Source organism: Perca fluviatilis, chromosome 18, assembly GCF_010015445.1.
Source record: "Perca fluviatilis chromosome 18, GENO_Pfluv_1.0, whole genome shotgun sequence".
In the NCBI taxonomy this organism is placed as follows: Eukaryota; Metazoa; Chordata; class Actinopteri; order Perciformes; family Percidae; genus Perca; species Perca fluviatilis.
This window is the reverse complement of record NC_053129.1, coordinates 23,385,965-23,458,053: the sequence shown is the minus strand read 5'-3', so window position 1 is coordinate 23,458,053 and position 72,089 is coordinate 23,385,965. Positions and strand designations below refer to the sequence as shown.

Genomic DNA, 72,089 nt, shown 5'->3' with positions numbered 1-72,089 from the left:
CCAGTTGGTAGACGGAGCAAGGATAGAGGGCCACACACAGCTGCCTCGACCTTCTGCAGAGCCGGGGGCTTTGGCTTGGCGATGGCTACTAGCACATTTGGACGAAGAGGTGGAAAAGGTTGAGTCGCAGCCGAAGCTGGCTGCTGTTAAACTGTCGAAATAATACTGTTGGAAAACAGAAGAACTTGCATTTGCTTTTTTTTAAGAATGCAGAAAAAAAGAAAATTCTTAAATTCCTCAATGACTCCTCTTAATGGTAACCATGTTCAAGCGCCCAGGGGATGTGAAATTCACCCAACACCTGAAAGTGTTTTTGATGCAGCAAAGTTTAAAAGGAACCAGCCAGCGCTGTAGTCAGGTGTCTGTAGGCGCACTAATGAGAGAGAGAAAAAAAAAAAAAAAAAAAAAAAAAAAAGGAGAGAGCAAAAAGTCACCCAGTCAGCATATACTTTAACTCACCCTTTAAATCTCTCTTTTCCTCTCCATCACTCCCGGAGTCGTGTTTCAGGAGCACTCTGCGATTGTAATCAAGGTTTTTACATTTTTGGCATTTTTTCAACCAAAAAATGCCCACACAGAGGCTCGAACATTTTGTACATAAAGTGTCCATAAGAGAAATGTGACTTAAGCTTTTACTCATAACATCCAAAAACATGCAAACTATTTAATGTAGTCTGCAGTTAGTCAAGGAAAATTGTTATACATACATATATGAGGATAAAGAGGACGGACAGAACTGTGTACTTTATATGTAATATATATGTAGTGGTGGGGATAGTATTCAGATCCAAAGTAGTAATACTACAATGTACAGTAAAAATACTTTTTCAAGTCCTGCATTCAAACTTTGAATTAAGTAAAAGTATGGATGCATTATTGACAGATGAATATACTTTACATATCAAAAGTAAAGGGTACTCAGTATGCAGAATTCCCCCCTTATTAATGCTAATCTATATTAAATTATTGGATTATTGTCACTGATGCATTCATGTATAAGTAGGATTTTTAATGCTGCAGCTACATCGTTTATATACTGCTGGGTTCAAGCTGGAACAACACATACAACTTTAGAAGTATAATTTTTGGAAGAGAGTATGATTTTAAAAGCAACTACAGTATAGCTGTGATGGTGGAGTAAGAAGTACAATATGTCCCTCAGAATATAGTGTTGTTGAAGTATTAAGTGGGATACACTCAAACAGAGTGCCTCAAAATTGTACTTCAGTGCAGTGGTTGAGACAATATACCACATTTCCACCACATGATACGGATACCAAATACTACTACAGTATATGCGCGCTACCTTGATAAGTACTTTGAACAACACACTGTATTAAACAGTAAACATCATTCACAAATGCAGTAGCTTTCTAGATCCACTAGGAGTCGGTTTTTCTCATCAAATGTATTATGGATTTCAGAAGGGAGATATAAACAGTGTATGCTGTAGATACCGTTACTATACTGATGTCCTTGTGACTTTTTTGATGGCTTCTACCATGTCGTTGTTTGTGATAATGATGATAATTACAAAGAGGAGGAAAATGTATGATGATGTATTACACAGTTTCACTTACAGTAAAGGTTTCCCCTAAATAAGTCTAATTAAATCTTCATTTGTTGTTTGATGAAGTCACAGTTGATAACACGACTTAATGCACTCTGCTCTGACATCATGTGTTGGACTTCCTGTGTCTCCTTGTTGATGACCCTACAGTACAGTACAGTCAATTAGCTTGACGTCTGGCCTGCAATTAGAGGCTGGACAAACAAGGTAATAATCAAGAGCGATACTGTAAACAACATGCTGTTTTCCTGTTTGAGGACAATCATAATCATCAGAGGCAGTGTGATGGCTTCAAGGGAAACAATACGTAATGATGGAGCAAAATCTACAGGGAATATACAGCATACATGCATTTGCTCAACAATGGCACTTCTGCTCGTATAAAAATCACTTGCTGTGCCAGTATTTGGAACAGTGGTGGTGTGTCAACTGAGATGTAAATGAATCAACTGGATGCTTGTACCATGATACATAATTCATACAGGCTAATATGTTCCTCATTTGTCTAACTGTGAAGCTTCAGTAAGACATGATGAATAGTAAAAGGATTTTACAGAATAAATGATAATACAGGAAGTATCAAATGTAGGTGCTGTATAAGTAATGCTAGATTAATAGTATTGTGCTACATTTTAAAAGGGAAATATTTTAATGTTTTAGTAGATTAGTTGATTAATTGATTAGAAGAACGACTATTTTGATCATTTATTTATTTAACATTACCTACCGGTACTTCCAGCTTCTCAAAAGTGAGAATCTGCTGCTTTTATTTGTTTTTGGGTTTAAGGAAATAGGGATCGATATTTTCAAACATTAGCTTACATTTTATAGAACAAACAATTCATGCATTAATTGAGATTATCAGAAGATTAATCGCTACTCATAATAGTTGCAGCCCTATACTGTACTTTTTACTACACTTCATTTGTCATGACAATTACAGTCACTAGTTACTTTGCAGATTGCAAAGCCACGTAAATAAAAATGATGCTTTGTTATACAGCAAACTTTGCAACAATAGACCTTTACTTTGGAATATTTAATAAGTATTTTTACTTTTGTATTGGTACTTTTAATTTAGGTAAAAAATCTGACTTTTCCACCCATGGAAATAACACATAATAACATAGGAATAAAAGAGGTCCAATTATAAAGAAACAAAACTAGACATATACCATGTTGCTAATGCATTTTTTGTTGACATGATTTACTTTATGGATCTTTAATAATATTCTAAATGAAAAAAACAAAACTTCACTTGCAGAGAAGATCTCCTGGTTGTTACAAACTTAGAAAAGAAGATTAAATGTTACATCATTATCTGAAATCTCTCACCTCCGACATGTACTGCACATATACACACAGGCTATTTGTGAAAGGAAGCAAATAACAGTGCATTAGTGCAGGCTGCACGCACTCACAAAAGCGTTTGCACACACAAAGGTACTTGGATTATTTTGGCAAGCGGTGAGTTTATTATTTTGTTTTATGGGGCTGGGAGGTGGGGGGAGGTTGTTTTGCAGCTCTGCCTGTGATACGGCAGCTCTGTTTGTGCGCTTGTGAGAAAGGAAGCACCAGTAAGATCAATACATCCTCTACGCAGATTTCCAGCAGAGTGTGACGTGTGTGTGGGGAAATGAGCTGGGTCGAGGATACTTTGCTTGTTATGGATTTGACATGAACTTGGCCCCCGGTCTCTCAGAACGTGATGAATGTATTATTTAATCTTCCTGTCTTTGTTAACCTCCTTTTGGCCGAAGGCACGGTGATTCTTCGGTTAGTGGACGAAACAACATCTCCAGTTTGGCCTTTGGATTTTGATGAAGTATAATAATGGCTGTAATAATAGAGCCTCTCCACAAGGACCTTTCCCACCGCAGACATGCTAATGGAAGCGGTGCTGTATTTTAAGCAAACGTGAGTCAACTGCACAACAAAGATTTAAATTAACACATGAGGAGATGGATCACTGAGGACAGCAGCTGCATGGATAGGGCCTTGAGACTTTATCAGCTTCATCATTCAGGGATGAAAGACTTGACTGAAGAACCCGTCTTGAGCTTTGGAATATAATTTTAGATTGAGGAAATTTTGCACAGTGAGGTCATTCGGTAGGGTATAGAGCAACATTAAGGTTGTTGTACAGTTTAGATTAGAGAAGAGTGCCTCAACCGTGAGTTTAGGACTACAAACGTAAAGAAAAAGCAAAAAAGCAATTGATGTATGGTACAATAAAGTCACACTGAAGCTGACATTTTAGGTCTGTGAATTTTTTCACATTTTAGCTCTATGTCATATTTTTTTAATGACAATAGTTTTGGATTGCAGTTATTGTTGGATGGTTTGCAATCCCATATTTCTTTGCATTTTTATATTTGGAGAATGCGATGCATAGTTGATGTGGCGCTCCTTTCATACTGTAAATGTAAATTGGGGCTACAGCAAAAAAATATTTAATTATTGATTAATCTGATGATTGTTTTTATGATTAATCGCTTCATAGTTTAGTCAACAGAATGTCAGGAAATAGTAAAAATTGCAGTGAAGTAATTCCAGATCCAAAGAGCTAAACTCTTCAAATTGCTTGTTTTGTCCAACCAACAGCCCAAAACACAAAGACACTGTATATACAATGACATAAAACACAAGAAAGCAGTAAATCCTCACAATTTGAGAAGCAGGGTATGAAACACATTTTAATCGATTATCAAAATTGCTGTAGGGTCAAGACAATTTTGCGATGCAAAAATGGGTGACAAAAGGTTAAAGATTGTAGGTTAGTGCATAGTTAGCGAATGTAGTGACTGAAGGGCCCACATAAAGACAGAGGTACTGTGTTTGTGTGTGCGTAGGTGGAGAAGTCTGCTAAAAATAAATATCTTGCCAGTAGAATCAGACAATGACAGGGCAATATCTTTTGGAGGCTTGAAGACGTCAGAGCTTTTGGACCGGATTCTGACACAAAGACAAAGAGACAAATTTAGACCATTGCTTGGTTGCCTGAGTGGAAATGATATTTGTCACCTTTGTGTCAGATATATTTCAGTCAATACAGACAGGCACTGAAAAAAAAGAAATACACATTTGGGGGAAAAGAGTGGTTGTCTCAGCTTTGCCCAAAAAAAATAAATAAATAAATAAAATAAAAAATAAAAATGCACGCAAGACCGGTTCAGACACCAGTGGGCTTGTGGGAAAATATGCATTTCAAGAGGTCAGCTCTATGTGGAAAGCTCACACATCATCAACAGCTGGATGTACTGCAAGTTCATATTTACACAATGAAGTATGTATGAATAGCTTAACGTTTTTGTCAACCAAAATGTAAAGAGTTATTTACACATCCATATTTAAACTTTACACATTTTACTGCCCTGAGCAGATTTAATTGTGTAAAGTTGTTAAATCTTTTTTTAAATATTGATACTAATTACTGTTGTTGTAATTCTTGTTGTCTGTATACATAATCCCCTTTGTACGGAAGATTAGGGCCACGGGAAAAATGTATTGGAGTTCTGAGTAGGCCTGTCGCGATAGTCAATAAATCAATTAATCGCATGATAAATAAAAATGAATTATCCGGCCGCGATAATTTCCATTTGCATGCCTGTTTGTTTTCCTCTGCCGCCACGGTATCAGACATAGGGCAGACGCACAACAGGGTTTCCACTATGTACATGTAGGGTGCACCGCCGCTCCTTCAGCTGTTTATGAAAAGTCATAAAGTCGTAATTACACGACTCTGCAGAGCTGTCTGCTCTACTGAACTCAAGCGAACTGTCATCCACTCTCTCTCCCCTTAGGGTGAGCAACTGGAACAGTGACAGGATGTCATCACTCGCAAAGTCATGGCAACCAAATAGACAACAGGGCGAGTACACTTGTCACTCAACAGGGAAAGTGACAAACAGTGACGAAAGACGCGACATGAAATCCGCACTCACGCGGGTCCCGTGAAATATGACCGCTACAGTTTATTGGAAAATAACGTTGTGGACAGTGAATTTGATGAATTTACTGTTTATCACACCCCAGATGAGAAAAGAAGCTAATGTTAGCGAACGCTGCAGTGACGGTCCCTCCGACTCCCGTTGCAGGTATGCTGTATTCCTCTGACCCGCTGTATTAACGTTACTGTTTAAAACGCTTTCCAGGTTAGTGGGGATGCACACCGCTCAAAACCAACATGAAAAACGTAGTAATGTTCACTCAGCGTTTTGTTTTGTTGTTAAACTGTGTGTAAAATGAGCGGTGACGTTAAATCACCGGTTTCAGGTAACGGCACCCTACGGACTACGGTACCGTCTGTTTGCTGGATGGTTTCAAGCTAACGGTCGGTAGCTAACATTAGCAGATAAGCCTGTTGACAGCGACGTTATGGTTCATATTTTGGCACAATTTTTCTGACCGTAGAAGTGGTCATAGTGATTGAAAGTGTGATGTGAGATGCTAAAAAGAAACTACACGCGGTTTTCAGGTAACGTTAACGTTTTGATTGTTTGGTTTTTATTCGTGCATTTTTGTTAAGAGAGTCCATTTTATTTATTGTTTTTGGTTGTTTTGTTCATTTATTGTGGATATTTAAAATGTCTTCCAGTTCCAGTGTTAAATATTCTTTAGAAATAAAAGTTTATTGATCTTTGAAAAGGTGTACCTGCATTATTATGCCATTATCATTATATTAGATGAAAATGGTCTCTCAACAACAATATTATCGTTTATCGCAGTAATTTCTGGGACAATTTATCGTCCAGCAAAATTTGTTATCGTGACAGGCCTAGTTCTGAGTTTAAAGTCTGAATTCTGACTTTAAACTCAGAACTCAATAAATATTTTCACATGCGGCCCTAATCCTCTTCCATACCTCTGAACAAACAACTAGAATAGAGAAAAATATAATATTCAAATCACGTCATTGAGCATAAATGCAAGTTGTCTACCTCCTTATACAACATCTGCACCTCCACTCTTGTCCGTGTTTCACAAACCCTACTGCCCATGTCTCTGAAACACAAGGTCTGGAAACACTTGGTCACTACTACAGAGTCACTTTGTATTTAAATTTTAATGTTTGATTGTATGTAAAACAACAACAATTCAACCTGTAACATACCGAGGAAGTACTCCAGCAGGGGGCAATCATAAAATGTACCCTAAAGGCCTGGTCCCACCAGAAAGTGGCACAGCGACATTAAGCAGCATAGGGACTACTCGCAGGGATAGTTGGTGAACTACTGTAGCTAGCGAGCTAACTGCTAACAAGCTAGGAACATCATGCTCGTCCTAGTCAGTCACAATAGCTCTGTTTTTTCTTTACTTTGCACACGCCTGGCATTTTATTCCTGGCATTTTGTTCTCAGGATTGAATCATTTCATTCATCGAAGGATTTAATTAAACCTCTCTGAGATGTATTTGTACCATACCACCGTACCATCTCTCCGGCTCTCTGTTCCCTCAAAAGGTCAGCATTGCCGAGACAGCTTGCCATTTATTGGTCAGCAGTGCAAATTCGTGGCTGAAACTTGACCAAATTTGAGCTTGACGTGTACAAATTTAACAAATTGTTAATTCTCATTCCTTTGAACGTGATTTTTTTAACTGCCTTTCCTAGTCTGCTCCCAATGATATAAGTGCCATAGATTGAAATTTGACTGAAAATCTATAATAAAAAGAAAAAAGCTCAAATAGTAAAAGCAACCAAAGCCAACCGAATAGATTCTATCAAATGTAAAATGGTTTCATGCAGCCCAAAACAAACCAATACAACCAGGACATAAGTAGTCTGAGGCTTTGTAAAAAAGTATAATATAAAACTAATAGTTATTTGCTTCATTACATATTATACAAAAAAAAGCCTTCCAGGGTCCGTTTGCATCACTTAAGCTCAATGCTTCAAAACACAAATGTTAGATAGGACGCTCAATGTGCAGTGCAATGGAGCTTCACAGTGGCTGTGTTCCCGTTGCTGTGACCTGAAGCCGGTGAACCAGCGCCGCCACTGACAAAATGAGCCAAGATCCTTTCAGAAAGGAGAACACATGAGTGAGAAGGAAAAATCTTTTGGACACGCACTGAGGTGAGAGAAATGTTCTGTCAACGTCTACAGCATGACACTAAAAATACTGAACAGAATCGCTGGCTATTAATGAGAGCCTCTGTCACAACCCCTGTCTCAAAAGAAGCAGATGACCTGCTGTCAGCTGTGGCGGGCAATCAAACAAATATAGAATATAAAGTGTTGGATTAAGACCTGCGAGTATTGCCAGTAGGAGTTGACGTCTCCAGCAGTTGATGTCTCCACCGTGCTGTCCTGTCCTCATCCTCCTCTGGCTGTTTTTCACCATATCCCTACATCCATCCATCACTCAATTCATACATTTGAGCGTGTGGTAATACTCCGAAAAATACCAAAGCCTCACCACCAACAGGCAGAGTGACCCAATGGTCCAAGGACGTCACGTCAGGCAACCCAGCGAAAGCCCAACTCCCCCACAAAACACCCTAAATTGGTTTTCACTTTGTAGCTCCAAACCACAAAGAACAAAAAATATATTTATCTTTGAAAATTTGCAATCATGTGTTTTTTCAGCTCTATTTAAAGCTAGGGTTAGGCTTTAAGCCTTCCGATGAGCGTTAGATTAGGGTTAAGGTTAAGGAAAGCTTTAAAAACAACTTGGAAGGTGAAAATTATAACAAAATCCATGGTTGCAGCCTGGCCAGAAAGGATCAAGCGCCTAAATCTGGAGCCTCGCCTCCACAATCAGCTGGACACAACCCGCCACAAACCAGAGCTCTGAGAGCCTTGTGGATGTTTTACTCTAGGCTCTCCTTGGTCACAGGACAAACCATCAACAAATCAGCTATCCACACAGACATCTAGATAATCAAACATTTATGCTCAACAGGCCTTCCAATTTAAAAAAAGGTATTTGTCAGAGAAAAAGGGGCATCGTCTACTGGCCTGGATCTATTCCACACATTTCTCGGAAGGTAGTAAATTTAAATACATGCATCATTTTTTTCTGGTTCTTTTTGCCCCAAATGATCCATTATATGACAGTGAATCAGGAGCCTGGATTTGAGTGGTCTCCAATGCCTCTTCACATGCATACCTCAACAGCACGCGCCCCCCCTGCACAGGATACAAGAGATTTGGATGTGCAAAGCTGTGCTCAGCCCCTGATGTCAGATATGACTCAATCCAGAAGCTTGTAACTCCAAAACACATCTTGGAGATCCTGAATGGAGGTGAAATGGAGGAAAGGAGTAGAAGGAACTTGTTTCCATGCCTCCATAAACATGTTTTCTCTATTGGAGAAAAGTACTCTCATGCACATCAGTCATAAAGTAGAATACAAGACCAGGCTGTTCCAAAGACTACACGAGGAAGAAGAAATGTAAACATTTTCAACAACACTATGTCTCTATCGAAGAGGAGTGTCAACTTTCTTTTGCATCAGACTCTAAAACCCACTTGAGTTCAAACACACTGATGTGTTTTGTTTTACCCTCTGCGAGGCTGGCCCTCAGTGGAGGGTCCCAGGGGAGATTGAGATTAGCTAGAATGAGATGAGATGGTGACAAATCCCCAACACTCCCCCGCATCAACAATACCGAAAGCAACCACAATGGAGGAGAACACTGCTCCGATTGGACCGGGAAACAAAACAAAACAAAAAAAGGAGACGCGGCCAGGAAGCGAGGTATCCATTTCATGCCCCCGTCCGTTTGCCTGCCACCTGTTAGACATGATCATTACCATGAAGCAAGGCGTAGGGGGCTAAGCCGGGCACATTTATATCAACAAGCTGGGATAAAACTGTCTAATTATCCCCCACGGCCCTTGGCCTGGCCCCTGACTCTTCTCACTGAGCCTGCCCCATTTGCCAGCCTGGCCTGCTGCCAAACTCAGCAGGCTGGTATGTGAAAGCACATCCTAATGACAGCTCTCTTTCAATCCCAGGTCTTTGTAATTGCCCTGGGTAGCTTATACACATTATGTGGCACTAGTCCAACTCAATAGTTAGAAGGTCAATGAGAGGTTTAACGGAATAAGTATGTGGATTTATTGCTGTACCTGGTCTGAATAAATTACAATCATGTGAAAGTGTGGAGGTTCATGATGGCAACCGTGCTCAATTTTGAGAGAAAAATAAAGCTTTGCTTGAAAATGGAACTGAATAAGGATGGTGGTCTTGAACACAGCACCAGCAAAGTTCTCATATAGTTTTCAATGCTCTGATGCATGGAAATAACTTTCAAATAACATCCAAGCAAATTTGCCACTTGTGAGCAAATGCTTGAGTCAGGTAGAGTTAGGCTTTGATGATCAGCCGTGATTGAGAGCAAATGTAGACTAAATGTAAGCAATTTGCACCTGTGCAAAGCTGACTATTATCATAACAGTTTTGATGGCTTCAGAGGGAATGTGGTGGGTGGGAGCGGGGCATCAGGATCCCCGTGGGAGGTAGCATTAAGGTCTTAATTAGGACGCAGGGGGAAAGATTCAAAGTACTCCAAGATGACGAGGGACGCAGCAATGGGAAACTGGAGCTGATCGTCTTTCCTAGTTCAAGGCTAATTGCTGAAAAGGATCTGACATAGATGTGCAGGGAACATCAATGGTATGTAATAAGACTATCTGAGGTCATCTCTAAAAGCTGTTGGACTAATTCTGTATGTCTTTGGTGCTTGTAGGTCTGTCTTATTAAGACATCACAGGCAATACAAGGGCATACATTTCAGGAACAGTACCGTTTAGCATACCCTGAACTAAAAAGCTTATTTTAAGATTAATCAAGTAAATGACTAATGTTTCCTTTTTGTGATCTTTCTCAAATGAAAACAGTCTTTGAATAGATTTCCTTTATACCACAGGGGACAGAATCATCACTCAGCAAAAGCTGCCACAGCGGCCTGTTTACCTCCAGGAATCTATTTGTCCTCAAGATCTCTGATAAAGTGGCAGCTGTGGCAGCTATAATTACTACAACTGCGCAGAAACTAGAGGCCGGCCTGAATTTCCGAACCAAAGACTTGTTACTGCCTTTACAGTCTGATTTAAATGAGGTGAGATCATTTAACAGAAAGTGGCAGGTTACAAATCTAACACGAAACACTTTTTCTTATGCTATCTTATTGTGCAACTCAGCTAATACAGACCCTATGCTCCTTGTAATTATATGTGACAGGCAATGTGGTGCAATGTTATGGTGCATATTGACTGACTAACTATTACTAATTATGGGTAATTATAGTTCAGCTATAATACATTATATATACACTAATTACCGCTTTTAGAAATCTGTGAATGTTCACTAATACATGACACGCAGGACAGTTAAGTAGTTAAAACATTTGTTATGGTTAACACATGTCAAAGTAAATTGAGGATTAATTTCATTTAAAAAGGGCCATTGCGGAAAATTTCCATGAAATAAAATAACTATCCCTAATTGCCCTATCAAATGAATTCTTTTCATTGATATCATTTTCGAACATTTGTTCTGGATAGAATCCTTTTGGGCCAAATTTGTGTGAAGTAAGGAGCACTGCTGTTCTAAAGATCATCAGAAATTATTCCCCTGGCAGTGTCCAAACTTTATAGAGTAGTATAAGGCAAGCCTGCCCTAATAAAAACACAGGTGCTTTTCTTCCTCTTTCAAAGACTTTTGCAGACTTCTGTTCAAAAACAGCTAAACGGTGATATATCATTTATTTATTCTTTGACTGATTGGGCTGAGGTGACAGACAATGTCAGGACATCCACTCCAAGTCCTTTCCTTGCTGTTTGTGAATGATTTGCTAAAAACTTTCAAATGCTAGCTTGTACATCTCCCTGGTGAAAAAATGATCCCCCAGCTTTGAAGCAGCTGAAAGCGCATAGGGATAAAAACTCTATACAATTTCCACATGAAATAGGAAGACAGGGGTCCACCGGGAGACACTAAATTGAAAGTAAGGCTGTGCCTGATGGACCACAGGATATGCCTGCAAAATTTAGACGTATCAAAATGGCGAAAAAGTCTGTTAGTGCCCATTCATATAAACTGAATGGCTTGTAATGTTCTTGGGCCCTTGGAGGATACTTGCAAGGTTGAGGAAAGACTACAGGAAGAGCAGAATGGTTTTGACATAACTTTATTTTAGTGCGCTACAGGTTTTCTCTCCTCCCTGCAGCTTAATGTTGTATTCCACTGGGTCCCGGAAGGAAGCAGCCCAGTAAATCCCAACTGCTCGACTTAAAAAGGAAACGGTATCTGAAGACAGGTGAAAAACTGGAAGATAAATACACCCAGGCCCCTCGCCCGTAGTGTTTCTCTCCAGAGGGTCATTTCCCAGCCACACAATATAATGGCACCGGCGTTTGGTTTACATTTTGCCAGAGAGGAAGCTTTAACGATGAAATAACAGGTACTCACTTTTAAAAACATAATTCATTTTGATTAAAAACTTGCATTACATGTTATAGACTGCTGACTGTTTTTTAGATAACCCTTTCAGGTGATCTGAGTTTGCAGCATTTAATTGGCAGAAAGTAACTGGGAACATTTAAAACCACACAGAAGACACTCTGGGGGGTTGTGGGGTGGTAGGTGAATTAGGAAGTCTTCACTTAGCCGGGTATAATGAACTGAGCCGATGTGCACCCCTGTAAGGTTTAACATTTTACCTTTTTATTTGGAGGAAGGAGGTTGGGGGTCGAAAGGTAAACAATGAGAAGTTCTGCAGCCGCCTCAGCGGCTCCCAGTGCGCTTCAAAAGGGGTTTCCATATGTTTTCAAGATTTGAACCAAACTCCAGTATCGCCATTTAAAAGACAGGCAAGTAAGAGTGATTTTCCTTTTATTCCCCCTACATTTGTTTTCACTTTAAACTGCCTCAATTTAGCATGCTGCAGAGAAACATGCATTTGAAAAAAAGAGCATGGAATTAAAAATTATATGGAAAGAATATTCTTACTGACAACCCTAAATATGATATGCAATGCTTTTTAACAGATCTCAAGGGCTTTCCTTTCACATCTCTATGTTATTGCGTTTCTAAGACAGTCACGCTGTAGGTTACCAATCACTATCAGGGCGTTTCTGTTAAGGGGATAAAACATCCACCATCTGCTCGGCTCTAAGTGCTTGCCATGGTAAGATGAATCCTAGTGTAGTTGTGTGTAGATGGTATCCAAAACATCAGTGAGTGGTTTATGGAGTCATCTACTTAGAGTCCAGCGGACAGCATAATAAATAGATAAAAGTCGGGAAATAAACTGTCTCAGACAAGCTCTATTGATCTAGAGCAATTTCCAACAAGTCGCTTACACTTGTAGGACCATAAAAGGCTCATTTTAATTTGATGATTAAAGACTGTATAAAATGGTAAAACTCACAGCATAGTATGGGAGTTATAAAGAGATTGCTGCAAAGCAGACCTGTGCACAGATGCATTAATAGAATAGGTTCATTGTCATGTTAACTTTGAGCGGAGTTCATTATTCTTTACTTAAAGGTAATCAGTGGGGCTCCCTGCTCCATGAATTACATGACACAATATTTACATATCTGCTTTAATCACTGCGGTTCATTTATTTTTACCCTATTAAAATAAACACGCAGAGTATTACCAGCTGGCTAATAGAATGTGGAACTAAAAACAACTGCAGTATAAACTCAGAAACCGTGAATTGCTTTGGTATGAGGTATTTCAACCCAAGTGCAATGGACAGCAAGCAACTCCAGTACATGGCCAAACAGCAATGTTTTTAGAAATCGTATATCGGGAGGACGTTAGATATTAGCAAATTTGCAGGGGTCAATAGATCATGATTCAGGTCTCACAGAACAGAGGGGATCCTGAAATCTTACAAAAGTTCAGAATAACATTATGGCAACATATATTTAACATCCTGAAGGACAAAAGGAGGCCTGCCATAATCTCTGAACAAGATATAAACCAAATGTGCAGAAAAGCATAAAAAGCACCATGAAACCCAAGTGTTTCAATGTCCAAACATGCCATGACCGCAAGCCATCTGTTTTTTCCTTGTTACATTGGGAAGCCAATGGAGAGGTCCACAGTGATGCGTAACCTCAATAAATATCGCAGATCCGCAGAGACATCCCCCAATTTGTCCACTACTGATTCATCTGGGAACTAATAGTGGAAGACAATAACCAGCGAGAGGGACCATCTGAAAGACATCAGTAAACATGTGCATAAATCACACTGACCCAAAGCAATGGTAGGAAAAGTCTCTCTCCACAAAATCATCTTGTGGTTGGATGAGTACAGGGCTGGCGGCAGGACTATGTTAAGGCTATTCCCAGATTCTTGATGTTTTGGTCTTTATGAATTGTGAGAGCTTGTCCTTTCAGTGAACTTTCAAGTAATTATGCATTTTATCAAACAAGCAATCCATTTACACCAAAGTACAGTAGTTGTGACAACTGTTTCCTGCCAATTGAGGCTAAATCAGCCGTACATCTCCACCTGAATTCACTTGTTACACACCTGGATTTCTTAATGACTTGGAGAGTCACTGCTGGATGTAATTTAGATAATTTTTTTGTCAGAGAATTGAAAGAAATGTGTCATTATAGTGGCGCACACATGTAATTGTGGGTTAAATCAAATTTGTTTTCCTTCACAAAAGACACAGATTGAATAATTTATAACAGAATGGAGATGCATACATAAATGCATATCTGAATTTAAATATGGTACAGTACATCACTTCTGGCATCAATAACTACAAATGTCATAACTTTTCCACCCACGGCAGCTTGGCCTGCCAAATGTTAGCAGAGGAAAGGAGAATGGGCCATAGTCAGCTTAACTGTTATTTAGTTAAATAAATTTGACAAGACAGATGGACTGTGCTATGAAAAGATATACATATACGAATGTTCTGATGTTGACCAGTTTCAGCCTTGAGATACAATTATGTTGCATACTAGAAAAATCTGAATGTAGGCAGCACGGTGGCAGTTTAAAACAATAATGGTGGTAATAGGGTGGTAAAAAATTATGCACTCAAAATTCTTAGTTATGTTTGAAACAACAGACCTGTCTTTGATTTCACGCCCAATCAAACAAAAGCAGTCATCGCATTTCTAGCTAACACCGGCTGATTTTTTCTGCTGAAATGACAACTTTTGCTATCAGATTCGGTTTTTGGAAAGACAATAAAAATGGTTACGGATTAGACAATCTATGTATGTTCAGGGTAGGGGTTTACTGGACGGGCAATTAGAGTATGTACTATCTTAATCCTCACAGTTTACTTTTAAAATCTGCATCTGCGATTCAAACAGAACTGTTTAACCTCACATTTATCTTAGGGTTATTGCTGTTTTTGAAATCAGAGATTATGTTTAATGCCAATGAGGGCTAAATCTGAGTAATTTCAGCCTACAGTTACTCCTTCAGCAGCAGACATATTAACACTCCGCTGTAAACACCCATGCACATGAAAAACGTCATACCCGTATATCAACATCTATCTAATCCATATGCAGTGACAATTTTATTGTGCTCATAAAATGCTCGCAACTGCTCTTAAGCACATTGTATTTTCAGCAGGCGTTTTAAAAAGGCTTAAATTACACTCAAACAGCATCAAGATGAATGGATTGGCAGGACTAATGCAAGTGCATTTTTTTCTTCTCAAGACAGGGAATTTTCCTCCCCACAGCCGTGCCAAGAGCAGGAGGGGGAAAATCAACTCCATTCAACTATTTGTCAACTCCCTTTAGAAACATTTAATAGTAATAAAATTTATGGCTCCAGTTTCCAAAGGATACTGCCAGTGAAGTTCATCTCTACGCAAGTGGTTGTAAATGCTACCATTGTTTCACATTTTGATTTATGCTTCAACCTTTCGCTGAGGTTTTAGAATATAAATATTGAAGCCTGTTGGTAGAGTACGAATATAATGTATGTATGCATTTATGTATCTATCTGCTGGTCTGCCAGTCGAATCAGTCAATTCCATACTGCCCACAAGGAATAGAGGTAGGGGAAGATGCACTCTCCTGTCTGTAGGATGAGCAATGAAAGAACCAGACAACTTTAAGGAATCCACTGAAGCATTGCTTCCAAAATCGAGTTGCCATATGGCAATGGTGCTTAGATGTTGCCTCGAGACAGGTTACAGCATGAACTCATATGTCATGTCTGTCAGCTTCATTGAATTGCTATTAAAAACTATGATAAAACCTCCATGCATTGGGTTAATATTAGAATAACAGGACAATTGAGAAGACCAGAGTCATCATTTTGAGGTTTGAGCACAAAGTCGAGTCATTTCATCACTCTGTGTGTGATTCCTTCATTCCCTCTGTTTCAAAGACTTTTGGGCTCTTTTCTACATTATTCCATTACTGTGTAATTCATAAGATATAATAAAATATTAGTCATACTATGGATCACAGTTCAAAGTGTAAAGTTTTTATTGGACAGTGTAGATTTGCCTATAATAAGGTCATTAAAACATGGCGTAGTGGATTTTGAACCCGGCAGTATGAAGGGGAAAAGGGAATCATGGTAAGAGTGAGTTATGGACCATCAAGGAGCAGTAAAAGCCAAAGATAAATTAGTATACATTTCCATTTCTTTTTCTCCCTTTTTCATCCTGGACACAGGGATGCAAATGCTCTGTTTTCTTTAGGATGTGCAATTTTCTCTTCATCCTTTTTGAATCCTCCTGCCGAATCCTCAAGCCATCAAATCCGAGGATTTAAAGGCCTTTGGCGGCAGTTATGGCTCCCTGCAGAAGCTTCCTCATGATGCTGAGTGGCAACTCTGTGAGGTCAGAGAGGAAAACCAATTTGCAGAAAAAGAAGAGAGATATTCCAAATGCCTGGCAAAACGTCCGCAGTTCAGTTTTATATGGAGCATCAATCAAGTCTCTTGCTCTCCTTGCTGTAATTACTGGGAAATGTAAACTTTGTGCAAATTCTGAATCGAGCACTGAAAACATTAAGGGATAAACCCTTCTTTCATAACAGGAAAGAGTGAGTCACTCAATACGATGAATTCCTTGTCCACATTTAGATAAAGATAAAGCATAGTTTGATATGGTCATTACATAATGTAAAATGAAAGCAAATGCTTAGAGACTTAGTTCTGCTGAATTGAGTGAGGAGAAATAGAGCAGCAACATCATCCACACCCTCACAATGCACATGTGTGCACATGTGTAGATTACATTATGCTCTGGGTCCTACCACAGAAAACTTGTGTAATTTATGGGGAAATAAATCCATCCCCTTCCTGACAATTAAATCCCAACTCTAAAGGGTGGCACAAAAGAAAAGCTCTCATTTCAAAAAAAGGAGGAAATAGTGTGGGCCTTACCCCCATCCTAAATCACTCACCATAACACCACCGGCAGTTTCTGCTGTTAAAATTCAACACTGAATGGGCGCAAGCCTGCATGGGACAACTATGTATCAGCATCAACATTAAAGCATGCATCTGTCACATCCCCAGTGAATCCCTCATGGTTATTTGTGAGCCAACTTCAGATACTGATGGTGCTCAGCTGACAGGTGGCTGAAGTGATGATGGAGTTGTGGGAGCCATATGCAAAACAGAACATTGTGACACTGTACACTGAACAGCTTTATAATGGTTCATGGTTTAAGTTTATGATGATGTCAAAAGTACTACTGCTAAAAGGATTGTCGAGGGATTTTTGTTCGTGCTTAAGATCTTTTACTAGAAATCACAAACGTGTATTTATTATATATTATTTACATACACAAATATAAATAGACTTGAAATGTATTTGATATAGGAAATGTGTCATCTTTTTTTTTGCACAATTACATTATGCTTGAGTGGTAATGCTTTTGAAACTGCAATGGCATTTAGAGATGAAACAAGTTGATTAATAGATTTGGTCAATACATATAATGGTTTTTGACCACTAGTAGCGGTATGGAGCAATATCTGGGTTCCCATTTTGTTTCCATCTTGCAGTGGGCGGCACGATATACTGTACATCCTTCTGTCGCTATTCTGACAGTCGGTGGTGATAATGACTTAAGAGTAATGTGCCAACAAAGGCAGCCAAGAAAAAGACAGCTAGCAAATAATAGAGATGTAAAACAAATAATCAGGATTGAAAGAAGAAGAAAAAAGAATGCACACACAATGCATTTGGGTGAGTAACACTGAATGTGAAAATAACTTTCGCTTGTTTTCAAAAAAACTCCAGTGTACCCAGGGATAGACGCTAATATTTTTAAGCACTGGCACCAAGCCCTTTATTTGGTGGCCAAAGTAAAGTTTTGGTGGCCCAAACGTAAAGGTTATGTGAAAACAACAGAGAGAAGGCAACTTAACACAACCTTTTTTTAACTGTGACACTTCAATAAATGAAAAAGACTAAACAGAATGAAAATGTACAATTATCTAAATTTGAATCTCAAGTTATTTGTAAAAAACAAACAAAGAAAACCCAGAAATTCTCTCAGTCTCTTCTTTTCAGTTCATCTTTTTGCACAGGGTTGCATGTTAGGTTGTAGAAGACCATCATTTGCTGGTAAACTTGGCTTGATGTTATAGCTGTGCATCCTCAAACAGGATGTTCTACTATAGGTTCAAATACAGAATAATCTACATATCACAATAATCTGGACTGTTTCATCCAGCTGTAAACAGTTGACCAGGTTAAGTTTCTGTCATCTAAAAAGGGCCTCCAGTTAGGAGGCAGAACATGCGATTACCTGTAAGCCAAATGGGAAAAATCTGTGGCTTGTTTAAACCAAGTAAGTGGGGTTCACCAGTGTGAATTACAGGGCTCAATTTCAATTCCCACAGTGAAAACTTTCTAAGAACGGAAGGATCAATTAAGATTTTGCATTCTTAACAGACTGCATTTCCTGAAATTACTGTAAATCATTACACACAATAGACCTGATGAGGTCACACCTGACAGGAAAGCCTGAGGCAACTGACAAAACAAAAAACAAGACCTGTGGCTTTTTATTTTTATTTAAAAAATTCAGTTGTTTAATATTCATTTAATTTTTTTTAACTTGAAAAGGGACATTGTTACCCCTTTAAAGAAAAGTGTTGCATCATGCTCTGAAAATATAACCTCACATCATCATGTTGAGTTTCATCGACTTTCTTTAACGTCCTTAGATTCAATAAGATTATGATGGTGTGAGTCAACAAGCAGTGTTTTCTCAGATGTGGTGTGCAGACCACAGTGCATCTGTGCAGCTGAAAAACACATTGTTTTCTGAAATATGCAATATCCTAAATGTGGATGAAAAGCAAGTGCATGGACATAGCTGACACTCCAAAGAATGTGTCATTGGAAAAAGTCATTTTTTCAGGTACTTCAGACTAATGCATATATGCAAGGATTCTTTTGGCTTGCACTATTCTGACTTTGCCAAAACAGCTGATTTATTTAAACTAATCCCTGTGTGAATTCTGTACCACAGAATCCAAACAACCAGAAGTGTTGCTCCTGGCCGGCAGAGGGTCATTTACTTAATGCTGAATGAATCTCTAATCCTGTGTAAACGTCAGGTCCGTGTAGCGAGAGCTCCTGCAGACAGAGAGATTTTTTGCTGCCTGAGCTTTCAGCCAAAAAGTCTGAGCCGTTCCTCAAGCTGGAGACAAGGTCAAGGAAATAATGTTTGATCTGTTATGGCACTCTTATAATTATTTGGACCCTGGAGGAGGACCTTTTCTTTGGCTTGGCTACTGCCATATAATATTTCACTTGTAAGATGTGAAAGCCATATCACTACTTGCGGTGTAAGTACGCTGCTGGAAATTCCTAAATCTCCTTGCAAATATATTCCCCACTCACTGTAGTTCTACTAATTACCATTCGTTCTAAAAGACTCTATAGAGTGAAAACTATTTGTCGGACCTTTGTTTTAACCGGTGTCAGGATTTCTGTATCCCACAAAAATATCTTGTATTGGTTTGATATGGTTGCTTTTTAGGGCTGAAACTAATGATTACTGCCAATGTTGATTAATCTGACTAACTATTTTTTCAATCAATCACCTTCGTTTGTCAGAAATTAGTGTAAAACGCCAATTAAACATTTTCCCAGAGTCGGGTGCCGGGATGGCTCAGTTGGTAGAGTGGGCGCCCATATATAGAGGTTTACTCCTCGACGCAACGGGCCAGGGTTAGATTCCGACCTCTCCCCTTTCATGTCTTCAGCTGTCTTATAAAGATAAAAGGCCTAAAATGCCCCAAAAAATAATAATCTTTACAAATTTCCCAAAGTCAAAGTGACCTCTTCAAATGCTTGTTTTTTTCTGACTAATAATCCAAACCCCAAATCTATTCAATATACAAGGCAAGGCAATTCAAGGTGCTTTATAAAGACATAAAAAGGCATAAATTGACATTAAACATGATGTCAACGTGTTTTTCTTTTAGCTCAATAAAATTTTAAGTATGTATACATCGCTCACATACAGCTGATTTTGATATCACAAAGATCTAAATTCTAAATAAAAAAATAATAAAATATTTGATTTGACCTCTTGTTAATTACAGTATCAGCAAAATACTTTAAAATGTACACTTTACATACTCCAGTGTTTTTCTGCTCATATCATTTTCATACTTCAGCAGAAAATGTAGTGCTCCGTCCAGGACAAATAGTTTATGATAATGTTTGAAATCTTTTATCATGTCAAATCCTCAAAGAGATGGAGGCCTATACGTGACCCTAACGGGAGTGTAGGAGGAATTTAAAAGCGCTGTTAAAACAATATATATATTCATAAAAGCAGGGGTAAAAGTGAAGCCAGTGTTATTTCATTCAATAAATCTCCCACAACAGGAGGAACTGGAGGAAAAAGTGTCTGGCTTATGATCCAGTGAACTTGAGTATTTCTTTTACAAGGGATGGCTTATACAAGAGTTCAGCTTCTTTATAAGATGTCCCGTTTGGTTGGAAGAGCAAACGCACGTGTCTGTTTGAATGGGAGGAAGCGGAGGAGGCCTGGGAGTCTTCAGTGGGTAGGGAACACTGAGGTGGGTGACTTCTCGCTGCAATCATTGAGGTTTAATTGTTCTGAATGCAGCTGGCGGCGAGTTACTGCCTGTACAGACAGGAGAATGACAGCATGGCAGGTTTACAGGCAGGGGGAGAAGATGGTAAAATGGAGGCCGGGCCAAAAAAATAAAAAAATCACCTGCAGGGACTATCTGACATGTCTCTCACTTACTGTACATGCTGTCTCCTCACTCAGACTGACTGTTAAATGTCCCTATTACTGTCTAATACTTCATATATGCGCTTCAGTCACAGTTGAAAAGCCAGGTACGACAACTCACATGGCTGTTAATGATAGGGTGGATTTATTACAGATACAGAAAATTGCCTATTACTTTTAATTATTAATTTAAACTATTTAGTGGAACCAATGCCTTTAAATTATAGATATACACCATATCGAGTCACAGTTCTTTAAAGTGCCCATATTATGAAAAAATCACTTTTTCTGGGATTTGGGGTGTTCTTTTGTGTCTCTGGTGCTTCCACACACATACAAACTTTGAAAAAAATCCATCCATGCTGTTTTGAGTGAGATACGGTTTCTGAATGTGTCCTGCCTTCAGTCTCCTAGTGAGCTGTTCAAAAACGTGACGTCACAGTCCGAAATGAGCTGGCTAACCACAACCGTTAGCTCGTAGCTAACGGTTAGCATGCTAACGCTAGCATGCTACGTCGTTCTCAATAGCAAAGCACTGCTACAACACACACAAGTTCACCATAATCTACAAAAGAACTACTTACATGTGCGCCCTCATTTAGAAGTCTCCCAGCTAATCCTGCCTTGTAACTGACCAAAGTTGGAGAAACAGCTTTCTTTTACTGTCTCTAGAGTTAGCTAGCTGACATGCTCTACATCTGAGCTACTGCGCATGTGCGAGTGCAATCAAAGATAGTACAGAAGAAGAAGATGAAAAGAGGTCTCACTCTGTAGCTAAAACAGAAACCAGGTGAAAAGAGGATCTGCAGCAGTGAGAGAGAGCTGTGCAGTACAACAAAAATATGGTGTTTTTAGAAAATTAAACCATGTAAACCTATTCTGGTACAACCTTAAAATACAGTTATGAACCTGAAAATGAGCATAATATGGGCGCTTTAACAAAATGTTTGTTATGTTTAAAGCAACACTATGGCTAAGTTCAGACTGCAGGCCAAAGTGGCCCAAATGTTTTTGGGGTGAAGCGACCAGGTCAGACTTCTTCAGAAGTAGTGTGAACACTCAAATCTAGCCCAAATCAGATTTTTTCAAATCATATTCAGGACACTTCCATATGTGGTCCCGAATCCGACCCAGATCAGATTTTTTTCCAATGCGGCTGCAGTGTGAACAACCAAGGCAGGTTTGATGCGACTTTAACTCAATAACCCTCGCTGCTCCCGGCTCCCGGTGCAGCTGTCAACCGGGGTGGACTGTCCTCAGTGTGCCGCAACAGTGTTGCATCGCCAGGGCGGGGATCGGCTCACATAAAAAAGGAGATGGCGGCAACCCACCCGACCCGTCTGTAAACACGGACCAAGGAGTTTAATGCGTCAGACGGTCGCCCCATGGCGCAATCAAAGTGAGGGCCGGTGCACGCCGGCTGAGGTGGCATCCCGGTCACTCGGGGTCGGGTTCACCACCGGCCCGTCTCACCCGCACCGTCGGGGAGGTGGAGCGCGTGCGAGGGCGAAGCCAGATGAAACTCTGGTGAAGGCCCGTAGCGGTCCTGACGTGCAAATCGGTCGTCCGGTCACACAGACCTAAAAAAAAAAAAAAAAAAAAGTAGTGAATTTGCAGCCATAATCCCGCAAAAGGCCTAAATAGCCAATTTCTCTCTCTCTCTCTCTCTTCATTCTTCTCTTCCTCAGCACCTGTTCATTAATGTTATGGCTGCCATTACACAAACACTTTGAAATAAAAGCAAAATTGCTTACTTCCTCCATTACCTCCCTAACTTTAGTGTAACAGCATGCTGCGTCTGATGTCATTGTAACCGGCAATTTCCACTGGATGCGGAACGTCTGCGGAACGTCTCCGGAACGTCGACGGAGTCATTAGGTTTCCATTAAAGTCAATCTGTGTATTTCCACAGACTGCGGAACGTCTGCGTCCCGACTCCGTCCCAGTTCCGTCAGTCCGCAGCAGATACGCAGAGCTTCTATTTTTGACGGACGACGGAGAGCTCCGCAGCAATTCAGCACACGGCAGATAGTGCGGGACAGGAAGTCGAGCACAGAAACAAAATAAATATCCCGTTAATTTTCAAAATAAAATACACCGTGCTCACGGCGGATCATATTTCCCTGAACTACACCTTGAAAACACAGCTCAAAGTTGTTTCCCCTCTACTCCTCTGGATGGAAACAAACTGTTGTTGGTTTTGTGGTTCTATTCTACCTGAATTCGCGAAAACTTATGGGTCCTCGTGACTACAGCTGTCAGTTACAGCCGCAGCCGTTCCGCAACAAATCCGGACCCGGTTGGTATTGACGGATGGCGGAGCAGGCAGCAGACACGCAGCGGAGCCGGTCCGCAGCTGTTACGCATCCAGTGGAAATCCCCGGTTATTGTTCTTTTGCGCATGCAGGTCATTTCAAAACCGCAAACAGTTCACACTGGAATCTGATATAGGCCACATTTTAAAAGGTAATGTGAACAGTAGGGCTGCACGATTATGGCCAAAATGATTATCACGATTATTTTGATCAATATTGAGATCACGATTAATTATCACGATTATTTCTTGTTTTATTGTCACATAATTATATAATTATAACTGCTTTTGCATCCATATTGTGCTACATTCCTACTATTACATCCATATTGTGCTACATTCCTCCTTTATTGAAGGATACTGTGAAGGAGTATGCCATTTCAGGTGTTGTGCGACCGCTTTCCACACATGCATGTTTGCCGTGAAAGATACAGGCAACGCAATTTTCTGTTCACGTTAACGGCGCATGTGGTGCCTGGTATCTACCGGACGAAATAGCTACGCGGATTTCTGTGGCTCATTACACTGACACTTACATGTCTGCGTTGCGCCCTGATAAACATAATATATAAACATCGCTGAATGTCACGCTAGTAAACACTAATAACACGTTACACAGCAGGTAACGTTAGCCTACCGTTACCATTACTACTGTGGCTATAGCCACAGTAGTAACTGGATTAAACACGGCTAAAATGCTGACTGCTAAACAGTGTAGTGTGTCTGTATTTCACTGTGGGTTTCCAACAGTCTGCTGCTAAAGCTATGAGCTAAAAGACACAAACTAGCACTGGTCACTGCTGTTGTCTGAAAAACAAAACAGACGGGACAAAACGTTGCGTTTACTGGTAAACTGGTAAACATTGTGACCGGCTTATGATGACCGACTGCTACCTGTTGTGGAATTTTCCTCACGTTACTCTGTCCTCTGTGACTGTCTACATCTAGAAACTAAGCTGCGCGGTGCAGGCAGGGAACAGCTCTGATTGGCTCATGGAGACATGTGATCAGACAGTGGTTTATGGAGCGCTAGATTGGCTTTGCAAAAACTGTTCTATGAAGAGAATGACGGATTTTAAATATCGCTCGATCACGCAAATTTGATCATGGGAAGCCAAAATCGTGATCGTGATTAAAATTCGATTAATTGTGCAGCCCTAGTGAACAGCCAAACAAAAAAATCGGAACGGAGCAAAAAATCTGAAATTAGGCATTAACTTGCGTTGTGAACGTAGCCTATGTAACTTTTAGCTGCAGCTGTAGTTCCAATGAGACAACCTGTAGGGCTAAAAGTTACATAGTGTTACTTTAAGTAAAAAATATGTATCATTTCATCAGATTTTTAAAACTCAAACTTCAATGTTGTTACAGGCCTCAAAATACTTAATGTAGCCTACTTCTAGGTAGGTTAAAATATACCAACGCATCATATTAGCCAGCTTATTTTGCATGTAAAATATTTAAAATACATCAGCTACAGAAGTCAGAAAAAAGTAAAAAGTACAATATTTTCCTATAAAAAGTCATTCAGTAATGAGTAAATGTTTTTGGTTTCTTTCCACTGCTTAAAAAGGGGGTGTAGTCATTATTCAGAAAACAAAAAGTGGTCTGGGATTGTCTCCACATGGCTCTCACAGACCGTTCCCCAACTCAACGCTTTGTCACGGCCCTCGACGTCAGATACGGCGCAGGGCACTCACATGCACGAGCGGTCGGACCGGCTATCAAAACAAAGAAGAGATCGCAACTCACACAGAGGGAGTGGGACTTCATTCTCTGCTCAGGATGTCATTACTCCACTATATCTTTACAAAGCAAACTGTTGTTTACTGCCATTATTGTTCTGAACATCGAGTATAGCCCCTTTAAATGCATCCACCTGTCCATGTTACGAGATAGTGGCAATATGTGTTTGAATGTGGAGCAGTTGTGAGGAAGTGATTTCAGCTCTGAAAAATAAAAGTAAAGAAGCTCACTAAAAGAAAACGCGAACATCATGACTGTGCAATATGCTATCACTCATCGCTTTTTTCTTTCTCTCTGTCTTTTGCTCCGTTTCTCCTTTTCGCTTTCCCTCCCTCGAATGCCGTGCATTCCTCGTTGTTTGCTCATACCGAGGCCCTCCCTGTGGATCCCGTGCCTGACTTTCCCAAAGCCGATATTAATATCACAGGCCATTGTAATGGAGTTATTTTCATGGAAGCCCCGGAGGAAGTCACGTGGCTATGATTAGTCCCCTGAGGGCCCGGAGTCTCCATTAAGCTCGTTGTTTTAACTCACATAACCATCAATGAAGTGGAAAAGCTGAGGAAGTAGCTATCACTCTGGGCTGGCTGGGGTGTTTTCTGAGCACCTATTTTGTTAATGGGGCCAGAATATTTTCCCTCTCTCATTTTTGGAGGCGGAATTATTCTTAAACTGTGGCTTGCAGAAAGAGCCTACACATGTGTGCGTTTACATTGACCTACCACCATTAAGATTGATAGCGATGGGATCTGGTGGTTAACACACTGTTTAAGCCCGGAGAAAAAAAAAGGGGGAAAAAACAACATAAGGAAAAGCACAAGGACTCACACACACTCACCAACTACACGCAAGGGTGAGCTCCAATGCATCTGCCATCAGGAAGACAACGTGAGTTAAGATGGGGAAAAAAGCACCACCCTGGAACACATTTACTCTGTCAGGTTACTACTTAAACACACATGACTGAGAAAAGCAGACTCTGCCACATGCATGCTTCCTCTCATAATTCTGTTCACCTCTCTTCTTGACCTAAAAGCCACTGGGCCACTTCCAAGGAAACAGGAAGAACTGGGCCAGCGAGGCAGTTGACAGCTTTCAGATGGACTATTGGTGAGATCTACCATGTTCAGAGGCTTACTGTGAGGAAGTGAGGGCTGTTCCCACTCTGCATAATGCTATTACCCAGACATGAGCCACATAATTGTCAACCCAAATTTTTTTGCTGTCAGCTAATAATGGCAGTGGGAGAAAAAAAAAGAAAAAAAGGGCAGACCCAAAATCTGAACTGACCTTTAAAAAAGGAATTTGCCTGAATTATGAGTTTGGATTTTCTGGCAAATCATTGATAATATTATTCACTCTAAAATATATAACAGACTTTTTTTAATCAATGGAAATATCAGACTGTGAAATAAATGGATCACATTTTCAGGCCGGGGGATTTCTGCCTGGTCTTCCACTTAAGAAGTTGATATTCATGAGTAAAAAACACTCACTGCCCGCTGTATTAAATATATCACATTTAGACTTTGGATTACTGACCACACACACACACACACACACACACACACACACACACACACACACACACACACACACACACACACACACACACACACACACACACACACACACACACACACACACACACACACACACACACACACACACACACACACACACACACACACAAGGTCAAAAAGGGTCATGAAATAGCTCAAGCATCCATTAACACTTGAGGAAACATGCATGGCTGAAAAAACAGGAATTGGTTGTCAAATAAGAGCCTGCTCTGGGCTGTATAATGGACATGGTGCCCTCAAATCACTGAATGTTACCCAGCAGGCCTTGGACTTAACAGCCGCTCACCATGCTGTCTTCACCCGCTACTCTGCATCACAGTACTCCTGCTTTCCAAAACACATTTCCATGTTACTTGTCATTTTAACTTGGATCACAAGGCAGGGTTTTTTTTTTTTATTGTGAAAATCTGGCGATTTTATTGTTATTTTTTTCCTATTTTGGAATATGTAAATACCATGGTGGTCACATCATCGTGCAAAATGGAAGATGTCTAAGACCTTCCATTCAGTCACATCTGCATGTCGTCCAAAATGATGTAAGCAAGTTCCCATCACTTTCCCTTATTAATGTCAGTTCCATGTTGGGCGCTGAGCTACATAAACACCCACACACATGTTAATAATGCACACGCAGCAAGACTCTATGTGGGCCCCATTTGACCTGCGTGTGTTAAACTGACACACATATAATACGCCATCTATCCCCCCTGTTCCCCACGCTGCTTGGTCCCGACTGGGCCGGTTGGGGGAAATGGAAGATCCACATGGAGCTTGTGACACCGCGGCCCTCTGCTTTTCCCCAGTCACCAAGACCAGAGGAGGCCGACCGGCCCGCTGCACATTAACTGGAACAGGTGCAGTGAGCGGGGGCTTGTTTTTTCTTCATTGGCTCCTCAGGAAATCATAAAGCAAATATATTGCTGGAGGACGGTTTTCGGGGTGCCCTGTGAGCAAACTGAGAGGGGAAATGGATCAACGAGCGGCCACCGGGGACAGTAAATCAACAGGCTAAAAGGAGAGCTGAATGTACTGTGGAGGCCCCGGGAGCCCAGCCCAAGGCCAGGGCCTCTGTCAGTCAGAGGCTGGTGTTAATGTCTAAGCCAGCTGGACCTGGCAGCACACTCCTATAAGGAAATGATTGAGCTGTCTGTGTCAATCGCCAGTGTACCACTAGAGGCCATCATGTCACAGGCCAGCATTTTGGGGAACTTTAAGGTTAAGTTTTTTTTCACCCAAATTTCTCTTTCATATCTTTCTGTAGCCTTGACATCGGGGAGAGGATCAGATTTTGTTGCCTGCTCCAAGGCATCCCAGAAGCTTTTTTTTTTTAAGTCATATTTTTATGACTACCAATATAAAAATGACTCTTCCTTCGGAATAAAAAGCTGAGACAAAGTCATGCATGGTGAGATTTATGAATTTCTGTGTGAAGCGCATTTTCCAGGAGAGCAATAGTGCAGTTGAAAATGTAGGAGCCTTTCGACACACTCTTTGGAGTAATGGGTCCTCACTAATCGATTTGTCCCGCCTGTTTAAGCTCCAGTAAGATCTCCCGGTCCCGCTGTCAAATGCCTCAGTGAACACACATTTCTCACTAGCTGGAAAACCCTTTCTCTCTGCTACTGCACTTGATTCAATCACCGTCAATCAGGAACATATGGTGTTTCTTGCTGGGCTACCCCTCCCCTGCCTACCACTGCCGCCGCCACTGTATCCAGTGCCCCACACACACACACACACACTTTTTCTCTCGCCTAGTTAACAAATTAGAGCAGTTGAGGTTTACTGCAACTTCATACAGGCCAGCGCTGCCATGGGAGGCCCAGACATGCTGGTTGTGAATGGGGCATTATTATGAGCTGCAGACACAAGTTGGTCCAGACCAAGGTTTCTGATCGAGTGTTTCAACACATCATATAGGGAAACAGCTGTACTAGAAATTAGTACATTCTTCATGACATTGACAAATGTGCTGCTTGGACTCTGTAGAAGCCGACAGTTCCCAAATCTCCCTGGTCTTACACACACACACACACACACACACACACACACACACACACACACACACACACACACACACACACACACACACACACACACACACACACACACACACACACACACACACACACACACACACACACACACACACACACACACACACACACACACACACACACACACACACACACACACACACACACACTTCTGTGTGTGATCACTCCAGCTAATCATCTATCTGTCAATCTACTTACTGTTGCCAAAGTACAAATTGCAGAGGGTTGTGCAACACAATCTATAGTTAAGAGACAGCGGTACATGTGTCACCAATGTGTGACCAAGCATTAATCAAACTTCATATGCTGGCTCATTTAAAAGCATGTTAAAAAAAAAAAAAAATAATAACTTAGCTGGATTTGTCAGAGCGTAAAAGTAATATTTGGTTACTTTTGAGTATGTTAGCACCCATTTTCATCACACATCATGAACTAGGGTTTGAGATACCAGACCTGTTGTGTATAACTACCACTAAAAGCACAGTTTGGTCTTTTTGCTGGTAAACAAATTAAGATTTCCAAATTTAAACTGAAAACAGTGCGGCTGCATTGGTAGAGGTGTTGTTTCAGGTAATGGTGAGACTAATTAAAATACAATCCAGGAAGGCCAGTTCAGGGGGCAGATCCACGAGTTTGAAGTCTTAAGAAACCAAAACACTGCACAGCAGTTTATAACACTGCAAGGAAGGATTTTACATCTATGGCAACAATTGTTTAATGCTACGTTGCAATAACTGTGGTGTTACAGACAACCAGGGCTCAACATTAAAAAAAAAATCCCACTGGCCCCTGGGGCCAGTAGATCAGAGTTTTGCTGGCCCCTTCTACATTCTTACTGGCCCTGAAAGAGCTATCATAGGTGATTGGCAAAAGGACAAAAAAAGCAGGAAAAATATATGCCGCACCTACTATGAAGCTTCAGAAAATGGTTATAACCCAGTTAGCCACTGCCACTAATGTGCCATTAGCAGCAAAGCTAGACCAGGAGTCATCAACTACATTTTTCAAAGGGCCAGAATTTTTTCAAACAGACACTCCGGGTGCCAGACTTTCAAATAAAGAAAATAAAATGATACCTAATACGCATCTTCTTGTTTGATATTTTCACTTTCTTTCACTCAATTAATGCTATATTTTTGATTAGTGTAAGCAAACCCCTAAAAACATGGAAAATCCATAATGATAACTAGATAGGCTACTTAACTAGAAAATTATCTCAGATTAGGGGGCAGTTCACTGGAAATGTAATTAGTGTCCTGACTGGTGGAAAATGCTTACAGAAAGAAAGGCCTTTTGTCAGGTAAAAATGTCACTGTCAAAGAGCCTGAAGTGAAAAGTTGTGGAAAACAGCAGCTGTAATGATGAATGGACTGATAAGCAGAATAAAATGAAATAAGACGGACAATGTTGTTATTAAATAATACAACCGGCAACATCATCAAGAATGAAGAACGCGGCGTCATTCACGTGCATATAGCCGCATGTATTTGTTGTGGTCTTATAACACATCCATAGGTTTACCGCTCCAGCGGAGAGGATGGCTCGTTTAGACAGCAGCTACGTTTACAAGAGTTTGTCCAAAGTTCAAGATTGGTTGCAAATTAAGCTAAACAGTTAGACTACAAACTGATATCTTTCATTTTAGCTCGTTTGTAAAGTCGCTATTTGCAGAGTAGAGCTGTGTTTGCACAGCGCGGTGGACAAGAGTGGACAGCGCAGACAGAGCAGACTGAGAGATCGGTTTCTGCGTGTTTATGCCTGTAGAACAGGTAGGTGGGTATTGATAAGTATTGACTCTTTAATCATGGAGGTTTTATTGTAGGCTACTTACAGTAGGCTAACAAGTGTAGCGTTAGTTCATCTGCGCCATCAGCGGTAAATAATCCTCGGTAATGTTTCCATTCAGTTACGCATGCTTATTTAAGCCCGTAATTGTATTAGTCTATAGTTCAAATTTAAGTTAACTGGTGATTTTCGTTGTTTGTATTCTTCACCTGCTAGCTAAATTGCACGTGGCTGTTGATTCGTTAGCGATTGCTGAATGCCCTTGCTCACGTTTGTATTTTAGGTGCATTATTTACATGCTGAAGTAGTTACACTGCATTAAGATAATGTAATTAATAGTGAGTTTATTGTTATTTGCTACAGAATGCTTAGCCTATATGTCAAGATCAAAGTTGGCCTATGTAGTAAGTAACAAAAAAAATAAAATACAGTTCAATCACAACAGAAAAATATGCCTGATTGTGTGAATAGAGGTGAATAAATATATTTGTGTTGCAGCGAAGTGTCAGTTCCATTTCATGGGGGGAGATGTTCGGACCTGCCCCCACTGCTAAAAGAAATCCTAAAGGAAACACTGTTATTATTAAACTATACTTTTTCTGACCTCATTGAATCCTGCCCCTGACAAATAACCCATATTACAAAAAAAGACTAAAACCAACACTACAACTAATAAAAACTAAGCATTTAAAAAAAAAAAAAAAACCTAAACTAGCAAACCAGCTTTAAAAACTAATTAAAACTAAATTTAATTTGAAAACAAAAAGTTAAAACGAAATAAAAATAAAAACTAATGAAAAATGCAAAACAATAATAACCTTGGTATAGGATATTAGTTTGTTAAAAGTTAGTTTTTGTAATGTTTAGGTATGGAGAGATCATTTAAAAGACATGTTAATGTTAAAATAAATGTACCTACACAAGTAGTTATGTATATCTTGTATGTTTGCCATCTTATGGACATAATGTGCAAAAATAGTTATTAGTATATTATATTAGTTATTCGAACCTGTGTTTTTTAGAAGAAACGTCATTTTTGGCCAGTTTTGACAGCTCTTATGTGTATTGGGATTGATCAGATGAGAAGAAAAATGAAAGGAGCCTGGTGTGTGCTCTCACGGTTGTTTGTTTGCTTTCCTCACTACCGTTTTCAAGCTGAACAGCCAACCGCGGCCGACACCAATTTAAAAAGGCTGACGCGTGGCGACACACTGGGACACACCGCACAAACTAGGGCCACAGCCGTCGGTCCAAGTTGGCCCGACGGCCGTCAGTCGCTTTGGTGCGTCAAGGCATTTAAGGCAAAAGTGTTGGGTTAGGATTAGGTGGGGTTAAAAGTCCGGACACAGTTCACTCTGGAAAGTGCAGTGGAAAAAATACAACAGCAGTACCAGTAAGTGCTTAGCAAAAATGAGATTTCCACTTAATGCATTACAGATAATTGAGAATTTCCACTTTAGGTATTACAGGTAATTGTAATTATGTGGTGGAACTCAGAATAAACAGTTGTTCAGTTAAAGTACAGTAACACTAACACTACAGTTCTTTGCAAGTGATCGTGTCAGTGATTTGAGGTCCTGCAGTAAGAGTAACATGTGGTTTAGGAGAGAGTGAGTCTACCAACGAGCTCACTAGGTATTTTGCAACTTAAACGAAAAACTTGAGCCAGAGAGAAGTGAAACTACTTCTGGGGTTGAGCTGCTGGAGCAGCTGGAAGGCAGCATGTTCCAAGGTTCATGTAACAGAAAAATAAAAACGGTACTTCCCCATTTTTACGCTATATGTTAAATCCGGTAAATAAAAAAGTCTGCAGGAGAAGGGGAGGTGTGATATATAACATGCTGAGAAGTTAGTAATGATGTGTCAGTGTTTTAAAATGTTGGTTTAAATACTGTGGCTGGGATACAGACAAGATCATTCTTAAGGTCATTTAACTGGTGACTAGTAACTCAATTTCTGCAGAAAACTATATTGATACCACAGCAGCTTTACTTCCTCATTCTGACAATGACACATTGTGACTGCTTCCTGTTCTATTATCATCAGCATTACAGGTTGCCAAAGACTGACAAAGAAAGATCAAGGTAAATAACCCAGAAAAGTTAAGCACTATAACACTAAGTCACGGATTAGTAATTATGAAAAGGTTATTTAAGGTTGATTCTGCAAAACGTACTAGCCTGGTTGACACCAGACCCTTCTCAGTTGTAACTGAGAGTGCGTCTGGGGAAGGTTCATTCACAGCGCATTTCCACAGGGGCGTCACCAACGGACGCCGCTCAAATGCTTCTGGGCGCAATTGGATAGACCTAAAACCAATCAGATGTACAAAATCTGCTTCAACGTCACAGCGCTATCCTGATCTTGTAAAGACGCTTCCACGGTTGTACTTGGTGCCTCGATTTGGAAAAATTGGAAATGGGCTTGAATGGGCTCTCTTTGCCAGACTGACTTGCAGAGCAAATCTCAAATTTGCCAGAAGTTTGTCAGGGTTTTCCCAGGCTACAAACGTACTGTACATCAAAATAATTTTGCTGGTTTGATGATCAGATGGATGAGCAAGATGTCGCCCTGGCAACCAAGTTCAAAACTCAGGTCTTAAAACCAAATGGTTCACAAACCTATGATAAAACGAGGCTATAGACCACACGCTAACTTTGAAGAGGAGAGTGACAGAGTGTTTTTGACATTCCCAGTTTACTCTCAGCAGGTCTGTGATGTGCAGCCAGACTGGAAACATCACCAGGCTCGAGGCATGTTGTTATTCTTTCTGCCCTGCAGAGTGGCAGAGACAAGCTAAATATCTACCTATAAATTTGACCCGGTGTAGGTCAGGCTGCTGGCTGAGCATCAATAGGGTGTACCGAGTGTGTGCCAGAAAGCAGAGCCCCTTTTACCACAGAACTGCTCATATATCCGACTCCTCACATCATTCTGACCTGCTCTCCACATGATCACAGCACCTGAAATTCAAATTACGAAGTGTATTTTAACATTGCGGTGAAATGTTGAAAACATAACATTTCAGTGTTTAAAAATGTCTGTCAAATGTATCATGATACATTGGTGCTATTAGAGTAAACAGATATTGCTGGTGCTGCTGGTTGTCAAAATTAGGACTGTAATACCCATAAACCCAAATAATTTGTTGCAATAGCTAGTATACCTGACCCTGCTGATCCCTATGTGGTGTTAAATGCATTTGTCTCATCTTTGTCTTTAAAAATAAAAATGTATTGACAATAATTTTGTCCATCTGTATGTTATTTGTTTCAGCCTATACTGTTGTGACAAACTATGAAACCTTTAGTGGAGGAGAAGTGCCGTGTTTTGAGAAAAGCAATTCATGACATTTATTGTAAAATCTGAGCTGCCAAAAATGTGGATTCCGCCAAACTTCCTCACAATGGACCTTTTCCACAGCAGACATGTTGACTTGTCATAGTAGGAAAAGCACAGCTGAAATTGATAACCTTAACCATGGCTCAATTCCATCAAGTGTCCCCAGTAAGCTCTTTCAGTGAGTCAGCATGCACAATACCAGGGCCTCTCCTAAGTGGAATGCAGCCATCAGTAATGGTTTTGAATACACCTGTGCTTATCCTACTATGAAATGTCAACATGTCTGCCTTGAAAAAAAGGTCTATAGTCTGATTGGTTTATTGATATTGATTGATCTTAAAATACAACATTATGCACCTTTAATCTGACTGAATTGCAATTTAAATTTTACTTATTTCGTTTAGCCTGACGTCATGTTAGCACATTTTTTAATGGGAGCGGGGGATATTTTGTTTTGCCATAACCAAATAGAAGAAAGTGACGTATCCAATCTGTCGATGCCACTTTCAGTTGACCGGGCGTTGTGAAAGTAGTTGCTACTGGCAGATAAAGTAATGTTTTTCAGACAGTCAAATACATGCGTGTATATAAAAGTTGTTATCTCTGCAAGTTGACTTAAAAGAAACTGTGCAGCCATGTTGCAGGGTTTGCTTTAAATATTAGATTAACGTGAGGGACAGAAGGATTCACTATACATTTTCACTGTAAGAAAGTTCTTACCCTAAAACAATAATGGTTGAAAACCATATTCAAACAGGTCATCGTACTGGAGACGTCGCAGTAACTTTCCGCCCCTCATCATTCAAGTTTTATTTATGTTTTGGCTTTAGTATATATGAAATGTGCTGCACTAATCAGTCAGCACATTTCTCTGGCTTGGTAACCTCCCTCAGATTCGCATGGGTTTTATGTTGACACGACCGCCATCACCATCATGAAAAGGCACATGGTGAGTGGGTTGCGTCCAATTTCTTCTGACCGAGTTGACAAACAGTCACAGTCTAGATTATACACTTTTTGAAAAGGCAGCGTGGGCTGGGAACTATTTTAGCCAATGCAAAACCACATATTTCATACACATTTCTGCCAAGAGGGTAACACAATCTCACATCCCACTGGCAAAATTAATGTTTATGAGTATTTTTAATGGGCTACCTCAGGACCAAGCTTTTTAAAATTATGCCAGCGCTACCAGAGCCTGTGAAATGATTTCAGAGCTATAAAGGAAGCGCTATGTTCTACCACCTTCCCTGTAATTGAGAGCAGCTCCCTTCAACAAGTCATGGGAGTTATAGCAATGATGGAGAGGCCTCTTTATTGAAGGTTTAGTAAATCAGTGCTGAAGTTTCTACAGTTAAGTTGGAAATGTAGACAGGGCACTGGTCTAAATGTTCACTGAAGAGATTCAGTGTAATTAATTGTGCCTGTAGTCACAGTTGTTTGCACTATGGAAGCAAACTATGGTTTTAAGACAAATGTCTAATGCTTAGAAGATAACTAAATAAAAACCTATCAAACAATGGAAACTTGTTAGTTTCTGGAGTAAACCTCAACTTGAATTCTACAACTTCAGGATAGGGACTCCATATTTATTTTGAATGCAGCTGTAATTCTTACAAGTGATGCTCCGTAGAAGCTGAAATGTGCTTACAAAAGCTTAAAGGGTTCTGTGTGGGGCTAAAAATGTTCTGTGCAGGCTTAAAACTAAGACCTGAACTCAGCCCGTACCATCCCTTTAAGACCAGACCTAACCACATACTGCAAACAATTCAGACCCAAACCGGACCTGAGACCTGCAGTTATATTTTTACTCTATTCCATTCTTTACTGACCATTAGCTCAACAGGATTATGCAACACAGTAGCTACCCTGTCTCTTTCGCCCTGCCCACAGGGTATTACGTATCTAATTGCAACACATGACATGGATGGATTCAGACTATTGGCACAGACAAAGAAAAAAAAAAAAAAAAAAAAAAAGTCTTAATAAATTCATTTCAAAATAATCAAACCTTAACCCTACCTGAATCCATGTTACTTGCATGGTAAGAACCACATTTAGTTGCTTTCTAATGTAGACCAAGAATGTGAAGATCTGAGATGTCTTGTGAAAAATGTGTTTTGTTGTACAATGTTTTAACCTCAGAAACACAAAATGTTATACAAACATGCTCCTTATGGTTCCAGCATTCTGCTAACAAGTTTAACCTGCACCACCAGAAGCCTTTTGTAAGTGACTTATTTGACATAGCATAATAATCTTGACCGTGAGCCAAAAAAGAATAAAAACATGGGCAAGTTTGGCTACTGTAAATCTGTGTGATCGAGAGCTGCTCCTCACAATGAAAGTATTGGCACTTGTTAGTGGATAGAGCGGAAGTAAAACGGGACTACTAGTCAAAACAGGAATCATTCATTTTAATCACCAAGTCCAGGAGACAATAGAGTTTGTCTTGTTGTCATTGGTACTGAGACAGTTTGAAATGGTTCAGACTTTCACAGCCCATACTGACACAACAGAAAGAGGCTCAGTTCCTGCTCTTGCTGGCCTCATAAACTGCACTCTCAGTTTGTTTACTATCAACCCAACAATAATAATAATAATAATAATATCTATCTAAATTTTTTTTGAGTTTGTGTTTTCACTGCTCTAGCTAAATACTAAGTTAGTAACAAACCATGGGCTGGCAGGCTTATTTAAAGACAAAAACACAAAAGGGAAAAACAAAATACACAATTCACCATCACTCTCACAGGTAGGCTAGCGTTATGCCAACAAGGTCTTTCTAATAAAATGAAATTATCTCGGAAGCTAGTACTTGCACAGTTTCATGTAACCTCTGTTCATAAAGTACAACGTTAGCTAATGATTTTAAATTTCACCAGCTAGCTAGCTAGCTACATCCAAAAATGTTTAAAATATTCAGATATCCTTAAACCCATGGTAAATACACATTAAACAAATGGAAACTTCACTAATTGAATCAATAAATTTAACAATTACAATTGTGATAACTGTGGGCCCACACTTTAACTATAACGATAAACAAACAAAGAAATGCTCATGAATACCGATTGCTGTGTGTCAATAAAAAGTGGGTTACTCACAGCAGTTAGCTAGCTAGCTACGTTTCTCACAGTCCCTTGAGGCTGGAAACGGCTGGTTGCTGGGAAACAGCTCCTCCTTAACGGCGGAGAGACGTCATGGTCCATGTTGCCATAGGTGCGACTGTCTCCTGTTTTCGTCTATTGAATCCACGGGAACGCACTAGCTTACCATGTCCCGTCAAAAGTCGGCTAAAAGGCGCTAGTTTAGCGTTAGCGCTGTTGCTACTGCTAGCATAGCTAGGAAACTGATAGTAACACCAAAACAGTCTGTAAAAATACTCAAGTTAATCTCAGCGTGACCAGTCCTCCACAACATTTTTTTCCTCAGTCAGCACACAGGTTGTTATGTTTTATGGGCAGTCCCTCACACACCTGTTATTATACTGTCTATGGTTATTAGGCCTATAGCTACCTATCTCTGCGCTCACTCCAAGCCCAGCCAATCAAGGAGCCTAACTTTCCTGGGCTGTGGCTGTCAACTGTCCGCCTGATTGCTTTAATTTTTTCTATAAAATATGTGACATTTTGATGGATTTGAAATGGCTAAAATGCGAAATTTCTGACAATTTTGCCAAAGAAATAAACATTTTCAACAATGTAAACATTGTCTTAAATATATGGAAACAAAATACACAGCAGGACTTTACAAGTTATATAGACCAAATAGGATGTCCCTTCAGACTTTACAACAACTGTTTTGTTTTATTTGGCTTATATCTGTCTATCTATCTTATATCTTTTTGTCTGTTTATCTGTTCTGCTGTGCAGGTGATGTATCCTAATTTATCTGGCTTTGAATTAAGTTCAACCAGTTCAATTCGAAGCACTTTTTATTTATTCATTTAATGTTTAGGCTATTTGAATAGCGACAAGCAGCATACATCAATGCCACATCATTTGCAACACCAGTATTGCAAGTTAGTTCAGTAAAGTAAAACTAATTGTGACATTTATTAGACCATGTACTCTACACACCATACAGCCATTACAGCTGCATTGGAATTCATTAAAAGTTATCAAGTTGTAGGCTACCGTACACACAATATAAAGTAAAAAAAAGAAAATAAAAGATGACCACAGTGTTACAAGAACAGTGCAAATGGAAAATGCAGACACATTTGATATTCAGTACTATTAAAAACTCATCAATTACAGTATGTTTGCCAAATGATGTTATTATGAAGACATTTGTATAATGACATGGGATGTGTCTGGGCAGCTGTGTGTTTAGAAATCTTTTCCTCCTGACCCCAGTCAGATTGACCGTGGCTCTGTTTTAGGGGTTAAATCCAGTTGTCAGGAAGATGAAATGTTGCGTCAACGTGAATGGATGTGTGTGTACGGCTACCACTGTGAGAGGATCTGGGAACCCTTTATCACCTTCCCGAGCTGTTGAGCAAAAATAATGCCCCCTCTGTTATCCTCATCAGCGGCGCAGTGAGCAAGTCTGAAGGGATATCCTGTTGGTGAAGTAAATGCATTCATCCTGCTTGCGGCGGTTTTGGTGACACAAGATTTACAAAATGTTTCACCCGACTCTTACCTCTTTACAATACTCTGCATATAGCGTAATGGGCCTTAGATCCTCCATTATTTCAGAAAAAAGGATTCTCTAAATGGTGTCAACTTGTGCAGGGTTAACACTGAGACCAATACCAGCAGGTCTGTTCTCACTTACCTTGACAGCCAGGATTTTAAAGACACACTTTAATTGATTTTAAGGACTTGCACTTTATGTAAGGCAAGCAAAATATTCTGAGCTTAATTTAAACTTATTTATGACCCTCGTAAAAATATATGTACACACTGATTTCCACATTTTCATTTCAATGAAAAGTAAACTTCCCTTTTTAGGTTGAGAAAATTCTGTGATGTCTTCACTTTATGGTTAAAAACTCGACCGGAAACCATCTCTTTTCAATATATTCCAAAAGGTAAGGGGGGTCTTTACCTAATAACATGCTTTTTTTGCCCTTAATGTTAAGTCATATTCAATCCACTGTAGCATTAAAATAAAGTGAACAACCTTTGTGCTTCAGTGTGAAGGGTAGGTTTTGAAAGCAGATTACTCAACAGCCAACTCAATGACTTAAGCAAAGTTTTAAAACCACTATGAAACAATTCTGTGGGCTGGGTAAGGAGGAACCATTAAGTAGTTGAAGTAATTCAAAACATCCACTAACCATAATACACTGTGTGGTTTCTGATTTCTGGAAAAGTGAAGTACTTAAAAACAATCGCATTTGAAACATTTCATCCTTTTCTTCATTTCTTCCCTCTCTGTGGCAACAAACTCCACCGTGGGACAAATATACCCCGATATACCTCCGATTATGGAGCTGTATCCTGCTATCACAGCTTGTCCCTTTTGTCTGACCCAAACCACGTTTGTGGTGAAGCTCCTGTCATACCAGCAAAAGCAATGACATTAACATCAGAAACCAGAGGAAGCCCGGTTGCAGGCCACCCAGGTTTTCCAGGGGTCTGGAGAGCCATGGAAAGTATATCTTGGACAAGTCACCGGACTACCCTTGCATTTCCTATTATTAATTTTACGCAGGCGACCAACCCTTCTCTGTAAATCATACCTGTGGTTTAGGAAGGGCCGATGGGTCTTTTCTCTCTTTTCTCTCTTATTCATGATGAGGTCTGCTCATTGTCTGTCTTTCTGTCTATCTGCTTATCCATATGAGATTATGCGTGTCACTTACAAAACATCACTTTCAAATGATATAGTATGAAAAGCTATTGAGATTCAGGCCTGTGTCATTGAGGTTCAAATGTAAAAGGTCTGGACAAGTTGAAAGTGCCCTTCCTTTAGTACTGCCTTGTGTTTAGCACATTTGTGTTATTGCAGCATCAGAGCTACTTAAGAAAGGAAACTGTGGTGAGAACTGACAACTCATAACACCCTTTGCCCTTCACCTTAAGCAGAGGAGGCACAGAGAGTACTACCCTCTCAACTCAATATAACGCAGACACATAAGGTTTAACACCGGGGTCGAGGAGGCTGTTAGAGGCCCACTCAAAGGTTTATTTTACTTTGCATTTTCTTTAGTTTAGACTTGACAATAATGCAGCAACATTATTTTATTTTTGTGGGAAAAGGACAGTAAACGACTACAAAACTTAATAAACAACCTATTTTAGCAAGTTTTAATTCCTTTGGTTCATTCTAATTCATGAAGCTTGGAGGAATTTCAAGGTCTTTTGCATTTCAGAATTATAGCCACCCACACAATATATGAGCCTGTCAATGTAAAAATAAAGTTGATTGAGATAGATATCTGATGCACAAATTAAAGTTGTATGGTTAGCTATCGATATATGCATACCACTGTATGCCAGTACAAACTGTATTCCCCTCAAAATATTTCACCCATTGTGGGCCCTCCTGTTTCAAAATAGAGACTTTTTGACAACTTTAAACAGTAGTTTGGCTCACAAATGACTAATCTTCCTTCAGAGTTAAATGGATCTGCATTTAAAGCGTCTCCAAGCTGTCCCACCATTTATAGAAATATGTCGAGCAGAAACCACACAGGGAGTATCAGGTACATCTTTTGTTTAATACAGTAAGCCCATTCATACCTCTTTTTGTTATTGTATGTGCCTTAATCCCATTTGCAAAAATTAGATTTTTATCTCCCTGGTGTGTTAAGTCCTGCAAGTACCAATGGAGGGAGAAACTGCCTGTGGAACCTCAAGTAATTGCTGGAGTCATTCCTTTTTAAGTTTCTGGCATGTTCACTGCGAGGATGTGGCAGCTCCTGCTGCGACGCATTTACTTAACTGGAGTCCATCAGAACACGACTGTAAGGTATAACAAGTACAGAGCTGATAGGGATCATAAAGGAGGGGTAATGGCTTGTGCAGAAAAATGGAAAAAAGAGAACACTAAATACCAGCTGTGGAATGTAGCTAAGTACATTTACTTAAATACTGTACGTATTACAGCTACGGTAGCTTTCACGCTTCAAAAAGCCGGTCTCTTGCTCTTTTCAATATCCTTTTTCTTTTATTTTTACATGTTGTGCGTTCTTAGCGGTCTTCTTAAAGGTGCTCTAAGCGATGTCATGCATTTTTTAGGCTACAGCATTTTTTGTCACATACAGCAAACATCTCCTCACTATCCGCTAGCTGCCTGTCCCCTGAACACACTGTAAAAAAGGCAGTCTCTGTAGACAGCCCAGGCTCCACAAACGGCAACAAAAACAATCTGTGCCAACCTGCACCACTAAACATAAACAGTGTTCCAGCCAATAACCGACAAGAAGGATTTGGGGGAGGGGACGGGATGAGGAGGAGGAAGGGGCGAGCTGGCCTCTGTTTCGTTTGACAATTTTTTGGACGTCAACAAGAAGTGACATCACCCAACATCGCTTAGAGCACCTTTAATGATAGCCATTGGTAAACCTACGTTCAGAATCTTTCCATTTTGTTCAGAGTTGGAGGTGTTGTGAAACTTGCAGCTTCACTGGGAGGGCAGGACTTCTGTAATGCCTCTGCTTGCAGTCACCGGGGCTAACGTTAAAGCTACGTTGTGTAAGAATTTCTCCCATCTAGCGGTGAAATTGTATATGACAATTATATATACACATTACTTTCTACCTCTTCCCATTCCGAGTGCGTTTTAACTCCTACGGTGGCAGAACCTGAAATTAGCTCTTAGTATCTCCATTGTTTACATGCAGCTGTCTTGTAGCTATAGCCTAGTCTGTGTTACAACTGCATGACGTGAGTTGTCTGCCAGGGAAATCACAACGTTATGCACAACCATGTTATAGTTAGCCAAGCAACTATAAAACTTAAAATTTACACAAATAGGCAGAATTTCCTGTCGAGAAGAAAGCAGGCAACTTTGGCGTCCCTTTTAAAATCCTTGCTCCTCTTTCCATCTTGGAAAAGCCACTCCAATATTAACTTTGGTCTTGTTGCTTTGCCTGTCGTGTTGTCATTCTCTTTTTCGCTTCCTTGGCGACTCCGTTACCTGTACGTCCTCGAGAATAGGTGTGATCCTCCATCTTCAACAGGTATTCAAATCTGCTGGCAGTCGCGAGTAATCTCCCCCTGGCATTCGTCACAGTGCCACTGAGTGTAAAAGCGTGAAAGGCGGAGGTATGTCCCTCTTTGGCTAATGTATTTTAAAGATGGAGGCGCAACATGGCTGCCGCCGTTTGAGCAACTCACTCCTATGTATTCTGAATGATTCTGAATGGCAGATTCTACGCTTACGAGAATACTTTGATTAGTTGGTGGAAGTAATTAAACAGGAATGAGCACATATTTGTGAAAGAACAAAGGGGTTTTTGCTAAGAATCTGATGGTCAGTAAATACCTACAAACTGTAGACTCACTACTAGTTAAACGACGCACGTTAACAACTGAATATGTGACGTGTGGGTGTGGAGACTGGAGTTGTTTAAAGGCCTTTTTCATGGTGCTGAGCTGAGTTGTGAAAGTAATGTAACTAATTATAATTATACATCTAATACAGCTAGTTAAAGCTACATTGTGTAAGAATTACTCTCATCTAGCATTGAGATCATATATCGCAATCAACTCTCTCTCGCCACGCAGTATTGCAACTACGGTAGCCTTCACGCTTCAAAAAGCGAAGGTGTACAAAAGGCCGTCTATCAGCCGTCATTGTTGGAGTTCATGCGTTCTCTTAATACATCCATGAGTTCATGTCCGACAGTGGTGCGGACACCACGAGCGGGCACGCGTGCCACACGACGGAAAGGAGAGAGAAAGAAAAGGAGACTGCAGCGGTCCAGAGGATAATTAACTAGTTGGGATTTGGTGTGTGCCTCCAAAGCAGCTCCAATGTTCCCTCTTTTTCCGGTCTCTAGCTCATTTCAATATCCGTTTTCTTTTTCTGGGCGAAGAAGAAGACTCCTGTTCCTGAAATTTGGATTTTGAATACGTGTGGTCCTCCATGTTTCCTTCTTCGAACTTGCCGGGGCCGGGAAGCAACGATACACATTAGCAGCAGCTGTGAGTCGAAAACGCGAAAGGCGGATCAATAGCCTGTATGTCCCTTACCGGCTAACGTATTTCAAGATGGCGCATCATTATGGAGCGTCTACCCCAGTTCATGCAAGCGCAAATGTAAAATTCCAAGCTAAAAGGAATACTTGAAATTGATGGTGGTGGTCAATATTAATGAAAAAGGACAAGTTTGTGAAGGACAATACAGATTTTAATGATGAACAACTACAAACGTTACACACTGGGGATTTAAAGTAAATACTTTCGAATGAGTAATATATAGCCTAATGAGTTATTCATTTTGTAATTTTACTTTCTTTTCCAACTACAACATGAATTGTTACTTACACATGAGTTCATCAGCATTACTAATCTAATAATATAATATCTAACAGAATTATGCCATTTTTCTGCACTGGGTACTTTTACTTTTGATACTTGAAGTACATTTTGCACTTAGCATTTTCAGAGTATTTATGCATTATAAGTTAAGGGTCCATCAGGGCTAAATTCTCAAACAATCAAAATTCTTTTTCAAACTAAGCATAATTCAAATCTTTGTTGACTTAGTGAATGACTGCTTATGTTTAGATGCTGAGCAGTGAGAAAGTTCAGCTTAAAGACAGCTGGACTCATAAAGATGGACCTACTTGGAATGCGGCAGTAAAGCTGAGCTGTGGAGAGTCTCTGTGTGAATGTGTTTAGATTCAGTGTCATCTGAGTGCATTAGGTAGAATGTAAACACATGCAGCAGACATTTACTGAAACCAGTCTACTTACACGTGGAGCAAGCAGGCGGCAATTGTAGCCGTGTGCAAACCTTGAATCTGACCAGCCGTATTGATTTAAACACTATAAAGCTTTTGTGCGCTGAAGGGGGTGAATGGACCGACTGTAGTGCTCAAGTCATCATCTCCTCGAGACTCCAGACAGATAGCTTGAGGAATTTTTAAACAAAGTTGGAGAAATCCATCATATCAAAACCGTTTTAGGTTTTATTCGGCCCCTGGTATCTCTCATCTCTCTTGGAACATGACAGTAATTACAGCCATCAAGGTGCTTGTCTGGAGCCATCAGCCAAGAGTGTGGAGACTGCTTCTCATCAGCTCGTCTGACATGGACTTCTGACATCACCGCTCCGTTTGTATTAACAGAGCCTGAAATATGTAATGACGATAATTGCAGACAGGCCAGATTTATTCAGAGTTGTCGCACTGGTCTAATTCATTCATTAAGTTAACTGTTACTGGGAGGATAATCTTATAAACAAGGTAAACTATAAGCCAGATAAACTTTAGGTTGTGAAATGTTTGAGAGAGGAGTTCTCCTGCTCCGTCTGAAATCATATCAGTGATACATGGAATCATTTTAAAGGGGTGTTGATTTTATATGCACAGTTCAGTTTACTCCGCCTGTGAAAACAGTTTTATAATGACTTTCCAAAGTTCATAACCCTTGAGACTTGCATTTTTAACAGAAAGCCTGTGTTACAAACTGGAGTTGTGGGGCTTAAAAGAAGTGGGCATTCATGAGGGAGAGAGGGTCTAATGAAGACTGTGTTGAGTTGCATTATGGGAAACTTTTTGGGGCCCATAGCAGCGGCTAAAAGTCAGGCTATCTTGACCTCTGTTCTTCCTTTTATAGTTAAGACTGGATTATCTGCATAACTTTTTACTTATTTTCCATTTTACTTATATGACCAAATGAATAGGATGTCTGTTACAAGTTTTCAGGAGGAGATCTGTTTGGCATGCATGCATGATTTCATGTCATATACTGCTATCCACTAAGCAGCTTTGTTGGACTGTTAGAGGTTAAGTACCTTGCTCAAGGGCACCATGATGATAGCACTGCAAGCAGGACAAAGCATTAGTCATTCGCTCCCGCTGCCAGACTTTCTGAGTCAGTACAGAGCTTTGAACTGGCAACCGTCCAGTTCCATCCATACTGATATACAGTAGTATGGACAGAATTTATGGTTATTTTGCTTTATGGTTGGGTTCATGGGGATCAGATTGCATCCATAGGCTGCATTTTTCAACTGAGCCGCACGGATTGCAAACACAAATTTTCTTATGTAGATGCAGAAAGGCAGGTTTAATTCATATCATTATTAACGCTTGTCAACTTCATGTTTTGATCAACAATCAGCCTCTGTACTGCAACAAGACAAATACATAGTATCTGTGTTAAAGACAGAAGTTTAATTTAGGGCAAAAAAATTATCAAATTCACAAAAAATATGACATGGAAACTTTTGGTCAGATCTCCTGTTAAAGGCTCTTTAAAAAAATGCTGGCAAATATTTGCTTTTTGCCGACTTAATTTTCCGGGGGAATTAATTCAGGTGCTAAATGTTTCCTTGTTGGTTACAGTAGGACACAAAACACAGCCAAGCAGAACTTGGCAGTCCTTCTCCACAATGTTCCATGAGTGGTGAACTGTGCTCCAGTTTCATGCTTGTTTGACAATGTTGTCACCCTTTTTCCTCTTAAATATGAAACACTAAACACGTGTAAAAATTATGGTATTTTAACAGCTATTAAATGAAAAGACAAATTATTTTTCGGCATAAAAGGAGTTGATTGATTTGCAGTACTCGTTACGTAGGTGTTACTCTATTAGGTTTCACGGTATTATGTCTAATGATGTCAACTTTTCCCTCATGTGAATGTGCTCCACCACATATTCATTCAGAAGGAAATGGCACAGCTAAATCAAGTATAAACTCTTTATAATGCCCCAATAAAACACAGGCCCAGATAGAAAAAAGTCACCTCTGGAGAGGGAAATGTGCATAACATCAACAATCTGCTGTAAAATGTAAAATGAAGAAAGTGACCTCTAGTCCCAATGCTCTTGCCCCACTCCCATTCATCAGCTGCTAGTCTCCACTAAAAGCAGGCTTTGCAGACGGTTGGCGCTCGTACTCTAAAATATGTTCTACTGGATGGACACAAGTGTCGATGAGGTGGTATTTTTCAGGCCCCTTGTCTTTCCGTTATCGCAGGATGTGGAGACGGGGAGAGTGAGGGAGCAGAGTGGGGAGGACTGGAGCCCTAAAGCATGATTTACTTGACCTCGCAGTCCTGGAACTCGCGGCCAGAACCTCATTAATTCCCAGGGTCATTCTGTTTGGACATAAATTGGTTAAAAATCGGAACGTGTGGATGACTTCCAGACATACACAAAGAATTATGAAATCTCTGGCCTCACCCCACCCTCCCTGACTCTCCTTGTACCCACTCAAACGCCAAAGCATTTCCAAATCGCCGGGTGTAAATCAAACAGGTCTGCTCGGAGGAGTCGCATCATCCTGATCAGAGGGAGGAGGCCGATAGAACGTTTTGTGCTTATTAGGCAGCAAATATGGCGTTGTTTTATGCGATTATCAACTGTGAATGATTTTTCCCTCCCATCCTTTCTGGAGCCTTGGCTTGTCTTTTGTTTGAGAAAAAGGAGCTGTAGGAACAGCAGGGCTTAGAGGGAAGCCTAATAAATTACACTAATGCACACATTTAAAGGGGCTCATATTCCCTCTGGCCTGTTATCAAGACTACTCCAGTGAGAATGTAAACTACCTCTTTCTGTCCCCCTCCCCAGGCCCAATATTTAATGTTATCATCCTTTAAAACAACTCCACTGTTTATGTTATCACAAATAAAGGGCAGATTATTTCAGCTTTTTCTCACTATTTCATATTGGCTCCAGATTAGTCAGGCAAATAGTTGTCTAATGGTGCTGTTGGGCTCATTAATTCAAACAGATAAACCCAGAATTGTATAAACACAGTGAAGTCAGGGCTGGTGAATCACACCTTCAGTTTATAGAGACTGGCAGAAGGGGAGGATGCTCTATATGAGCCCACACAAGGTAAGCTGTGGAAAGGAAAACAAGCGTAATCCTGCTGATAAAAGCAGGATTGTTTCAAAGTTTATTTGGACATGCAGTGCCTGGCTGAGGGTAGATCCTAATGAGACAGCAGCCTGTCCAAAGTGGATTCATCACCGATGGATCGGGGTTATCACCCTCCGCCGTGCTCCACTACTTTTAATCAGGCTCCTTTCTGGTCACTCCCTATCAGCAGCAGTCCATCTCTGGAGCCGTCAGCATCCATCAGGAGCTGCAGACAGGCCCGGGGAGCACGGCTGAGGAGTGCATTAGTAAATTATTGCCTTGTGGTTTAGCTTTAGTGTCTGTCATGTCGCAGAGTGAACACTCACACACGCGCATGTATGTGCACGCACTTACATACTTGAAACATTTATTTATGGGAGAACTGATAGATAAGATGAGCCAGTGTAGTAAAACCAGCAGTCTTCTACATTCTGGAGAAGCTCAGTGCAGCCAAAACCTGCAGAGTTGTAAGTCAAGAACACATTCAAGTTACACCTGTAGAATATAATGCAATCTACAATAAAAGCCCTGCAATAAATACACACTTTCTGAAGCTCATAATGTTAAATTTCGGAATAAATACACATAATAAATGAGGACTATCATTTCAAATCTGGGCCTCAAATCACACACACACACACACACACACACACACACACACACACACACACACACACACACACACACACACACACACACACACACACACACAGGTTCTGTGTGTGATCACTCCAGCTAATCATCTTCAGCTAATCAACACCACACACACACACACACACACACACACACACACACACACACACACACACACACACACACACATACAGTCTCATGCACACACACACACACACACACACACACACACACACAAAACACACACACACACACCCACACCCACACACACACACACACACACACACACACACACACACACACACACACACACACACACACACACACACACACACACTTATCTTCTGCACAGAGACACATTATGTCTCTGTGTGTGCACTGTCTGATTAGTTTAACTTTAAAGGTGATTTAGTGCTGTTAGTGTTACTCACTACCATGACACGACCCACTCCCACCTCATCAACGCGCCCCCACAACCCCAAACAAGCACATTAAAGTCACAACAGCTTTTCGTCTTGTTCCGTAGAGATGACACGACATGATTGTGCAGCTCACGGCCTGCATCTCTGTCTGAAAGAATAAATAAATATATTTTTCCCGCCTCTACCTCCGGTTAAGTAAAATACACAAATCTCAGACGCTGAGAGGGGATCTTAAATCACTCATTGTTGATGTTTAGACCAGTTAAGTCAATAATCTCCATCTAGTGATAAGTGATATTGCAGGGAGACTCCTTGTCATTACTTCTCTCTGGCAGTTTGAGTTTTCTTATAGCAAAAACATTCAGTGGGACCATGTGTTCTGAGTAATTGACCCTGAGGGAGAAATACCCTTGCAAGTAAAAGAACAATGTGGCAAATTGCATTTCATGGTCACAGAAAACAATGTCAGAGTTACCAAATGGTTATAGAGATGTCTGCAAAAGATGTACAGTCTGTGTTGAAAGATGAGAGGAACAGGACCGTGGGAAACGTAATGAGTGTTGCTGGTTAAAGAGAATGCAGACACTTTGGTCATGTGCAAAATAGTGGTTAATAAGCAGTAAAAAGGAAGTCTTTCTCCACTCTACAAATACACTTCACTGTCCGGCCACAAGAGCAATGTGACGAGACCAGATAAAGATGTATACAGTACTGCTTTTTTCTTAAAGGTTAAACATCTACTGTAAATCATATACACTTTATTTATAGGCTACATGATTATTGAAATAACTCTTCTGCTCTCACTGTGTGTACAGCTAAGAGAGAGCTAAACACACTTCTAATGAAGCAGTTGGCTTTTGAACTTTTTACAGAAAGCAATTGTGAAACATTATTAGATCAAACAAAACACATTCAATGATAGTGATTACAAATCAGAAAAAAAATGGCCCTACCATAAACAAGAGATGCCATTAACAAAAGTCAGACTCAGGGCCATGGCCATGGTTTTAATAATACTGAGGTCAAGAGTCAGTGTAACCCCACCCTAACAGATATTAAATATTGGCAATTGAATATATTTTATACAATCATACAACATACAATATACATTAGCTTCAGACGGCTAGCATAATAGCTAGCTTGGGTAGCAGTAAACCGATCACAGAAAAACTAATAGGCCTATTTAAAATTATCAACAAGAGTTGTATAAGAAATTAAGGAACTACAAATAAAGGTCCAACAAGGACATTTAGAGGAAAGAACTGACTGAAAAACACTGACATTTTACATTTCACATCCCAAACAATATAATATACAGTATATACAATATATTATGAGTATATACAGTAGGTCGATGATGAAGTTTTAGTTGTGGTCCTCCAGTACACAGCTGTGTTTCATAAAGACCAAATGAAGTCTTCCACCAGTTGCACAGGTCAAGATAAATTCAACAGTCAAGCTCTTTTGAATAATGGAAAATCCACAATAAACCTGTTTCAGCTTTAGATGACATAGTATCACTCCTATTCCCCCAGACCATCCCATTGGCAGTAATTACAGGCTGTGTAGCATGTGTCTGTATGTCGTGTGGCCTGTGCTGCCGGCTGCCGAGAAGCCCTGCATCCCATCACAGGCCGTAATGGAAGCCAGATGTCTCCCTGTCTGTTTAAGGCTCATAATCAATAGCCTCACTTAGAGCAGCTCTGACTTTCTCTGCCTCTCTCTCCTCTTTGACAGCTTGTTATGAGAGGATCTGTGAAGGAATGACATGTCTCTGCTGCAAACAAGTGGAAGTGTGTCAAGAGTGAGATTAACTAATTGGATTCCCCACATGGGTTTTTGTTTGGGGGAGGAGGAGGGGTGGTGTGTGTGTGTGTGTGTGTGTGTGTGTGGGGGGTAGTGATCCCTCCCTGTAGCCTCAACAAGCTACATGACACTGCTGGCTTGTTCCTCCAACTCCCAGACATCGACTGTGGGACCCCAAGGGTGATGGAGGGAAGGGGATTCCCATGCAAAAAAAGAAAAATCCGCCCAAATAAATAACCTGAAGTGGCACTCGAAGTGACGCAGTGCATCTCCATTTCCTGTGACTGTTTCCTGCAGTCAGACAGGAGCACTTTATATCTCAATCCATGAGTTTGTGCCGAGGGAAACATTATGAAGCAGATGACTTTTTTCAGTTTGAGAGGAAGTGAAGGGTATGTATACAGCACAGGGTTACAGCAGGAAGAAGCAGAGGTGTGGCGATTGGAGTGTGCAGGTCGTGACCTCCAGCTTTGTAATGATCATCTGATGGATGTTGTGAGCCTGAGGTCAAATGTGTTTCAGAGGAGAGCAGGGAGGAAGAAGGAGGGAAGGGGAAAGTAGAGTGGTGGGCAGTTGCATGGCCAGGAAACCTCAGTCTACTGTACTATGAAAACCTCAACAGAACTGTATTGCTGACTCATATGACACCATCAGGGATCAGACTATTTCCAGAAGTGTTTCTATTTGTTGTTCTCTACCCTCATATGTCTGGTGGGCCTTTTTTGGAAGCAATCCCTCTGATGGATACATTGTTTTGACCAACATATGTTTGTATTAAGAATGAGTTGGTATCAGTACAAACCAAATGTCACCCAAAAAAAATCCAATGATAAAGACACAACATAAGTGATAACTTACTAACTAACGATGGATTCCAAACTTCAAAGAAGACAGTAAGTTTGGATTACCTCTTTAACAAACTGATTCAAATAATATATTAAGTCTATCTCAATATGTCAAAAATACTTCCATTGAAATGTGTGACCATTATGAAACCCTACTGTTAATGTGCAGTATGCAGCCTAGTCTAAACTGCTGTCCTGGTAAAGATCCAATAAAAAAGAAAGAGCAGTCACTACTGAAGGCGGCAAGGAGAACATCATAGTTATAGTTGTGGTAACAGTTTACTCACAGATGTAATTGCTGACACTGAGATTTAGCAATACAGAGACATTGCTACAGCAAGGTCCGACAGGGCAAGAAACACAAGCAGACTGTAACAAGCCAACAGTTTAGCCAGATTACTTTATTTGGAGGTATAAACGAGAGTGAGAGCACCCAAGGAAAACTGTGTATGCAAAATATAGTATTAGAGTAGAGTATGATAGGTCAAAGTTGCAGGAATTCTGTCTGCAAACACTGATGGAGGTTTTTGATTGACAGTTTGGGTAATTATTTTACTATTTGCCTATGTTTTCCCTTCCAAATCAGTTTGGCTAAACTTGGAGTGTGTTTAAAACCTGTATGATCATCTGACGGCTTGTGTTTCTTTCCCTATTGGCTTTTTTTATAGACCGCGTATTTCCCAGATTTCAACAATGAGATGAGCTGAGATGACCATAAAATTCAGGTTAAAACAACTAAACAGATAAAACAGACTGTATATACATGTTTCTATGTGTGTCTTATGTATGACATGTTCAGTATGTGACCAGTGGATCCATTTAAAACCCACTCAATATTTTACATATAATCTTTGTTGTTTTTCAAGCAACTGCATGTCTCACTTGTGTATTGAAAACTTAAAATTCAGATTGTATTTTCATAAGTCTTTTTGTTGTTGTTGGTTTGATAGAGGGCAGTCAAAGTGAAGTGACTCTTTCTACATTTGCACACACGTCACTACAAGCTGGGCAGTTCCTGATGAGGGCCGTTGGGAGACGAGCAGCAGATCTGGGGTTGAGGCCTCCATCCGTCCAGAGTGGGAATAACTCCATTTCCACTGATAAAGGCAGCTGGCTCTGGCGACGCTCAGTAAAGTTTTATAGTCAGATATGCACAGATGATTAGGCCAGCTGTGCAGTGTCATATATTCCTAAACAAACCCTGCAGGAACTGAACTCTCACCCCTTGCACATATGGGTTACAGGGCTCGCACTCACACTCTTGTTCATGCAGTTAAATATGTGCAAACATTACGCACACAGACACACATACACACTAGAACAAGAAGGTCACAGTGTGCTCGCTGGCTTGCATGAAAGATTACTATATGTGACCCTTGTTAAAGCAGCGTAAATCATATTCTCTGCTAAAGTGCATTAAGGTTACAGTCTTAAAAATGGATTTTCTTTGACCACATTGATGCAAATAAGGACAGTAATTATGCTCTCTCACCCATGTCTAAATCTGTCTGCTAAATCAGTTTAAAGGAAGTGGGAAAGATGTGAAACTGAGCAGTGCTTTCTATAAATCACCTGTTCACTCTCACTTGTGTGTCTCCTCTCTGGTTGCTGTGGTGATGAGCGTGTTGCAGCATTCTCGATCAAAATTGTTTTGATCAAAGGGACTGCATAATACTCAGCAGCCCTGAAAGCCCGCCGCTCTCTCTCCGCCATAGTTCTGTTTATTTTGGAACAAGAACAAGATAAACCGAACTGAAGTCTTATTTATTTTCCCGCTCTTGCCCTCTCCTCCCTTTAACAAGCAGAGTCGTGAAGAAGAATTCCTTGATAATCCATCAGTATCAGTCTAAAGTGTGTGTTCTCCGGACTGTTGACACCACACACACGCACGCACGCACGCACGCACGCACACACGCACGCACGCACGCACGCACGCACACACGCACACAGATACATAATGGAGTGTGACCGGGTCTTCAAATAATAAGGGGCACCATCAGATAAAATGGACATGAGCAATGAGCCAAGTGACATGCTTGATTGTGATTGGTCCCTGGGGTGGTCCACTGCAGTAGCCTCTCTCACACCAAAGGAAACAATCATGACTTAAAGGTGGGTTTTCAAAGTATTTTAGATTTAAAAATAGCTTTCTGTCTGCGTGATTGGGTGGCTGCTCATTTCTTCTTTTGTTACTCTGTATAAAGTGTTTTGCAGAACTTCAGTGTAAAATGCGCTGCATGACACTGGTTCAATAAAAAGTTATGAAATATAAGTTAGCAGTTTCCCCTTTAAATGATAACATCTGAATTGATAAAGAGAGAACGTGTCTAGGTGACTTTTCATTTACTGGATGAAGAGGCAAAACCTTGTCATTTGGCAGCAGGATTTAGCGGACATGCAGTTCATCTTGTTATTCACTGAGTGGTGTTTCGTTTGAGCTGTTCTCCATAAAACAGCATCTGCGAGCCATGATAAGCATTAAAAAGGGGAAATGAGGAAACCTCAGACTATACTCAGCACACTTAAAAAATGTATCTTCAGAGAGGCCACGCAGGTGACAAGTTGCATTACGTGTCAGGTTCTGCCTTACTGTTTGTTTCAAGATACTGTAAAGCTTCAGACATTTAGTGGAATAAACTCATTTTTACCATTACCTTAATGCAAATATGTAAGTTTTATTAGTTTCAAGTTAATTCAACTTGCACCATAATGTCTTAGTGATTTAGGATCAAAACCTCTTTACTGGGAAATAATCATGAACCCTTCTGTTTATTTAAGGTGTCTTTGTTAATAGCTACATTTCTCTTTTCTTTTCTGTAATGTTCTTATCTAATGTCCCTAGAGAGCCTTATTTTGATGGGAACCAACTTTCTATACTATTGGCAAATTTACTGTGCATGCTTACAATTGGAAGAGCTCAGTATCATGTTTGTTTTTATATTTGAAGATGTCATTGACCTTAATCTGTATACCGGAAAGTTTTGTCCTCTGATTGGTGTTTTTTTTCTTCTTTTTTCCGGGTGAGAGCCTACATAACCTTAATATTTTTGGTGCTATTTATCTATTTTAACGTTGTCTGATAAAGGTCCGAAGTGAAGGAAGATAATTCTTAGTTTACCTTAATTTCTTAATTTTTATTTTCGTATAAATAACGTATAAACACAAGCTGTTCTTAATAGAATTGATGAGTTGAATCAATGCACTGCTCAGAGTTCACTAAACTCATTAAATGAAGTTTCTAAACAAACATGATCAGCACACTGGCAGAACTCCCAGCATGCATTGTTTGAGAGTAGTTAAATCTCTCCAGTGATCCTTCTTTTTTGCAGTTTGAATTAAACATAAATGATGAAAACTTGCTGTGTCTTTAACACATTAGGTTGTGACTGTTTATTTTCATAATGATTAAAAAAAGTGAAAAAAACGATAGTGTTGAATTTAGTCCCTGCCCCTGTACACTTTTATGTTAACAGACATCTTTGCAACTTATGAGATGACTTTGAACTAATTATTCAACTTTAGTTCAGTTAACTCACATACGTTTTTAAGATTAACCAGCTTAAACTGTTTTACCCACTTTGAAATTTGTACATAAACCCTAAAATCTAACCTAATAACATGATATACTCATCAATTTCATGCTACTGAAAGCCAGCACTGAGTTTGAATATGCGAGCAACTCTCTCATTTGCACGCACATAACGTCAACTCTATCTGATGCTTGGACATAGTTTGAAAGCCGCAGGCAGTTCACCCCGATTTCAGAGAGTAGAGTGAAAATTTGCTGCTGATGACAGGTCAAGTGAAATGAAAGTGCTCTTTACATCCTCTCTTTTGTGTTTGCGTCTCAGCGGGCAGCCAGAGCTCGGCAATAATCCCCCTCCCAGTGTGTGCATCACTCAGTGAATTTGGCCTCTATGGAAACGGGCAGGCGGTCGGACCGCTGCCATTTCACAGCCCTAATTAATACCAAACCTCTACACCCTTCACAAATTACAGCGTACACCACACAGCGTTGGCTCAAGACGACAGTCTGCAGTCTGCAATAAAACGATTCCTTCATGGCCACATTAAAAAACAGGGCGGTAGGTCAGAGGACGTTTAGCTTATAACTGATTACTGTTGGCCATCAGCTCTGAGTGTGTAAGCAGTGTATTATTTGAGAAGGGTGGTGAAAGAGAGCTTATAAGTAGCGCTGTCCAGGTGGCGGATTCTCTAAGGGATTCTCCACTGTGAGAGCCATCCAAGGACAACTACGAGAGTTTTTTTTGGTGGGGGGTGGGGAGGGCTTCTGTTCAGGTCGAGAGGGAGGAACTGGCCACCCCACAGTACCCCGCTGGCTGTGGTCCGCAGCCAGTGCAGCAGTAGGTAACTCTGGAGCCAAGGTGGAGTGAGAAAGGAAGGGAGGAAACTCAGAGAGAAACCATGAAAAATGTGGAGCATGAAAATGTCTCCCTTGGTTTATGGCAGTGCAGCCTGGCTTCCAAGAGAAACACATCTTTAAATTTAACTTGAGATGTCTTTTTTTCTCTCTCTCTCTTCCTCCACTCCCAACTGCTGGCAAGGGCCGGGTTTTGCAAGCAAGGCCAAGATGCTTGGAAACTGCGACCATGTTAAAAAAGCACTCAATAATGTGGCTTTTTGGAAATGTGGCGACAGCTTCTGTATGAGGGGCTCAGCTTTCAGTGTTGGTGAACATGTTTGGTACGTGTGCAGCTGCAGAACAGTCCTTAGTATAAATGTTCAGAAAAACACATGGATTTACACGCTGAAGGTATTTACTGACGGTTAATATGAAACGTAAGGAAGAATATCACTTATATTCTGCAGATTGTTTTGCTGCAGTACATCTAACATAAACTCTGTTGGCACTGTTTAATGTGCATTTTCCTGCTCCTCCTTACCAAATTCAGGCACACTCTCTTTCAGGGAGAAACTCTGTTTTGAATAAAAGGCCATAAATAAAATACTTGATACTGGTAATTCCAGTGAATTGGATTAAAATGACGGGGGCAGTTGGAAACACTTTGGCATGCTATCAAATTAAAGCTTCATAATATTTTGCTAGCCTCAGGAGGAAGTCATCTCTCATGCTGATGATTCAGAGCTCATTTAAAAAAGGAGCATCCAGCCGATCTCATAAATCAGCATTTGATGGAACAAACATACCTCTGAAGGAATCAGAGCCACCTCTGGAGCATCGACACTCACTCATGGAGTTACAATGACTGAATAAAATGCTCCACTGATGATGAACACATTTTCTGGGCTTGTAATGTAATGCACATTAGCCAAAAGTTAACACCTCTGATTATAGCTGATGCCATACAACATTAATTTATGTCTGAGAGATTAAAAAGTGTTGGCAAATAAAGCTAGGGCGTGATTTAGACATGTATAAAAACTGTGGAATGTAACTAAAAACATTTACTCAAGTAGGCTTCATTACGTATTTCACTGTTAAGTACTTTACTTGAGTATTTCTATTCTATGCTACTTTTTACTCCATTACATTCCAGAGGGAAATGTACTGATGCATAATGTGTAATTTTGAGCACATTTTGCTGACAATACTTTTACTTATGAAATATATGTACTGTATTAAATGTGTCATCAGATATTAAGGAAACATGCTAAGTTGAAATACTATGTTTTATAACAACAATGCTAAAGCCAATATTTTCTCCTTTTGAAATTTCTGTACCCTTCATTCATTTATATCACAACTAACATAGGGATAGACATTTTCTGTCATTTCAATATTCATGCGCTCGCATGAAATTATATAGAGTAACGTTACTTAGTCGGTGAAGTGTTCCTGACTCGTGCTAATACCGCCATGCTAATACACACTAACTGCTATCGTAGGATCCATGACATATGCCAGAAACCACAAATTTGACTTCCTCATAATGGAAACATGCAATGTAACTTTGGCAAAACACCCCGTAGCCTGAATTGTTGGATTGGGACATTGCAACGTATTTAGCTAACGTTATGTTATTGTGGCTAACATTACCAGCTTCACGGTTATATGTTGGACAGTAAAGTGATTCCCACTTTCTTACAAACTGGCATGCAACCATAATGTGTAATCGTACAGTGTATAGACAAGCTGTACAACGGGTCTGGAAGCAGTAGTACCGACAATCTCCCCCCTGCTGAAATTGTTTCCCCACTTCTGTCAGTATTACATATTGGACCTTTAAGTAAGATTTGAAATGCAGGACTTTTACTTGTAATGGAGTATTTCTGCCCGGTAGTATTGCTACTTTTAGTTAAAGGTCCAATATGTAATACTGACAGCCAGTGTTTAAAATGGTTACTGCAGTCCAAATTCAAAATACTGAAGAGTCGTCTCCCCCAGCCCCTCTTCCCCAGCCTCAAAGTTCACGGGAGTTGCCAGGTGTTGAGAACGCTAAGTCACACAATGTCAATGTTAGCTTTATGCTAGTCTCGCATTTCCAGCAGCCAGACATTACTCCACAGCGCAGCAGAGTTGCTAGATGCTGCTATGGTGATAGTTATAAAAGCCAGTGCTCTCGTGGAGCTCTGTACGCGGCTGACAGTGACCTTTTATTGATTAACCGTAACAACAACGGCCGCTAAAAAGACCGGGAACTCACGGTCGTCTGTACCCAAGGCACAGTCACTGTCTGGAGTGGGGAGGGGGGAGATTGTCGGAACTACTACTTTCAGACCCGTTATACAGCTTGTCTATACACTGTACAGTCAGTACATTACACATTATGGTTGCCAGCCAGTTTGTAAGAAAGGGGGAATCATCTTACTGTCCAACATCGTCCTCATCTCTGGTTATGCAACCGTTTAGAAAGATGGCAAGCTTTTTATTTTTAGGGCAGGTAGAATTAATCTATCTCTGTTGATCCCGTTCAGTTTGTTTGCTGCTTACATGGCTGTACTACAGCTGTAGTGCTGGGTTTGCGTTTTTACAGGTATATCTTGTCGAAAATAGGCAGTTGATACAAACACACAGGCCAAAACACAAACAGACATTCCGTCATGGAACGGAAATTTCAAAAGGATAAAATACTGGCTTTAGCATTGTTGTTAGAAGACATAGTATTTCAACTTAGCATGTTTCCTTAATATCTGATGACACATTGTGGTAATTTTTTATTATTAAATACAGTAAATATATTACATGTTGCATCTTTAAAGGGGAACTACGCCCATTTTCAAAATTCATATATGTTATTGCTATAGTCTGAGACAGTCCAAAAATATAGCTAGTAGCTGGCTTTAGCATGGTTAAAATGCTGACAGCTAAACGGTGTAAAGCGTGGCTGTATTTTACTCTAAAGGATTCCAACACTGGGACGTGGGCCTACTGTACAACAGTCTGCAGCTAAAGACACAAAGTAGACTAGCTACTCATGTTTAGAAATATTAATTAAACTTTCCTCTGCCATCATAATAACATATTATGTAACAATAATATAATTCTTAATTTAGGTGGTGTTGCCCTTTAAGTAAAGGATCTCAGCACTTTCTCTGCACTTCCACTGGATGAAAGTGAAATCACAATAATATTTTTGAAATGTTCACATGATCATTATCATCATGACAATTACTGACATTATCATGGTCATCATCTCCCAAATGAGGAAGGAGCAGAATTACCAAACTAAGCCTCCGGGACCTATTTTAACGATCTGAAACGCAAGTATCAAACGTGAAACGCAAGTAGCTTTGTGGGCGGATCTCTGGCGCTGTTGCTATTATACCGGCGGGATAAATGAGTCTTGCGCCCGACACAAATCTAAAATGGGTTGATCTGAAGTAGCTAGGTGTGGTTTGGGCGTAACGTGAAAATAACCTATCAGAGTGTCATCTCACATTCCCTTTAAGAGCAGGCGCGCTTGTTCCATGGCGGATTGCTATTATAACGGCGGATTTGCCTGGCGCATGCCAGCGAGAGCTGTCCGGGATGCGGCAAAGTAATAAATACCCGTCTTGGCCGGGTGGCGATGTTGCTGCGGCCTCTCGGGCGCATCTTCCCAAGTCTGGAGAGGATTGCTGCAGCCATGGAGCGTGGGCCTCCAAACGCACCACCTGCCGCTGCTGTGCCTCTTCCTCCTCCCCCCACTCCATCTCCATCCACCCGCTCCACCAGGAGCGCATCGAGTGTTCAATCCTACCGTAGTTCAACATCACATCTCCTTAAGTCCTCTAATATTTCCTTATTTATGTCATCAACACATCCATGATTCATGGAAATGTTGTGTAAAACACAACAAGCCACAAAGAATGCTGCGACTTTTTGAGGACTGTACTGTAAAGTGCCTCCTGATCTATCCAAACACCTAAAGCGCATTTTCAGTAATATTTTTCTTTTTCACGCTACATTATGGCCAAGCATGCGCCCCTAAAATAGCATCTGAATAACGCGCAATTGACTTTAGACTATAGCGCCACTGACTTTAGACCAGGTTTTTCCTGGTCAGTGGCGGAATTGTTTTCTGAAACTGCAAAATAGCACCAGGGAACTTTTGCGCCAGAACACGCCTTCTCTTTTCACTGAACCGCCCCCGGGAGTGCAAATACATTCCCTAATTTACCGACGTGCGTCTGTGGAGGGAAAAGTCCGCTGTGCGTCGGGTGCAAAATAGGAATGATACATGCGTCGGTGTACAAAGGCAATTGCGCTGAGGGCAAGATAGGGCCCTCCGTCTTTTTGCACACTGCGTTTATCGGCTGCAGTTTTACAAGCACTTGTTGAGTTATGTTGAAGCTTTGTTACACCCCCCTTTCCTCTAGCAGGGGCCACAGACTTTAAGGCCTTAACCTCTGATGCATTACGCCAACGGTGGAGAAATCTCCATCAGCCAATCAAACAACTTCACAGATAATGCCTCAATGCACCGGAGACGTCACAGCTTTTAGTCACGTTAATCCCTCAACCACTGCAGACAGAAACCCCCTCCTCTGCTCTCACAGAGGTAATTTGTTTTACACAGTTACTTATTCAAAGCGTTAAATATTGGTGAAATCTGCAAGGCTGGTTTGTTTTATGGGTTGCCCTGTCCTGGGTTGCCAAGAGGGACATATAGGACAGCTTTTAATGGAGGGGGAAAGGCTGACATTAAATACAGGCCAGATGGACTTTCTCCTATCCTGCTCATAAAAGTTCTTAGGACAGTTCACAAATCAAGGCCTCTCAGTATTATGTTAAGCGTTTGGATTGTTATTGTTATTGTACATTTGCAAATACTAATGTAATTTATAGCTTTTCGAGCAGAATTCGAGACTCAACCCACCCAGATATTTAATATGTGAGCATTTAACAGTTAATATTGGGTTGATAAAGTGCCCGGGGCTTTTTACTGCCTTCTATGGAAACTGGCTATCATAACTCTGACAACTTTTCATCAAGCATAATTTAAAAGGGAAGATTAAGACAAGTGCCATTCACTTCATAACTGTCACAAGCTAGTTTATGAGAAGACTGTGCTGGAGTTTGGGGGTAAAATATCTCCAAAAGGCAGCAGCAGGTAATGCTGTACGGACAGGAGAGGGGAAAATGAAAAGTAAAATTCAAGATGCTAAGCTAAAACGGAAAAACTTCAGCTCTCTGGGGGTCAGTCCTCTTTCCGGAGGAGAGGAAAGTGGACCCCATAGTAGAGAGAGTTTGTGATGGTCTGGGTTTTTGGGCCACTCATTATGATGTTGCTGCTAACATGACAACAAATACCAGAGGATTTGGAGTTCCCTGACTGAGATATAATGCTATAAAAAAGGAACTGGGTTTTATTCATCATCACACTGTACTTTATATCAAGTTTTTGCTCTTTCACATTGTTTAGCAGATGTGACATAATTCATAGCTGGATAATGTTTAGCAGTGATGGAAAGTACATTTACTCAAGTACTGTATGAGGTACTAGAGTATTTCCATAGTGTGGTGTTGTTACTTTTACATAAGTAAATGCTCTGCATACTTTATGCAGAATGTTACATTGTATTACTGTTTTATAATTACTTATGCATGTATGTGTAAGCATCCCTAATGTTGCAGCTGATAAAGGTGGAGCTAATTTTAATGACTTTATATACTGCTGGATATCTAAATCTATGATAATGCATCACAATTTCTTAGTTGATTCATATTTTATATTAATAATCTGAACCTGCAAAGTAATGCTTCAAAGCTATCAAATAAATACAGTGGAGTAAAAGTAAGAATATTCTCCTCTGAAATGTAGTGAAGCAGAAGTATAACATGAAAAGGAGTAAAGTACACGTACCTCAAAATTGTACTTAAGTACAGTACTGTACTTGAGTAATATACTTAGTTACTTTCTACCACTGCTCAACACTGACAAGCAGAGCTATAACCATTGATGACGCTAAAGGTCATGTCGTTAGTATTTTTCTAGGAATGTGGGTGTTTGGGTGTCCCATTGTGGAGTTTATATGATATAATTAAAACATGGTTGGTATTTTGATTACAATATTCGTTGACTCAAATTGGGCCAATAGATAAAGTCTAATCAATTTATGCCAAGCAATGCGGAGAAGTCTTTGAAAAAAAATTATAGCATTTAAAATGTAGAGTAAATATACTTGAATAGTACTAAAAGTACAACTAAATTACATTAAATGACTTAAATAACGTATGACCTCTAACATCCTGGCTACGGCCCTACTGACAGAACCAGTTCTGCATAATGAGGACTTTTCATACTTTAATTTACTTAAATAAACATTTGAATGCAGGACTATTAATTGTAGTTGTTATACTGCTTCCACCACTGGTGTTTAGGATACATTGTGACGATTGTTTATTTGATGTAAACCTGACTAAACTTTAGTGAAAGCTGCACCAAACTTATTTTTCCATCAACAGGCCTCTTGATAGCGGAGGCAGATTGTTACAGATTAACCTGTAAATTATGTATAATATTCAGCAGGAGTCACTGAAGCTCTTAAATACATGCACACAACCCTCTTATCTTACACAATATTTATGTTGCCACTGGACTGCAGCTGGGTTTAGAAAACACTTGTTCAGTAGGATTTTTTTCTGGATAAATCATCATGTTTTTTTGCAGCAAAATAATTATGCATTAGGCAACATATGACAATTATGATGACTACGTAGGAATATTGATCTTTTTTAAAGACACTGAAGGTTAGTTAGTTTGCTCAAAACTCCGGTATAGTTTGAGGAATGACAATACAGAGCCATCATGGGTTATTCCAGATTCATGGGGCTCTTATAAAATATAATTACTCTGACAGACACAGGTAGACTTAATAGACATGTAAAGGTAGGGAGTGTGTCATGACATCATGTCATTAAACATCCTTAAACAGGTTTAATTGTGCTGCACATGTGCACAATTTGGATGTGTATTGCAGCAATAATGTGGGTCCCTTCTATCTTATAAATCTCGTACAGTTGACCATCATGATAAGGCTGATTGGGAAATGAAATTTCAACACAACTCTGTCCTCTCACGTTAGTCTTTTGTTGTTAGTCATATTAAAAAGGTGCAGATCTGAAGTGGACTCTGGTCTGCAGAGGGAGGTTATGAGCAGCACTATAAATGGAGGAGATGTTGATTGTATCTGCGTCTGGTTACATAAAATATACTCATCCGAGTTGTTGCTGCTATCTGGAGCCAGTAAATGTATACAAACTATAAATTACTCTCTTCTTCTTCTCCTCTCGCTTTCTGCGCTGCCGAAGCAGCAACCTCCTCAGGAGGAATTTAGTTGAGTTGCATTAATGTTCTTAAAGGAGAAGAAGATGTGTACATGTATAATGGAGGTCTGAGATGGTCCTCTCAACCTTTTAGACTGTTTGTACATTAACTGAAGGAAAAAAAAATCATGCTCCGTTTTCCTCAATTTTAATTAATTACATTTATTATAATAAAAACATTGTTTTTAATAATATTCGACAAAAGTAAATATCATCATATATTACGCAAATTATATATTATTTATTTTTGTAGATTACACCACCCCATTCTGCAGTACTCTTATTTTCTAGAAATATGTAATTATTAATTTATTGTATTTGTTTTGTCGCATATTTTTGTGCATACAACTTTTTCTGTGTAATTTCCTGTGTATTTTGACAGTTTTATTTTCCCTACTCTAAATAAAGCAGTTACATTATATATATATATATGATTATATATATATATATATATATAATAAATGCATAAATGTATATATAGGCTGTAGCCTATATATGTTGACACCAAAATTAAGTCAAAATTGAGTCAGTTTACAACAAAAAATTTACTGACTCCTGATGAGATACGACGAATAACATAACAACATAACAAATTCCTACAATTAAATAATAGGCCTAATATTAATCATAATAATAATATTACTAACAGTTAATAATAATAATAAAAATGCATCGTGATCCGATTTTCAAAGTATGAAACATTTTATTTACAATATTTTCAGTGCAAATTATTATTAACGAAATAGCACAACTATATATCCAAACAAAACACATACATGAACACTGCTGTGATGTTCTGAGATTTCATCGATCACGTGAAACGAGTGGTTCATAACCTAAAAATAAAATTCACAAGCGCATTGTTTCCTTCAGATGAGGAAAACATGATGCACACGAAAGCTCTTGAGAGGAAAACGACAGTACGGAGACACTGGAGGTGGCCGGACGTTACATTTAAAATAGCCTCTTTTTTAGCATTAGATCTCTGAAGAGAGAAGAAAAAAACGAAAAATCTAATAAAATCAACAAATGATTTTGGGCTATGTTGCTTGTCTGGGCCAAAATAATGTGTCATGTGAACAATGTTGCTCCACTTGTTCCCAGGAATTAGACCGATACAGCCCTGGCTTTAGGTCGCAGACATCTTATAGTGGCATTGAATTGACACTCCAAGTGCGTTTTAACATCACTGTCGTTCTTCTGTCAAAAAAATAAAAATAAAAGTCATTGTTCATAGACTAAAGCCTTCATTTCAGTATCTGAGAGGCCTCCGTGTCTGTGACTGTGACTGTGGCCGCCGCCTCCGCGCTGCTCGCCGGCCCGCTCCCGCTCATGATCACGCTGGTTTGGTTTGTTTGCTCAGAAATGTCCAAAAGTCCGTCCGAGTTCTCCTCCGGAGGGTCGTCGGATTCACACTCGCTCCGTCCCTCGCTCTCACACTCGGACTCCTCAGCCGGCTCTTTAGGCTCCCTGCTGCCGGACTCAGACGCACTCTTGTCCGCCTGCTCCTTGTCCTTGTCCTTCTGAGCCTGGGCCTCTTTGGAGTGTCTCCACTTCATGCGTCTGTTCTGGAACCACACCTTCACCTGAAAACACACAGGCACTGTTAAATCAGACTGTTTGCATGTCCATGTATTTAATATTCTTACATTTTCTTTTCATTAAGGTAAAAAATTAAGCAGAGGCTTATGAATAAAATATAGGAATTTTGGCACATTAAATCGAAGTCACACTCTTTTTAAATATTTTTTGGGATATAATGCCTCCAAAAAAGTTTTTCTCTTACTCTTTACCTTGAGAATAGATGCACTCATTATAGGCTACTTCACACACACATTCCAAGGCTAAAAGCTAACCAGTGCCCAGGAAGTTTCAATTGAACCTTTATTTAACCAGGCAAGTCTCATTGATGTGTGAGACCTCAGATGCAAAGGAGAAGTGGCAAAGACAAAGAAAGTGGTAACAGTGCAAAAGTTATTATTAAACATTAGATGACAGGAAAAATGTTGTTTCCATAATAATAAAATTAAAAAATTCTAATGCAATATTAGATAGAAATAGTCATAAAATGAGATTATCTGTGTGAGTTTTCATTCATGTTGATATGTTGCTGGGTGAGATTAAGTGGATGTGACGTTAGTACAGTGTGATGAAATGTAAACAAGTGTTGCTCAAGATATGGTGACATTTCACTGGGACGTCTCTCAGCCAATCAGGTTGCATCGGCTATGATGCTGCATTGCCAACTTCAATTAAACATCTGGAGCTCTTTGGGTCTTTTGTTAATTAATTAATTAATTCATTCATTCATTTTAAATATCAAGTTCTTGTCCTTGAAGCTGTGTAAGGAATACAGGTTGCAGATAAACCTTTTTGAATACTTTAGGCTTAGGTGTGATATTTTAGACTTCAAGAATGTGACTGCAACTCTCCCCTCAAATATGGAAGCACACATTTTAATTTAATATTTCATTGGTTTGTCAGGGCCATAGCTACCAGTGAGGACATTGGGCGCATTGTTCACAGCAGTTTTTTGGGGGGAATTTGTAGTTTTAGTATCATGTGGCTGACTTTATTTATAGTATATAAATAGAAAATATAATTTATATGTAATTATTAAATATGACAAAGCCCAAACAATAGGTAACAAAATGGAGCTCATGACCTCAATATTTCTAACACCCTGACTACGGCCCTGTGGTCTTATTGTTTAATTGTTTATTTGGATCTTCTTTCTGGGGTCCATATTCAAAGAAAAATATATCAAATTGTCAAATTATACAGTAAATAATATAGCTACATCATCATCATCATGGTATCCAACAATAAAATGACAACAAAAACCAAGCCTACGACACATTAACATCTAACCATTTTAATGGCTTGACAGGTAAAATAAATACATTTTAATCTCTGCTTATTTGATCATCTGAACTGCTAACAAATGGAAAAGTAACCTACCTTGCCTATTTAATTTGAAGGCTTGCCTTTAATAATAATCTGTTTAGCTGTTTCTTATAACAGTTTTTTGTTGATGTGGTTTGTGCCAAAAATAATTGACCATTCGTCATCCTAAAATAAGACGTTTCAGTCGACATGCTTCTTACCTGAGCGTCTGTCAGCCCGAGCATGGCAGCCAGCTGTTTTCTGTCCGGCTTGGTGACATATTTCTGTATTTCAAATCTCTTCTCAAGTCCTTTCCTCTGCAGGTTTGAAAACACTGCCCTCGACCACGACCTTTTTCTCTTGTACGTCTGTGGCATGGTGTCTTTAGTGAGGACAGCATACGGGCCTAAAAGACATGGAGGAGGACGTGAGGTTAAAACAAAACAGAGAACAGAAACCAGAGGAACATTCACTGCAGGTTTCTCACACCTCCAAACAGAGAGCTGGACGGGCCAGTTTCCTGTCTGTTACGTGTCCTACATGTGGTGACTACCTGGGAAGGTGTCCTGAAACTGATGCTGGCCTGAATGCCTGCTGCTGCTGCTGCCTAGTGAATTCATCATGGAGGACGCGTCGCTCATCCCGGGGTCTATGCAGGAGAAGTACTGGCTGGCCGGAGGCTGAATGGGGATGTGGATCCCTGACTGACGGTTCGAGCTAACGATGGATGTGAGATCTGTTACAAAGCGAGAGATGATGGGCTTCAGTCAGGAAACAAAGAGTCACACTGGCAACCTGGGGGGCAAGATGGTCTAGTATTTAGAGAGACCATCAAACAAATTCAAAGTTCAAGTGTGACTGCTAAAGTGTCTTTGAGCAAACTTCCAGCTGCTTGTAGCTGATCCTGACCTCTGACCTCTCTGGTTAGGGGGCAACAGAGCAGAGGATTTCCCCATAGGGCTCCTTAAAGTGCATGTTATGAGCTTATTTGGGCTCTTACTACTCTGAGAACAAGTCTGTCAGTGTTATAAACTGGCACTTTACACTAGCTGCTTCTAATTTGCTGCTTTCAGTGTCTAAAGTTTGGACTGTCTTGTTAATGATAGCCTATCATTAAAAGAAATGGCCGTAAAACACATCCCTCCCTATGTCTTGTTTTCCTCGGCTGACATGACAGGAAGCTTCTCTATAAACACCACAAAACTGTTGGAAAATTCAGCGTGTAATAAAATCTTGATTCTTACCTTTTAATGACGACTTGTCTTTGCCTTTTGGATCAAAGTCTGTCGACAATATCCGATCAATTCCGAATTTGAGGTCTTTGCTTGAAGGCGGGGGAGCTTGTTGGGAGTTAAATGCAGTTCTGACTGATGTGAGCTGTAGTCCGTGTCTGTGGTAAGGAGAAGTCGGACTCACCCTCGCGCCGTACACCGACGGCTCGGGCGCGACGGGAGAAGGGCGCAGCGGCGAGCTGCCGGAGTGCCCGTGCTGCGCGCGGTGGTGGTGTCCCATATGTAACATGAGGGCCGACGATCCCGGGATGTTCTCTCCATCTCCAGCCTGCAAAATGTCTGCGATGCAAAACGAGGGTTTCTTCATCGTATCCACAGCGAAGCCCCCCGCGCAGTACGCAGACCAGAGGCTAACATTTGACGCGTAAAACGGGTTCAGCCCGGCCGTGTACATCCCGCAGCCTCTAATGCGTCTTATTGTTTCTCAGAAGAGGGTATAAACGGACAGGCATGTAAAAAAGCAGGGATGGCGTTTTAGGGGGATAGACGACCGTCCTCTTTGTGTCAGTGCCAAAATCGTTCTCCCAACTCTGAAATCCAAACCCTGCAGTTCCTCTCTGAAGTTTCTCTGCTGACACTGATTGGTTGCTTTCTGAGCCAATGGCTGTTTTGCATTCGCTCACATCACGCCCTTACAAATGAGGATGATGTGTAACCAACACAACAGCGCGCGCGCGCGCGCGCACGCACACACACGCACACACACACACAGTCATTTTGATCCTGAGATGATGGATTGATCACTTAAAGAGAGCCCACACCCATCACCGCACACAAAAACATTATACCCATTAACTCTCAGTGCACTACAAATATTTTCCAAAAAGGCACTTTTCAACACAAAATACTTAGATTAGCCTGCAAAAATATATGCCACACGGTTGTATTGTATGAAATAGTAAAATATGTATAGTAGATATAATAATTTAATTAACTGTACAAAATGGACGTGTAATCAAATAACCCCGCGAGCCCAGGAGAGGCTCTATTAGCTCCACTCATCCTGTTTTTGATGGGCTGTGATTCGTGTTAAATGAGAGGATATTCCTGCTAGATTTGCCCCCAAAATAGAACCTGTTTTAGTATTTTAGGATACAGCACAAATCCTTATTTCTTCCGGAGCAGAGGGGGGGACTTTTATAATGACTGTTAGAACTTCCCTTTTTCAATATTTGTGCAACTTTATCTCGACCTGCAAGTTGCACGGTGACGCAAATCCGTCCCCATGCTCATAATAAACAGAGGAAACCGATTCCCCTCTAAAACCAAAACACAATTAACTTCAGAGGCGATACTTCATCCGCGAGGCCCCTCAAGATTTACACGTTGGGTCCCGGCCAATAACCCTTTTATAATTTAAATAGTAAAAATGCAAATTATAATCTTTCCTGCTGCTTTAACTTGAACGAATCTATCTTAATTGACCTGAAACGACACATTTAAAATATGTGCAATAATAACTTTTATTATCAGGTTTATACGTTGAAGTTAATTTACTTTCTATATATTTCTAACTGTCAATAAAAATGAACTCTCTCGCGCTTTCTCCCCCTCTCCTACTGTCCTGCCTTGATACTGTCTCCCCCCCTCCCCACCAGACTCTCCGATCGCATGTTTCTCTCGCATGTGTAGAAACAATGGCTTCTGAAGCCCGCATTCATTTAGTCTTGATTCATGCGTGCGGAAGCGCCGATGACCCTGACTGCCTCCTATCATGCTGTTTTCGAGTGACACTTTTCCGGGTTAAAATTAGAAATAGAGATTTAACGTTTGCCCTCCATCATGCAGTCAAAACAATCCAGGGAAGAGGATGTAGCAGACGCAGCACGCCACGAGTTATTTCAGGTGCTGATGAGCTTTTCAGTGGGAAACATTAAAAAGCACAGGCCTCAGATCAGCCTTTACCATAGACCGTAAATCAGGCCTTTACAGACCGCCGCTGCTTAACAGGGCTGACAAGCCCGGGTCCATTTTAGTCTCACGTTTAGGCTTTTTCAGCTACAGTACTGTATGATATAAATCCATAGTTCAGGAGAGCATTTGCGGTTTGCAATCATAAAGACAAATCTGTTTTGTTGCTGTTATCGGAATTTAATTGGTGTGCATTTGTTTTGAATAAATTGTGGTTATATGTGATTTAACATATAAGAAAGAAATGCATGCCACACCACACTTGGGGCACTGAGAACTAAATTCTTTGTAAAGATTTTAAAGACAGAGGAGCACATGTATCAATTCCTGCACATGTTTGTGCCCTTTAGTGTCTGCCTGATTTAGAAGTCCCTGAAGAAAGGAAAGGGTTTCCTTTTGAACATGCACACACACACACACACACACACACACACACACACACACACACACACACACACACACACACACACACACACACACACACACACACACACACACACACACCGAGAGAATTTAAACATTATAACATATGGATTTGTGTGATGTTTCATGAGCCACTCTACATGTTATAACTCAGACTTTGTCCTGACAAAAATTAAGCAAATTTATTGTTTCCTTCCGTAAAGGATGCATTTCATCTGCTTATATTATCATCTACATTCAAATGAAAATAATGACAATAGAGAGAGATAATAATTACACACATAAAAGTGTTTCAGTTTGGACAGATGATTTCTTTTTCAGGGCTGAATCACAGTGAGGACTGCAGACATACGGAGGATGCAGAAGATAACTGTGCTCATGAAATCATCACAATGTATCTACCACAGAGCCAGTTTGTGCCGTGAAGAAGCCGTGCAGTAATCCTGCAGTCTGATTACATCGTTTCATGCAGTTATACGTTTTAATGCACCCACCACTTGATTTTTATGTATGCTCTTAAGAGGAGAGAGCCGGGGCATAAACATTAACCTTCAGCACAAAGTGTATAGTTTTTTAATGCACGTAAGAATAAACCTGACATTGCTTCTGGCTTCATATTGATGCAGAATAGTAGAAGTTCAGGTCTGAAAATGTAATATTCTAAAAAAGAAAAACATGCATTTTATCCACAAATCACCTGTAAAAACTGAAATATGACTTTTTCAGCCAGAGCCCTGCTGGATACTATTATTTGCCTCTATTTCCCTTTTCCTAGCCAGTCCTCTGTGGAGCTGTATAAATGATGGCAGGTGGGATCACTGCCACTGCCAGCGACTCCTGTCTTTGGTTAAGGGACTGTAAGTACTCCAGACTTGAAACTGTTGTTGTGTAAAAAAAAGAAAACTCATGGTTGTAAAATCCTAAAAAAAAAAAGTCTGTTTTTTTATCTGAAGTAGTTTGGAAACAGAATATTGTCATCTTGTCCACAAAATCCATTTTTAGTCACCTCATAGTGTTAAGATTTTTATCATTATTTTCCCTTCATAGACAAGCACAATCATGCACTGCAAGTCAAGTAGAAAGTACATTTACTCAAAAACTGAAGTACAATTCTGATATACTTTACTTGAGTATTTCCATTGGACTTTATCCTTCAAGTCCACTACATGTCAGAGGGAAACATTGTATTTTTACTTATTTATTTGATATATATAGTTAGCTATACTTGTTACTTTTCAGATTAAGATTTTACATAAAAAAAACATGATAAACTAAAGTTGAAACCGTTTCTATATAGCTGCTAAAGTTTTAGAATTTAAATAGGCTCAAAGAGGTAAAATTATCCAATATATTGCAGAAAACACAAAGATTAAAGAGAAGTCCAGTTTCCCCCCCATCTTTTCTAATACATTTATAAATCTCACGTCCCCCCCAGATTTATCTTGAAACCCTTTGGAGGGGCCTCACACCTACAGTAGATTGGGGAACCAGTAGACTAAACTGCCTGCAGTAACTGTATATAAAGTAGTTAAAAGTAACTCCGACAATCTAATAATATTAGATTATAATACAAAGGGGACATTTTTCTGCAGAATGGTTACTTTTTTGGGTTACTTTTGGTTTTTGAATGCAGGACTTTTACTAGCAATGTTGCAAAGTATTTTTTACATTGCTGTTATGTACTTTTACTTGAACAAGGATCTTTTCCCATACATTTCTTAAACTCTAGTGTTTAATAAAGACCAAAACATATTTGTTGTGATTATCATTTACTATTCACAACTAACAGCTTTACCTCAGTGTTAATACATGATAAAAATGAATTCCTTATTCAGCTTGAACATGAATGATTTAACCAGCAGCTCTACTTTATGGCCATCATTTAACAGCCCATACACTCTGCAGTGCAGTTGAAACAAACAGCATGAAAACAAAAAGTCAAAGCTTTTATGCTGCTCATTGCGGATGAAAACAAAGCCGTGCTGCTGTGCACCGCCGACTACCTGAAGTTTAAAGCGCCTGACGGAGCCCATTGTTGTCGCCTGATTGCTCGCTGTGTGTTTTTCAGGAAGCCTTATCAGGCGGAGGAAGAGTGAATGAGCACCTCGGACTGTAGCGCTGCTGGATCAGAGGCTGCAGGACAGAATTAAATGATTTCCATTATTACACTGAGAATTATTGCTCCCCCTCTGGAAGACTCCAGCTCCAAGCCAAGATTACTATTTCTGGCAATGTTTGCCTCAGGAAGGAACTTTCGCAGATTTAATGGGACCTGAGCCATTGTACACAGCCTTCTGTATGGCACCCTGCCATCATTTCCAGAGAGAAATGTGTATAAAGTCAAAACAAGACTGTCCCTGTTTATGTGATCCTGAATACATCCAATTTATTTCAAACACTGAACTCTCTCTGAGGTGGAGATGAACTCAAATGATTTTTCACTGGCATGTAGGAGGTAAAATCGTCCTGTGATGTGTCTTGTTTTACTTTGTGTATTTATTTTATGAAACACGATTGTCTTTCTGCATTCTAAAATTGAAATCAAATAATAAATTGTTCCTTTATCTCATCTTTGTTCACATGAAGCATCTTCTGGACAGTGTTGAAACAAATTCAGATCTTCTAAGCATCCGTACCACAAAGTACAAATACTCCATTACAAGTAAAAGTCCTGCATTCAAAACTGTAAGTAAAAGTACTGAAGTATTACCAGCAAAATGTACTTTTAGTATCAAAAACACAAGTACTGATTATACAGAAAATGCACCCAGTGAGTCTTTTATTATTGTGTATTTTAGTATACAATCAACATCACTGTCACATTAACATGTGCGTATTTTACTGTTGTAGTTGGTCAAGATGGAGCCAATATGTCTATACTCTTAGTGTAAGCTGTAACAATGCATCACATTTTATATTTAAGTTAAAATAAAGTGTTTCTATGTAAGATTAGAGAGATAAGAACAGATAAAGAGCTATTTTAATTAAACAATGAAATTTTAAATGTAAGTATAGAGACAACTTTTAAAAAGCTATAGACAGTATATACATAACAATACCTCTGACAATAAAAGTAAAGTGTGCAAAAGTATATTAGGCTAAATCTTAATATACAAAGTAACTAGAGGTGTGAAATTGTATACTAATATAGTGGAGAAAAAAGGACAATATTTGTACCAGAGTACCATATGTAATAGTAGTACTCAAGTAAAGTACACATACTCAAAGTTATCTCTTGTTTCAAGCCAATGAACACTTAACTTTTTCCATATCATCAGATTGTGAAGGTAGTTAAACAGAATCCATAAAACATGAATGAGCATGTGAAGGCAGTAAATGTACAAGCAGCTCCCCCCAGTGACAAAATGTTCTCTCTTCCGGTTATTGGCTTATTTTTTCCCATTTTTTTTTTATTTATTTTTTTTATTTGTTACAAATGTAGTTTTCATTTTGATCGGAACAAACTGCATTGACAATTAAACAAAAATGCGATTAAATAATTTGAAAATGAAATCAACCGTGAGTCAGCGGAGAGATGAACAC

At 40.0% G+C, this 72,089-nt stretch overlaps 1 protein-coding gene across 2 annotated transcripts; it reads right to left on the bottom strand.

Moving 5' to 3' along the window:
* Positions 1-62,717: 62,717 nt before the first annotated feature.
* Positions 62,718-66,848, bottom strand: hlx1 (H2.0-like homeo box 1 (Drosophila)). 2 transcript variants are annotated; one of them, XM_039782913.1, is made up of 4 exons: positions 66,165-66,848; positions 65,474-65,656; positions 65,142-65,326; positions 62,718-63,620 (listed from the first exon to the last, which is right to left on the bottom strand). In XM_039782913.1, exons 1-4 carry the CDS (start codon positions 66,604-66,606, stop codon positions 63,282-63,284), a joined length of 1,149 nt encoding a protein of 382 aa, XP_039638847.1. In that variant the 5' UTR covers positions 66,607-66,848; the 3' UTR covers positions 62,718-63,281. The 2 variants fall into 2 exon arrangements, with proteins under 2 accessions (XP_039638847.1, XP_039638848.1); XM_039782914.1 differs by lacking the exon at positions 65,474-65,656 and having other exon boundaries at positions 66,165-66,847.
* Between the last annotated feature and the right edge of the window lie 5,241 nt (positions 66,849-72,089).

Coding starts and splice junctions, on each gene's coding strand:
- hlx1 (XM_039782913.1), bottom strand. CDS start 66,606: ATGTACACGGCCGGGCTGAACCCGTTTTACGCGTCAAATGTTAGCCTC. Junction 65,657..66,164: donor AGACAAGTCGTCATTAAAAG/GTAAGAATCAAG, acceptor GCTTTGTAACAG/ATCTCACATCCATCGTTAGC. Junction 65,327..65,473: donor GTTTCAGGACACCTTCCCAG/GTAGTCACCACA, acceptor CATGTCTTTTAG/GCCCGTATGCTGTCCTCACT.